This window comes from Phyllobates terribilis, unplaced genomic scaffold (genome assembly GCF_046119375.1).
Source record: "Phyllobates terribilis strain yellow unplaced genomic scaffold, ASM4611937v1 Scaffold_5__5_contigs__length_657084704, whole genome shotgun sequence".
Classification (NCBI taxonomy): domain Eukaryota; kingdom Metazoa; phylum Chordata; class Amphibia; order Anura; family Dendrobatidae; genus Phyllobates; species Phyllobates terribilis.
This window is the reverse complement of record NW_027362765.1, coordinates 223,213,897-223,285,985: the sequence shown is the minus strand read 5'-3', so window position 1 is coordinate 223,285,985 and position 72,089 is coordinate 223,213,897. Positions and strand designations below refer to the sequence as shown.

Genomic DNA, 72,089 nt, shown 5'->3' with positions numbered 1-72,089 from the left:
AGCCTGTGCTCTGTATCTAACTCTGTTAGTTTGCTTGGTCTACGGACCTCTATGTTCTATCTATTTTGTTTGTTCGTCTGTCTGCTATTATTTCTGTTAGGAGGTGTCCCATATTCCTCCCAGTCCTTAGTACTTGTAGGGATTCCCTCCTCACATCTATAGGTCTCCGTACAGACTAGATTAGGTCTTTAGCAGGTCTGATCGCAGGATCAGGTTCCCTGTTACATCGTAGGGATTCAGCTGAGTCTTATAGTAGGGACAGATCTCCTCTCTTTCCTTAGCTTTGGTAGCAGAACATAACAGTAAGTCCAGCCTGCAAATTCTCTAAGGAAAGATTTTTTTTTTTTTTTTTTTTTTTTTTTTTTGTTCCATCATGGTGTCGGTTCAGGATTTGGCTAAACACCTGCAGGGACTCTCTCTGGAAGTGGCCGAGCTCCGTCAGCACGTGAGTAACTGTCCTGGAGCATATTTCTTGGAGCCTAAGGTATGTTTGCCGGATTTATTTTTTGGTGAACATCGAGAATTTTTTTCATTTAAAAATGCTTGCTTATTGTATTTTCGTATGAGACCCAAGTCCTCTGGGGATGAATCCCAGCGCGTAGGGTTCATAATGTCACTTTTGCGCAAAGAGCCTCAGGAGTGGGCCTTTTCTTTGCAACCTAGTGATACATGCTTCAGATCAGTGGATAGTTTTTTTTCTGCTTTAGGACTATTATATGATGATCCTGACCGTGTGGCATCAGCTGAGACTGAGTTGAGACGTTTAAAACAAGGATCAGGTAATGTCGAAAAATATTGCACTCATTTTCGTCGTTGGTCCACTCAAACAGGGTGGAACGATTCTGCTCTGAAAAGTCTAGTTCTTGCTGGGCTCAGTGAAAGGGTTAAAGACCTGCTAATTGCTTATCCTACACCTGAGGATTTGCAACAGGCTATGCAATTAGCTATACGGGTGGATAGAAGACTGCGTGCTAAGGTTAATGAGAGCAAATCCTCTGCTATGTCAGTTTCTGGTTATGATAATGTGTGTACTAACAGTGGTGAACCGATGGAGATTGGATCGGTGGCACCTCGCTCTCAAGAAAAAGACCGTCGTTTTTCAGAAGGCTTGTGTTTCTATTGCGGAAAATCTGGTCATTTGATTAAAGGCTGTGAGCTTCGTATGAAGAAAGAAAAAAAAATGGTCAGTCACGCCCGTATTGCCTGTTTAAATTCCAAGGGTATATTTTTAGCTGCTTCCACGATTGCTCAGGAAAAATTAATGGAATTTCGGGTGTTTGTTGATTGCGGGTCTACACTGAATGTAATTGATGGGGGATTCGTGGAAAAACTCAATTTAAAACCTGAACCTTTATCATCCCCCATTGCTGTGGTTTCTGTGGATGGCTCCCCTTTGAAGAATATTACTCTCAAGGTCAGTGAATTTCCTCTCACTATTAATGGTGTTCACCATGAGAAATTGGATTTGGTAGTGTTGAATAACTTGCCTTCTCCAGTAATATTGGGTTTGCCCTGGTTAAAATTTCACAATCCTGTACTGGATTGGTCTACCAGTGAAATTAAATCCTGGAGCCATAAATGTTATGACAAGTGTTGTAACGGGCGTATTGCAGCTTTGGATAGGGGAGAATTGCCTGTTCCTATTCAGGATTTTTGGAGAGTTTTTTCTGAGAAGGAATCGCAGGTTTTGCCTCCCCATAGAGACTATGATTGTTCTATTGAATTTGTCCCTGGAGCGACTCTTCCTAAAAGTCGTTTATTTAACCTTACCATTCCTGAGAGGAAGGCTTTGGAGGAATACATACAGACAAGTTTGGCCGCCGGTCACATTAGGCCCTCTAAGTCTCCTGTGGCGGTTGGATTTTTTTTTGTAAAAAAAAAGGACGGCGGTTTACGTCCTTGTCTGGATTTTCGTGAGATTAACAAAATTACGGTACGCAATCCTTACCCACTGCCATTGATTCCTGATCTGTTTAACCAGTTATTGGGGGCCAAGTGGTTCTCTAAAATTGACCTTAAGGGGGCATACAATCTGTTGCGCATGAAGGAGGGTGATGAATGGAAGACTGCTTTTAACACTCCTGTGGGTCATTTTGAGAATCTGGTTATGCCTTTTGGTCTTACTAATGCTCCTGCATTTTTTCAGAATCTGATTAATGACATCCTTAGACCTTTGAACGGTAAAAATGTGGTTGTGTATTTGGATGACATTTTGATTTATTCGCCAGATCTGGAGTCTCATTGGCGGAGCGTGCGTGAGGTATTACAGTTATTAATGGACAATTCGCTTTTTGCTAAGCTGGAGAAATGTGAGTTCGCTGTACAGAGAATTAGTTTTTTGGGCTACATTATCTCCAGCAAAGGTTTTGAGATGGATCCGGTTAAGGTTCAGGCTGTGCAGGAATGGCCTAGGCCTATTGGTTTGAAATCGATACAGAGGTTTTTGGGTTTCGCCAATTACTACAGAAAATTCATAAAATTTTTTTCTAGTATTGTCAAACCTCTGACTGATCTCACCAGGAAAGGTGCTGATGCGGTTCAGTGGTCTTCTGAGGCCATTGAAGCTTTTGTGTATCTCAAGGAGAGGTTCACCTCTGCTCCCATCCTTATGCAGCCTGATGTTACTAGGCCGTTTTTGGTTGAGGTTGATGCTTCCTCTGTGGGGGTTGGCGCAGTATTGTCTCAGGATAATGGGGATGGATTACATCCCTGTGCCTTTTTTTCAAAAAAATTTTCGGAGACTGAACTGAATTACGATATTGGTAATCGGGAATTATTGGCTATTAAACTCGCATTTGAACACTGGCGCCACTTCTTGGAAGGTGCGGAATTTCCCGTTCAGGTTCTTACGGATCATAAAAATCTGATATATCTTGATGCTGCCAAGCGCCTGAATGCCCGTCAGGCTAGGTGGGCACTGTTTTTCTCGCGGTTTAATTTCTCCGTTACTTACATCCCTGGTACTAAGAATGTTAAGGCGGATGCCTTGTCTCGCAGTTTTTCTCCCATAGTCGGTGCTGAGAAAGAGGAGAATATTTTACAAGAAGGTGTTGTGATAGCTGCTTTGGACTCCGTTTTGGAAAATGAGATTCTTAAAGCACAGGAGAATGCCCCTTCTAACACTCCTCATGGGAGGTTGTTTGTGCCTGGGACCTTTAGGAGAGATTTGTTTGTTGAGTGTCACGAATCTCGGTTGGCAGGTCATCCCGGAATCTCTGAGACCAAGAGACTGGTGGGTCGCAGTTTTTGGTGGCCTGGATGGCAGAAGGAAGTCATTAAGTGGGTGCGTCAATGTACTATATGTGCTAGATCTAAGTCCTCACATACTCCTGCTGCGGGGTTGCTTTGTCCTTTGGAGGTTCCCAGTGCTCCTTGGACACATTTGGCTATGGACTTTATAACTGACCTTCCCTCCTCTGAGGGTTTTACTGTCATCTGGGTGGTCGTGGACCGTTTTAGCAAGATGTGTCACTTGGTTCCCTTCGTCAAACTGCCCTGCGCTAAAACTCTCGCTAAGGCCTTTGTCAAGGAAATTGTCAGACTTCATGGCGTTCCTACTGACATTGTTTCTGATAGGGGTCCTCAGTTCGTGGCTCGTTTTTGGCGTGCCTTTTGTGACAGGTTGGTAATTCATTTGTCGTTTTCGTCCGGATATCATCCTGAATCTAATGGCCAGACAGAAAGGAAAAACCAGGATGTTGAGCAGTTCTTGCGTTGTTTTGTGGCAGACAATCAAGAGGGGTGGTCTGAGTTTCTGCCACTTGCCGAATTTGCTCTGAACAATCATACATCTTCTTCTGCTGGTTGTTCGCCCTTTTTTTGTTGTTCTGGGAGACATCCGTCGTTTGGGTCGTTCTCCAAGTTGGGATCTGCCGTGCCTGAGGAGGAGAATTTTTCCGGTGATTTGGAAAGAGTTTGGACGGATGTGCGTGGTAATCTTCAGGAGGCCAACAGAAAATCTAAAGACTACTTTGATAGGAAACGACAGGAGGTTTTGTTCGCTGTTGGTGACATGGTTTGGTTGTCCTCTAGGAATCTGCGGTTGAGGATTCCTTCTAAGAAATTGGGTCCCAAGTTTGTAGGGCCCTTTAAGGTGCTTCAGGTTGTCAACCAATCTGCTGTTAGGTTGGAGGTTCCTACCTCCTGGAGAATTAATCCGGTCTTTCATGTCTCTCTGTTAAAAAAAGCTGTTGTGTCGGATGGTGACGCCTCTGCCTCTGTTCCTCCGGTGGTGGAGGACGGGGAATATGAAATTTCTCGCATCCTTGACTCTAGACGGTATAGAGGTAGTTTGCAGTATCTTGTGGCCTGGAAAGGTTTCGGACCCGAGGATAACTCTTGGGTGAGGTCAGATGATGTTTCCGCGTCCAGACTTATCAGAGCGTTTCACAGGAGATTTCCTGATAAGCCTGGTCCTAGGGGATCCGGAGGATCCTCTTAGAAGGGGGGGTACTGTTAGAACCTTGCTGTTAGGTTTTTTTTCCTTTGCTGGTCACATGACCTTGTTGGCCTATTTAATCCTGCTCCGCCCTTCTGGCTTTGCTGGACTTCATTGTATATCTACTTTCTAGCTAGCCTGTGCTCTGTATCTAACTCTGTTAGTTTGCTTGGTCTACGGACCTCTATGTTCTATCTATTTTGTTTGTTCGTCTGTCTGCTATTATTTCTGTTAGGAGGTGTCCCATATTCCTCCCAGTCCTTAGTACTTGTAGGGATTCCCTCCTCACATCTATAGGTCTCCGTACAGACTAGATTAGGTCTTTAGCAGGTCTGATCGCAGGATCAGGTTCCCTGTTACATCGTAGGGATTCAGCTGAGTCTTATAGTAGGGACAGATCTCCTCTCTTTCCTTAGCTTTGGTAGCAGAACATAACAGGTGCACCATCTTGTTGGAAAAACTCAGGGAACGTGCCATCTTCAGTGCATAAAGACAGTAACACATCATCATGTAGCAATTTCAGATATCCAGTGGCATTGACGTTTCCATTGATGAAGAATGGCCCCACTATCTTTGTACCCCATATACCACACAATACCATCAAGATACGAGATGTGCAGCATCTGAAACAACGGATACTGGAAGCCTGTGCTAGCTTTTCTTCTGCGGTGTTGCTATCAGTGTGTCAAGAGTGGGAGAAGAGGGTTGCATTGACAATCCAACACAATGGGCAGCACTTTGAACACGTTTTATAAGTGGTCATAAACTTGTAAAAAACTCATGAAAGAATAAAGTTACGATAAAACCAAGCACGCTGTTGTTTTTCTTATGAAATTCTCAATGAGTTTGATATTTCACATGACCCTCTTCCCATTGAAAAAAATAACGTTGGATCCAAAATGGCCGACTTTCCCCCTCTCATATACTAATGTGCCGCAAACTGGAAGTTAATATCACCAACCATTCCCATTTAATTTAGGTGTATCCATGTAAATGACCCACCCTGTATATATTTCTCTGCCGTATCTATGCATCATGAATCATGGTATGTGTTAAAGGGGCCACTGAGACGCTTTTGCCCGGGGCCCACAATAACCTGGAGCCGGCCCTGGGAGGGGTGCTCGTAACTATTCCTAATTTTGAGATGATTGAGAGACTTCTCTCTAGATCTAAGCTGATTCCTAAATAGAGGCTATACGCCTTAGGGAGCAGCAGCCCCCAGCCCCTATATATAGCAGCCTCCTGCCCTATGCTTCCGTTCCTATATAGCAGACATCTAGCGCCTATTAGCAGCTCGCCGCCTTGTGGCCGGCTATGGGAATGTTACTACGCCTCAGTAATGACTTATTGCAAGTCCCTGTGTCTGAACACCAGGGGGCGAAGTCGTCCATGGTAAGCAGCGGCGAGGCCTGTGACGTCGTAACGTAGGAAGACGCGTGATGTGACGTGAACTGTGTGAGCCTTCCATCAGCTGCGTGTGGGAGCCTCGGCCTGGAGTACTGTAAGTGCGAGCGGTATGTACAGGGTTAATGCGGTGATGTTATGGGGGGCGCTAGAAGAAGGGTGCGGGGGCCACGTATACATGTCCGGGCGGAGCGGCGGCCGGGACTACAGGTAGAGGGGTGATACCATGGAAAGTTATGTCCGGGGAGACACAAGGTAAGAGCTGACATAGAGGCTCAGTGACAGGAGGTGACAGTGATGGAGGACGTGGAGGTGCTGCGGCTTGTGGAGGGAGGAGGGAAGGCTGCAATTATTGGGGGCAGAAAACCGATATACAGGGGCCATACTGTACACTATGGGGGCTGCTATACGGGGGCCATACTGTGCACTATGGGGGCGGCTATACGGGGGCCACGCTATACACTATGGGGGCTGCTATACGGGGACCACGCTGTACACTATGGGGGCAGCTATACGGGGGCCACGCTGTGCACTATGGGGGCTGCTATACGGGGGCCACGCTGTACACTATAGGGGCAGCTATACGGGGGCCACGCTGTGCACTATGGGGGCTGCTATACGGGGGCCACGCTGTACACTATGGGGGCAGCTATACGGGGGCCACGCTGTGCACTATGGGGGCTGCTATACGGGGGCCACGCTATACACTATGGGGGCTGCTATACGGGGGCCACGCTGTACACTATGGGGGCAGCTATACGGGGGCCACGCTGTGCACTATGGGGGCTGCTATACGGGGGCCACGCTGTACACTATGGGGGCAGCTATACGGGGGCCACGCTGTGCACTATGGGGGCTGCTATACGGGGGCCACGCTGTACACTATGGGGGCTGCTATACGGGGGCCACGCTGTACACTATGGGGGCTGCTATACGGGGGCCACGCTGTGCACTATGGGGGCTGCTATACGGGGGCCACGCTGTACACTATGGGGGCTGCTATACGGGGGCCACGCTGTACACTATGGGGGCTGCTATACGGGGGCCACGCTATACACTATGGGGGCTGCTATACGGGGACCACACTGTGCACTATGGGGGCAGCTATACGGGGGCCACGCTGTACACTATGGGGGCAGCTATACGGGGGCCACGCTGTACACTATGGGGGCAGCTATACGGGGGCCACGCTGTACACTATGGGGGCAGCTATACGGGGGCCACGCTGTACACTATGGGGGCTGCTATACGGGGGCCACGCTGTACACTATGGGGGCGGCTATACGGGGACCACGCTGTACACTATGGGGGCGGCTATACGGGGGCCACGCTGTACACTATGGGGGCGGCTATACGGGGGCCACGCTGTACACTCTGGGGGCGGCTATACGGGGGCCACGCTGTACGCTCTGGGGGCGGCTATACGGGGGCCACGCTGTACGCTCTGGGGGCGGCTATGCGGGGGCCACGCTGTACGCTCTGGGGGCGGCTATACGGGGGCCACGCTGTACGCTCTGGGGGCGGCTATGCGGGGGCCACGCTGTACGCTCTGGGGGCGGCTATGCGGGGGCCACGCTGTACGCTCTGGGGGCGGCTATGCGGGGGCCACGCTGTACGCTCTGGGGGCGGCTATGCGGGGGCCACGCTGTACGCTCTGGGGGCGGCTATGCGGGGGCCACGCTGTACGCTCTGGGGGCGGCTATGCGGGGGCCACGCTGTACGCTCTGGGGGCGGCTATGCGGGGGCCACGCTGTACGCTCTGGGGGCGGCTATGCGGGGGCCACGCTGTACGCTCTGGGGGCGGCTATGCGGGGGCCACGCTGTACGCTCTGGGGGCGGCTATGCGGGGGCCACGCTGTACGCTCTGGGGGCGGCTATGCGGGGGCCACGCTGTACGCTCTGGGGGCGGCTATGCGGGGGCCACGCTGTACGCTCTGGGGGCGGCTATGCGGGGGCCACGCTGTACGCTCTGGGGGCCGTACTGTAACCTATAGTCTGTAGATATATAGGGGCCGTACTGCACTTCGTGGGGGAGGATATATGAGGGTTGTATTGTGCCTTATAGGGTGTAAATATTTAGGGGGCTGTACTGTAGATTATGGGGGAATATACAGGTATCTGTACTGTACGTTATATGGGGGCTGTGCTGTAGGTTTAGGGGTGATATAAAGGAGTGCTCTACTGTAGGTTACGGGGGGCCCTGTACTGTGTGTTATAGGGGGAGCCTATACGGGGGGCTCTAGTGTACATTATAGGGTGTAGCTATACAGGGCGCTGTACTGTAGATTATGGGGGAATGTACAGGTATCTGTACTGTACATTATAGGGGGTTAGCTATATGGGGGCCATACATTATGAGGAGGCTGGGAGCTGTGATCGCTCATTTTAGGGTGGTGGGATTGGTGTATTTTTGGGTGAAGCTCTTTCTGACGATATAACTGTGATGTGATGGGACCAGAATTTGACAGATCATGAATGTAACCTGTAAGACACTCTTCCTATAGTCTATCCGCTGTCAGCCCAGGGTTACCGGTATCTGCAGGCTGTGACATGATTTTCTTCTGTCTCCTCAGGTTGTAGTTCGGCCTCCACCGCCATCATGTACTGTTTACAATGGCTGCTCCCCGTTCTCCTGATCCCAAAGCCTCTGAACCCAGCTCTTTGGTTCAATCACTCGATGTTCATGGGCTTCTACCTCCTGAGCTTCTTACTGGAGAGGAAGCCATGCACCATCTGCGCCTTGGTCTTCCTGGGAGCCCTCATCCTTATCTGCTACAGCTGTTGGGGCAATTGCTTCTTGTATCATTGCAGTGACAGCCAGCTCCCAGAATCGGCCCATGACCCGGCTGTAGTGGGCACCTAAGAAGACTACACGGTTCCTTTGCCCACGGATTGCTGCTTTTTTCCAGGGACATGACACAGCTTGCACCATTGTGTCTTGAGGACTATTCTGGGACTACAGGGACTCCATGTTAAATTAAGAAGGTTTTTGTGCAATGAATCCCCTTTTCCCTGTTATCATGCACTTGGAGGTGGGCAGAGACATTTGCATTACCATCCCCCGGTATTATCTTGCTGGGGAGACTTTTAATTACTTGTATTTTGGGGGCTCCACCAGCTCTTGGTCATGTTTACGTCTCTTCTGTCCATTTTGCTGACAGTCATTTTCTGATACTGCCCTTTGGTACAGTGTGTGCCCTGTTCACCCCATCTGATGAGACTGCAGTATAACCAGTGTACATACTGACTGGCGTCTTGGAGTTGGCCTTTTGTGGGCTCCTGCATCAGTGATGTTGCACATTTCGTAGTGAATTGATAGATTTGCACTTGTGTATATCGGTTCAGTCCACAATATGGCTGCCTCGGGTGTTAGCGGGCTACTTGTACACAAGACGTTGCTCGCTTGCCCCCAGACCCAGTGTATTCGGCATCCTGGGAACGCTCCGCTGTTTGGGGTTTCCCAGGACACTGTAATGGGGAGTACTGTAGTCCGGTGGATGTGTGTATGGACCATGAGATTTTATCCTCTTGTGTTGGGGCGAAACAAACCTGAATAAAGCTTTATTAATCATTATAGTGACACGTGTACATCAATGGCTTCTAGATGTGGGGGATTAATGCGGCGGGTCTTTGTGTAAATGGGGCCTGTCTGTCTTCAGTTTTCCTTGCTGTATGTGAAAATAACAGTCAGATGTACCCAGCCACTTACGCTCTCCGCTGCTGCCCTGTTTTTGATATGGCAGCATAGGTGATGTCACTCTGTCATCACGTGTCCGTTACAGCCAATCACTGTGATGCCAGTGTAGACTGCACCAGCCCAGTGATTGGCTGCAGTGATCACATGATGTCAACATGACCATTCAGACATGCATTTTCACAGTAACTACACCAGCCTCATCAGGCTTAAGAGATCTATTTCACAATGTGTGCAGTTTGTATTGTGAAATCTGGTAACATATGCTTTATAGAAATTGTATTCTCCTGAAATAATCCTTTTGCCCTGTGCATCTTTTCTTATTGCTCACGCAATAAAACTTCAAGGGTTTGTTTAGCTGCACATTGCGACATAAGATACCTGCCGGGACGTGTGTATGATCGGCAGGTATGTATGGTGCTCTTGTCCGATTCTGATGAAGAAGCAGGGGCTACGGAAGTTTCCTTTACATGTAGAAACGTTCCCAAGCATTAGCAGTGCTGTCCTGCCCTGGACCCCACACGTCATGGGGCCCAGTCCTGGCCTTGTTTGCTTATATGGTGTTCTAGGTGATGGTGCAATCCTCCTGGAGGAGGAACAGACCCATGTGCATTCATCACACCATCACTAGCTCTGGTAGAGGGCAAGTGTCACATCCAGCACATCTCAAAAACACTACCGAAGCTATAATAACCCCTTAATGACCAGTGCTTTTTAGTCTGAAATGGCCCTATACTTTTTATTGCAACAAAAAAATACTTTGTTGCAATTTTAATTCATTCTTTTCTACATATAGATCTAGAACTTGTGTTCTTGTTTTTATTAGGGGTCACGTGTACAAAATGTAAAACAGGTTTTAAATTGTAGTTCATTAAATTAACAAATTTTAACTAAAATCAGGTATAGTCTAGGCTTGCCAATTTGCTTTGTTGTAGTTAATCTATGTCATGTAGCCACTGAGACACAGGGTTTTTTTTTTGGGGGGGGGGGGGGGCTTTTTTAAATTTGTATTTTATTGCTTATTTTTATATTTTCAAGCTGTCTCCTATAGGGTCTTGGAAAACATAACTTTTTTGGGGGGAGTTTTCCACTGAAACTAAGATCTCCATAGGTGCCCTAGTTACCGGAGAAAACTGCTCCGTGTCATGACGTCTGTCACTTGCAGAGCTGCTGAGATCCAGCTACTCTGCCATGTCAGGGGCACAATCCTGAGGTCTATGTGGCCTAAAGAGATAAGTGACATTGGGCAGTAACCTGTCCTGTCCTGGGTGGTGCAAAAAATGCTGAAAAAAACACCGATATCAGGTTTTGGTGCCAAAACTTGAGGTTGAATTAGGTTTTTTTTTTTTTTTTTCTTTGGCACTAACTTTTATCAGCATGCACAGGAGAGAAACAAAGCAAAAACTCAAGAAAACCTGCTTTTTCTTTACTGCCAGGAGAGCAGGTTTGGCCTGCAGAAAAAAAAAACCACAGCAAAAACGCAACTTTTCTTCTTTAACAAAACTTGTTCTAAATGCTTCTATACACATAAGCTCTGGTTTTGTTATTTCACATGTATAAAACCATTTCTGGAGAAACTTTGTATTAATGAAAGCCTTTAAGGGGTTATGTTCACACTGTATGGATTTGCCAAACAAACTATGGATTTCTGTACATCTTAGACTTAATTGGTTTTGTCGTACTTGTTCTATGCGTTTTGCAAAGTCCACAAATAAAAACAGAATGTGTTTGATTTGTGCCTCAAAATCGCTCAATCACGTGAATGAGTGGAAAATAGTAGCCCATGAATGCCGGCCCAGGGCTGTTCTAGTTTTTCACGGTCTATGGGCTCATTCAGACTTTATTTTCGTATCTGTGAAAAACTGACTTATTTCCATCACTGTTTTGGATTAAATTTTATCTTGTAAGAAAAATTAAAACACCTGGTGGAGGTTTTCTCAAGGTCTTATCAAACAAGCATGAAAAGGATAGCAGACAGAACGTGTGCATGAAGAAAGGACATCTGAATGGGGCTGGTGGGTTGGAGAAGCGTGGAACCCTTCATGTTTTTTTTTTAATGCACATGAGAAGAACAGATGCAATACTGATGATAAAAACACACATAGTGGATGAAAATAAGATTCAGTCCTCTGATTAACACAGCATTTTCTTTGACAAAAAACCCTTGATGTTTGAGGCCTCAAAAGCACAGTCAACACAGGATGACTTCAAACAAACTACAGGCGCTCCATGCATCATGATGTGGCCAATCATTTAAAGGGAATTTGTCACCACAGAATGACAGGGCACATAGGTGGGGCTAATTTGACATCTAGCTAGACCTTGCCACCTGCTTGTTTCCCCTCAATCTTCACCCCCTCCCTCCTCTTCTTTGATTCACAGCTCTGGCTTCATAGGGCCCGAGAAGTGTGCAGATAGATGGGAAGGTGTATATAAATGATTGGCCCCGCCATGGAGCACCGAGCGCCTGTACTTTTTTTGAACAGTCATTCTGTGCTGACAGAGTCCCTTTAAGTGCTGCTTCCCACCTACTTGTTATCCATGTATCTCCATCCTAATGTCAGAGCTGTCAATCAAAGAAGAGGGGGGAGGGTTGAGAGATCAAAATCAAGCAGGTGGGAAGATGCACTTACATAGTTGGCCACACCAATGGTGCACTGAGTACCTGTACTTTACTTGAACAGTCACTGTGTCAACAGAGTCCCTTTAATTCAACAGTGTTAAAGGGGTTTTTGCACCTTTGGATACATTTTTTTTCCCGCAAGGTGTTTTTATTTTATTGCTTCCATCCTTAAAAAAAACCCAGTAAACAATCCTCCGCATGTAGACATGGCTCTGTCAGCACAAAATAACTTCAAACTAAGTACAGGCGCTCAGTGCTTCAGAGCGGGGTCAGTTATTTAACCACAGCTTCCCACCTGCTTGTTGTCCCTCTATCTCCACCCTTACCCATTATTTCATTGACAGCTCTGGCTTCATAGATCCAGAGAAGAGTGGAGATGGATGGAAACCAGCAGATGAGAAAGCGGCATGGCCACATCATGATGCATCGAGCGCCTGTACTTGGTTTGAACAGTCATTCTGTGCTGACAGAGTCCCTTTAATGATTCCAATAATGTGTTTTTGCAACAAGTCTCCATGATTTTTTTACAACCTGTGTTTGGATAAGTTGGGGCAATATTGTAATAGTCACACTGAAGATTGGCTGTTTTCATTTAGAAGGAGTTCTGTGTGCTTCATTTGCCCCAAATCAATCCATCCCACTCTTGTCACTCATTCACATGAATTGGACCATTGGCTACTTTGGTCAGTCATGGTCTCGGACAGCGCTCAGACTGAAAGTACGACTGTCTGAATGTGCCTTGGTTGGAGTGAGGACAATACACGTTCTATAGCAAGACAAATGCCAAAACATTTAACATTACATTTAAAAAGCTTCCCAAGGCTGAGGTGTCCAGAGTTTGGGACCCAGTCCTTTGTCTGCACTTAGTCACACATGTCAATTCTGACCTGTCAATTTTAATATTAGACAGTATAGGACCGTCCCAAATAGGGTCACCTTGCTGTGGTGGGTTGGCTTTTATGCTATTTTTGATCAAAAACAGTGTTACTAAGAACCCTATGTTAAATGCACTTTCGCTTTCCACTTATTTAGCTACAGCAGGGTTTATGTTCATTTTCTTTCTTGTAGGTCTTGTACGTTCTAGAGCAAGACAAATGCCAAAACTCATGCTACCCTTCCTCTGGACTCGGTTTTCTGTTCAGTGGCATCAGATAGGTTATTAGACATTGCCTCAACTCTGGTTATAGAAGCTGGACAGGTGCACAAGGTTCATCACTTTTCCATCAGTTATGACTGTTTCCTTTTTTAGGCAAAGTGCCAAAGCTTGTGTATGGTGCCTAAAAGCCATAAGATCTTTGATGGTTTCTACTTTGCATAAAAAAAAAAAGTCTTTAGCAATCTGAAAATATGAGGGAATGAGCCCAAACTCTGCTAGAGATTCATTATGTGAGGACAGTCAGTATCATTTACTGCTGTTATCACTACACTAAACTCTGTATATACTTTCAGTGTATAGATAAGAATTGCACTCTCTTATCAAAGTTCACCCCTGTGCCGGAATTACACACCAGGTTTACAGAAGCGAGTAGAAAGCATGGAGTTACCCATTGACTAGGCACACCCATGGCCTGACTCCAGACCCCACCTTGCCTGCAGTATATGAATGGTACTTGCAGTCCCTTTGGCAGTAACATGCCTAGTGTAGCAATGCAGTGAATAGGAATTTGTGGTTGACTATTGGTGTGGCTATGGTTATGGAGGGGATGCTTTGTTCCTCTAGGAGTGGTGGGAGACCACTGTTGGATCTACTGGGAGAGAAAAAAAACTTTTAGTGACATGATAGACTCACACTTTCCCAGCTACAGTGCATTTGCAGGGCCAAAACCCCCCACATCCATCAAACTCAAGGGCATGTGTAGCCCAGGGGTACACAACCTTTTTTGTTACATAGTCCTACTTAATCCAGGGACCACACTAAAAATTAAAGGGGTATTATCTTCTGTGCCATTTATGGCATATCAAAGTATATACAATAAATGTCTGATAGGTATGAGTTCTACTTACACGGTTCTTGCCTGCACTTTTATATGTTCAATGATTTTTGACGAGGATTTAGAAATAGAGTCTGGTGCTAAATCCACATAAAATACACGTTAAATACTCTTTGAATAAATTTCCAACTAATTTTAATGGGAAAAGCTCCTGTTTTTTTTTTTTCTCAATATTTTCCAAGAAAGCTAATAGGAAACTTATTCAGAGTATTTGAAGCATTTTTAATGTGGATTTGAAGTAAAATCCGTTTCTAAATCCTGGTAAAAAACAAACAAAAAAAACTGTGAATGGACAATGAATGGCTCTCTACACTATGTTATGGGTTTTATATTTACTGCCTAACATTTCTTAACTCCCATAAACTACATTGGAGCGAGCCACAGACATGGAGGGCCACCTGCCCAAACCGCATACTGCTCAAACAACCCCATTCTCCTGATGTATGAGGCATCCAGAGATGTCTACATGGCACCATTAGTACTTGCCAGTCCCTACTCCTCTTCGGTGTGTGGCTACTTACATATAGCTAATCAGTCAAGCATTTTTCTATCCACGTGGTCGCTGGCCACAAGTGGCCCCCAGGCCGCAGGTTGTGCACCCCAGGTTCAGACTGTTTTACTATACATGGTTTTTGGAGCAGATTCCAAAAAATATCACAAGTTTTCTTCTAATCTGCTTGCAACAAGTTTTACCATTCGAGAAAATGCACCTACTGTATAATGCAGGTCACATCTTTTTCGGCGCACTTTTTGGCACGTTAAACATCACTTCAGTTCTTCGGCTTTTTTTTCTGCCCATACATTACAGAAAATGCATGTTGTGGTTTTTTTTTTTGTGAGGTAGTTATAGTGAAAACACCAAAACTCATACCATATTGAAATAACCCATAATCTAATTAAAATGCTCCAAAAGCCACATCTTGGCTTTTCAGGCAGAAAAATCCAAAACTGAACATACCGTAACAGGGTTAGGTGAAACAGGCCCAACTGCATTAGATGGATAGTGGCTGACAGTTGTGCTGACGTGACTGCACACGTCTCATTTAAGTGAATGAGCCCTTAAAGGGGAATTCCATGGGATTTCAATGATTATTTTTGGTTTAAAAAATAAAAAAAAGTGCCAGAATTTTCCAATATAATTTCTGTATAAATGACCTAACACTATCTTATTTGAAATGGCTTATAATCTACAAAAAAAAAAATATGGATTTCGCTCAAGCCAAATGACTGTAGAACTACTATATATATATAGCTAATGAAATACAGCTATGGAGTGCTGAAAAACGTTATGTGGCAGCAAAAATCACAATTATACAGTGCCTACAAGTAGTATTCAACCCCCTGCAGATTTAGCTGGTTGACACAGAATTCTGTTTGGTCCCCCTAAAGTATTAAGAAGTAGTTCAGGCACCAAGAATAATGAGCTTCACATGTGTGGATTAAAGATCTCTTTTGCCAGCCTTTTCTGACTATTTAAGACCCTCCCCAAACTTGTGAACAGCACTCAGACATGGTCAACATGGGAAAGACAAAGGAGCATTCCAAGGCCATCAGAGACAAGATCGTGGAGTGTCACAAGGCTGGCAAGGGGTACAAAACCCTTTCCAAGGAGTTGGGCCTACTTGTCTCCACTGTTGGGAGCATCATCCGTAAGTGGAAGGCTTATGGAACTACTGTTAGCCTTCCACGGCCAGGACAGCCTTTGAAAGTGTCCTCCCGTGCCGAGGCCAGGCTTGTCCGAAGAGTCAAGGCTAACCCAAGGACAACAAGGAAGGAGCTCCGGGAAGATCTCATGGCAGTGGTGACATTGGTTTCAGTCAATACCATAAGTAACGTACTCCACCGCAATGGTCTCCGTTCCAGACGAGCCCGTAAGGTACCTTTACTTTCAAAGCGTCATGTCAAGGCTCGTCTACAGTTTGCTCATGATCACTTGGAGGACTCTGAGACAGACTGGTTCAAGGTTCTATGGTCTGATGAGACCAAGATCGAGATCTTTGGTGCCAACCACACACGTGACGTTTGGAGACTGGATGGCACTGCATACGACCCCAAGAATACCATCCCTACAGTCAAGCATGGTGGTGGCAGCATCATGCTGTGGGGCTGTTTCTCTGCCAAGGGGCCTGGCCATCTGGTCCGCATCCATGGGAAGATGGATAGCACGGCCTACCTGGAGATTTTGGCCAAGAACCTCCGCTCCTCCATCAAGGATCTTAAGATGGGTCGTAATTTCATCTTCCAACAAGACAACGACCCAAAGCACACAGCCAAGAAAACCAAGGCCTGGTTCAAGAGGGAAAAAGTCAAGGTGTTGGAGTGGCCTAGTCAGTCTCCTGACCTTAACCCAATTGAAAACTTGTGGAAGGAGCTCAAGAATAAAGTCCACATGAGACACCCAAAGAACCTAGATAACTTGGAGAAGATCTGCATGGAGGAGTGGGCCAAGATAACTCCACAGACCTGTGCCGGCCTGATCAGGTCTTATAAAAGACGATTATTAGCTGTAATTGCAAACAAGGGTTATTCCACAAAATATTAAACATAGGGGTTGTATAATAATTGACCCACACTTTTATGTTTAAAATTTAATAAAATTCAACTGAGCAACATAACTTTTTGGTTTGTAAGATTTATGCTTCTGTTCATAAAACCTACTCTCGTTTGCAGTTTGAAGGCTCTAACTTATTTGCATCTTATCAAACCAGCTAAATCTGCAGGGGGTTGAATACTACTTGTAGGCACTGTACATGCAATTTCATCTACTTCTTGAAAATGGAGGTTAAAGAGGATCTGTCACGAGATTTCACAATACAAACTGCACTCTTTAATAGATCTGTTATACCTGATGATACTGGTGTATTGGCTTTGACGTTGAGGCCAGACTGACTGACTTAATCCATTTTCAAACTGTCTCCATCCACCTAACCTCAATGGCCCTCTTCCCTGCTAAGATCTCACACTGCCAAGAACAAACTGCAGCTGTCAGGCTGATCTGACCATTGGGCAAATGGCAGGTGGGCTGCATTGACATGCAGCACTTTTAATGGTAGCCACTCTCGAATGCTGCAATCAGAGGCAGCTTTGCCTCTGTAGCGTCACAGAAGTGCAGGGGCACGAAAGCTGGCCAAATCTGGCAATCCAGTCAGAATCAGGCAGCGCTTGCAAGCACTGTGCTCCTTGCCTAGGCAACTCTTATAGACATCTGCATTGTCCGATAATGTAGGCAATGAGCAGTACACAAAGTTAAAAATCCCTCTGTTCTTGAGAAAAGAGAAGATTTTTAATAGGTAAATTGCAAAGTCTCTTGTTTATATAAGCACTTTGCAATGTTATGCAATTTTACCCAATTAGGATTATGAGAAAAGCCTTTTAAAAAGGGAACCTGTCACGAGTTTACCACCCAATCTGAGAGCAGCACAATGTAGGGAAGTCATCATCACTTACTTTACAGGGTGCTACAGGTCAAGCAGGTCTCTGAATGCTGAGCTCTGTATAACCCCGCCCACAACACTGATTGGCAGCTTTCTGTGTACACTGTGCATAGACAGAAAGCTGCCAATTAATGGTGGGGGCATAGGTTGATTACCTGGCAGCAGATTTAAATTGTCCTCTATGAGAAATTGAATTGGAGAAAAATATCAGACTTATTAGCAAAGCAATCCAAAAACAGTGATGTTTTGGTTGAAAGGACCTTCTTCAGACAGATTACATATGCATGTAACAGTGCTAGGGGAATAGGGATTCAATGCCCATAGGATTCGCACAATATGCAATCTGTCTGTCTTTCGACTGAATGTCACTTCTTCTGGATTGCTTTGCTAATAAATCTGATATTTTTATGCAACTCGATGAGTTCCGGATTCTTTCTTCACCGAGTATATATAGTGGTATCCTATCCTGGCACCGTATTTTTTTTTTATACAGAGTGACGTACATACTATCTATAAATTGTCCTCTAGTTATCTCCATATTATAAAACACAGATTTTATGAAAACTACAGTAAGCAGCGCAGTAAGTGACACATCGCTGGAATCAGGCTCTGTCTATACTTTGTACTGCTCTCATATTAGGTAGAAAAGACCTGGTGATGGATTTCCTTTAATCATTAGTATGCTGGCATTCTGTCACTCCTGTTATACGCTGGTAATGTTTGGCATTTGTCTCATATTGCTGTATTGATGTGAATATTGGTCTTGGCACAGTCTGGCAATGGTCACTACGGTGGTATTTACCCTTATGTAGTGGTATTAGTGATAATATTGGTATACAGGACTTTGTGCCAGAATAGGATGGTGATAAAATGTGCAAATAGAAATGTGAATTTAGCTAAAAAGTATCGTCGGTTCTGTGTACAGAAGACAAATGGAATCACTGCAAATCAGATCTGCTGCATAAGTTATACAGGCGAAAGGGAGACCCCACTGAATATTGTGGGGCCTGTCGGGTTATTTTTAGAACTGAAGAAAGAGCACGTTACGCACAACTTTTTCTGTTGTAAAATCTGACAAAATCGAACCCAGAATTAACCCCTTCCCAACCTTGGACATACTCAGAACGCCGTGGTTGGGAAATGCTTCCTGACCTTGGACATACTGCGTACGTCCAGGCGATTTTGAGCGCAGTGACTGTGCGTGGGCGATTACCGCTGGGTGTTTGCTGATTCTTACAGTGCCACGAGCTGTGCCCCAAAAGCTCCCAGCACTTTAATAACCTAAATGCTGTGATCATAGCACTAGCAGGCATGTAGAGGGAGTGAGCACTCTATGCTCTCCGATCGGCGCCCCAGGGTCTGATCGTTGCCATGACCCCATGTCATAAATGTGGTATCGCTGTAATCGTACTCACCCGAAGAATAAAGCTACCTTATCAATTTTACCACATGCAGAAAGGCAAAAAAAAACAAAAAACTCTCAAACAAATTTGTGAATTGCTGATTTTTGTTCATTCTGCTTCCCACGTCAGGGGCTCTCCAAACACTGCATGACACCCACAGACCATTCCATCAAAGTCAGCATTCCAAAAGCTCACTCCTTTCCTTTCTGAGCCCTGCCATGCCCCCAAACAGTAGTTTTCCCCCACATATGGAGTATCTGCATACTCCGGAGCAATTGCACAACAAATTTTGGGGTCCATTTTCCCCGGTTACCTTGTGAAAATAAAAAAAATTGGGTCTAAAATAACATTTTTGTAGGAAAAATGTGATTTTTTTTATTTTTATTTATTTTTTAGTTGAGATGAATCTGTGCTGCACTTTATGTACACGCTCAGTAGTGAGGCAGTGCTGTGGAGTTGGAAGTCAGGGAAATTGAGAAGTCGGAGTCTGGTTTGGCTTACTGACTCCACAGCCCTGGTGGGAAGTGTTATTTATTAACTATTTTGTGTGACATAACTCTCCGATTTATTCGCATTAGAATTAAATGTTTGAAAATTGCAAAGTTTTCAAAATTTTTGCCAAATTTCCATTTTTTTCACAAATAAACGTAAAATTTCTCCGATATGATTTGCAACTATCATGAAGTACAATATGTCAGAAGAAAACAATCTCAGAATCAGGAGGATCCGTTGAAGCGTTCCAGAGTTATTACCTCATAAATGGACACTGGTCAGAATTGTAAAAATTGGCCTGGTCATGCAGATGAAAACAGGCTTGGCGGGTGAAGGGGTTAATAGGATTCCTCTGCTTCCATTTGCAGCGATGCAACAGATCTGTTTTTACACACAAACTCCATTTCTCTGTTCATCTAAACCATTAGTCTCAAACATACGGGCTGCTAATGGCCCCCAAACCATTTTTTTTATGGCCTGCAGCAAAGGGCAAATTGGGTTGGATTGCAAAGGGACAGCTATCGGCCAGGCCAGCACTGTGTGTTTAAATGTGCCAGGTGCTGTTGTGGCCATGTCACAGAGCAGCAGACGCGGGTGCGCAGCAGACGCGGGTGCGCAGCAGACGCGGGTGCGCAGCAGACGCGGGTGCGCAGCAGACGCGGGTGCGCAGCAGACGCGGGTGCGCAGCAGACGCGGGTGCGCAGCAGACGCGGGTGCGCAGCAGAATGACGTCCCGCAGTACGCCTCACGCTGGCTGTACCTGCTGAAAAAGAGCTCAAAGTAATGGCGCCGGACGGTTGACAAGCTGCACAACAGAAGGCAAGGGCTATGGGGGCATTATATTGTATGTAGAGGGACTGTGGGGTCACTGTACTGTATATAGGGAGCTGTGGGGCCATTATATTGTGTATAGAGAAGCTGCACAGGACATCATACTGCATATAGGGTGCAATATGGCCATATTACTAATATATAGTATGATAGCTGTATATATAGAATCATCATACTGTATATAGGCTAGGTGGGGGGGGTGGCTGTCATCATTTTGTATGGGAGGCCGTGGAGTTGCAGTACACCATTTATTGCATGACAACACTATGCAGCAACTACAGAGCAAGCTTTGGCCGTTCGAGAAACAAAAGTCTATTTTTCGATTGGTCCAGCTTGTGCAGGAAATCTACAGCAGTGTCAAGTGTACTCTTAGACGACCAAAAAAAGTGTATTTTCACCTTCTGCCAGTAGATGGTGACAAAGACCAGTTTTGCAATGCCTTACTGCAGAAGTGGTTAAATGCAAGTAAAGTTCAGAAACCAGCACTACGCATACAGCGCCTACCTCTTTCAGGAGTCGGAGTCAGTTGCACGGCTTCCTCAGGTCACAGGTGCAGCACCACCAAAGCAATAGTCCTCATGAATGAAGCAACATAGAGATGAACAGGTGGCACACTGTGTGAGGTAAAATTCTTCTGCTTTATTCACACAATCTTTAAAACAAGGATGCGGGGGAGCTGGTCATGGATCAGTCGTTAGGATGACGGCCATTTCGCGTGACAAGCACGCTTCCAGAGGTCCAGGTATGATCCGTGGAAGTGTGCTTGTCACGAGAAACGGCCGTCGTTTCTTATTGCAGAAGAGCCTATACACTGTATAGTATACAGCAGAAGTCCTGCAATACAGTCTAGCTCCTGCCCTTCATACAGTGCCTTGTGAAAGTATTTGGCCCCCTTGAACTTTTCTACCTTTTGCCACATTTCTGGCTTCAAATATAAAGATATAAAATTCTAATTTTTTGGGGAACAATCAACAACAAGTGGGACACAATCGTGAAGTGGAACGAAATTTATTGGATATTTTAAACTTTAAAAAATTAAAAACTGAAAAGTGGGGCGTGCAATATTATTCGGCCCCTTTACTTTCAGTGCAGAAGTTCAGTGAGGATCTCTGAATGATCCAATGTTGTCCTAAATGACTGGTAATGATAAATAGAATCCACCTGTGCGTAATCAAGTCTCCGTATAAATGCACCTGCTCTGTGATAGTCTCAGGGTGCTGTTTCAAGTGCAGAGAGCATCATAAAGACCAAGGAACTCACCAGGCAGATCCGAGATACTGTTGTGGCGAAGTTTAAAGATGGATTTGGATACAAAAATATTTCCCAAGTTTTAAACATCTCAAGGAGCACTGTGCAAGTGATCATACTGAAATGGAAGGAGTATCAGACCACTGCAAATCTACCAAGACCCGGCCGTCCCTCTAAACTTTCATCTCGAACAAGGAGTAGACTGATCAGAGATGCAGCCAAAAGCCCATGATCACTCTGGATGAACTGCAGAGATCTACAGCTGAGGTGGGAGAGTCTGTCCATAGGACAACAATCAGTCGTACACTGCACACATCTGGCCTTTATGGAAGAGTGGCAAGAAGAAAGCCATTTCTCAAAGATATCCATAAAAAATCTCGTTTGAAGTTTGCCACAAGCCACCTGGGAGACACCAAACATGTGGAATAAGGTGGTCTGGTCAGATGAAACCAAAATCAAACTTTTTGGCCACAATGCAAAACGATATGTTTGCCGTAAAAGCAACACAGCTCATCACCCTCAAAACACCATCCCCACTGTCAAACATGGTGGTGACAGCACTTGTTGTTGATTCTTCTCCCAAAAAAATAGAATTTTATATCTTTGAAGCCAGAAATGTGGCAAAAGGTAGAAAAGTTCAAGGGGGCCAAATACTTTCATAAGGCACTGTATATGTAGAACTTTATAGTATTGAATAAGAAAAAAGTTGAAAGCCGGCACCAAAAACCTGTGTTTTCGCATATATTTGTTAGGACAGAGCAATCAAGCCTAAAAGATATCGGGTGCTCACCTGGTCAACTCCATGAAATAGCGAATAAAGAAAAAAATAGTATCACTCACCGGTACGGTAAAATCCAACATTTTTATTTAAGAAATCATTAAACAGGCCGCAGAGGGGAATAGAGCACATGAAAAGGACGACGGCCGTTTAGCACCGGTCTGCGCTTCCCCAGGACCCGTTGATGTGCTCCATTCCCCTCTGCGGCCAGTTTTAATATGATTTCTTGAATAAAAATATGTTGGATTTTACAGGACCGGTGAGTGCCACAATTTCTTCTTTATAGTATTATCTGATTTCAAAGAGTTTGCATGGCTAGAAATAAAAACCAGGAGCCACATGTCCTCCTTTCATCTTTATTTACCGTACCATTATTAAGCATATTATTGCTATGGACATAAAAGCAGTAGTGCCAGTGTTTAAGTGTTAATAAAGTAAACGGACCAGGTTCTGTCTCCGGCAAAGCCATGCCAGTGTGGTACAGCTGCCAATTGTATTGACCTAAGTCGGAGCCGACAACTGAAACATAAGAGTTGCAGTGAGAATGTTCCAGGTAGACGTCCCCTTTAATTATAGAAGTTAAAGTGATTCCATGGCATTCGTTAACTAGGTTTAAACATATTCTGCATGTAAGGGCAACCCTGGTCCTCATAGAATAACCCTTCCCTTTCTCATCAAACGACACTAAAATAAGGAAATCACTCCAATACTACAGACAGATCTACATACAGTGTATAAGGGCTAGTATTCACAATACAAAGCGCTCTCCTCGCACTCAAGTGGTATATAACCATTAAAAAACATGTATATACACACATTTATCAATAATGTAGGCAGAGATATTAGATTGGCACCTTATAGGAGGGACTCCTAAATCATCCTCAGACCTAAACCAGCTACTCAAGGCAGGATTATGGAAAAGCCGTCACATCCGCCTATCTCCCTCCATGATTGGCAATAAAAATCCCATACCTTTCCCATCCCTGAGAAATTGAGAGGACCAACCCATAAAATCCTGGCATTGTCCACAGTGTAGCCAGTGATATAACATCGGGTCAGCCATGAAGCTCCCACATAACCATACCGAAATGCATCCGTACCAGAATCAGAAGTCCTGTTCAGATTATTTTATAGTGGGATGATTATAAAGGTTATGCTTGAATTCATCAAACTAGTCAATCACGACCAAAAAATAAAATTAAATAAAAAGGATCCAGGGTTCTGCTTCCAATGAAGAGAAGAAACATCCACGTATGCCTAGTGCTGGGCCTGAGGGGCAGTGCATGATGCGGGGTTCATAGACCACCTAGGAACTTCTGTGTCAGACCCCGCAGGAGGTATAGAAAAGATAAGAGCGTGAAGGTACACTCCAAGCAGTAATTATACAGGATGAGTAATAGCTGATCTACAAATGTAACAGTTACATAAAAGGCCCACTGGGTTATTCCACACCAGTTCTTTTCAGAGTTTCTCACTAAAAAACACCTACAAGGAAAAAAGAAACTTACAAGTGAGGAATAAAATTGGCTGCCTTGATAGAAATACTGCTTAGACATTGCAAGAGAATAAAGTAGTTCGGGCAAGTTACGAGACCCTATTCAGAGTTCATTTGGATACAGTAATTATGGAGGTTGTGTAGTCACTTTATTATCAAAAATGTAGCACAACAGTCTCCCCCCCGTCTTCAGGATGTAAGTGGAGGGTGGAAGACAGAAGTGGGACTTTGGTCCTCAAGATGAGTTTTCAGTATTTTGGAAGACCCCATAACCCTCCCACAACTGAGTATACAAAACATGGACTCTGTAGTAATCGAGATCAAAAATCTTGCACTTTGCTCTTTGATGAGTAGATGGCAGGGGAGTGGTGAGCCCTCCTGAGCAAATTATTTACAGTGTCTAAATCTTCTGAGACGAGACGAGAGGTGGAAGAATTACCTCCATATACGTTGGGTGGATTACCCAAGATCTGCTCAAGTACCTTTGTCTTATATGGAAGAAATAGATAAACATGTATCAGTAGGCAACATGTCAGAAGCAGCCGAGTTCTCAATACATGACCGACAAGCAATGGAGAACGCAAGACCCTCTGTAACAGATACAGGATGGACGTAGAACATTAACCGAGCAGAGAGCGCTCCATCTTCTGTACCGTCTGTTTAGTGTCATCAGATCCCTGAAAAGAAAATGAACATCAGGTCGGGGTAGTATTGCATCTGCATTTTGAAGAGGTTTGTCTGCCATAACTTGATAGGGCTCGTCCCGAAGTCACGATCATGTCCCATCTCTCCTAAAGGTTATCCCCTGGTTGGTACTGGGGTTCAGTGGCAGTGAAATAGTCTTCCAAGAAGGCCTGCAAGTATTCAAATGTTGGACGCTCCTCTGGGTCTTTCCTCCAGCACTGCAACATCAGATCATGGAGGGACTCTGGGCAGTCTGGAGGACATGGCATTCGATAGCCACGCTCTACTTGATCTAGCACCTCTCGGTTCACCATTCCTGATAACATCGGAATCACAGGATTAGATAAGGGAGACTAATAGGGAATGAAACAACATACACTGATCATACTCACCGGGGTATGGGACCCTTCCTTTTGTGGTGAGCTCAGTCAGGAGGATTCCAAAGGACCATACGTCAGATTTAATGGTGAATCGTCCATATAATGCAGCTTCTGGGGCAGTCCACTTAATGGGAAACTTGGCACCTATCAGACAGAAATCATACATAAGTATTTGTGCTGAAACAGGACATATTCATCTTTCTTGTATTTCTGATAGGGGTCTAGAATAAAGACAGGAAAGCAATCACCACCATCTCTCCCCATCATTACACTGCAAGCATACTTGCTATATACTATATAAATATATATATTCAGAAAGACTCATATGACTTCTCCTGCACCATGTATGATGTAACTGTACACCAACGTCAGATCATTATACAGCAGCCACCATAGCTGGCTTCTTTCCGCTATTCCCAGGCATACATCACAAATGGAAGAAGCACATTACTGACTCAAGTCACTTGAGTCATTGAAAAGGTACATGATTAATTCTGTTTCAAGGGAGCGGCGGGGTTTTTTTTTTTTTTTTTTTTCAGATTGAGCTTGATAAATTAATCCTTAGAAAAAAAAAATGTAAGACCCCAATTATTCAAGACTGGTGTTTTGCATGCCAGTCCTGATGAAAAGTGCACTGCAGTGGTATGCACAAAATACATTATAGGTGGGCGCATCTTAATCAAATTAGCGCATTTTACAGCTGTCCTGCGCTTCATGAAGAAATGTACTCCAGTCAGAGAAGTACGTTCTGTCATAATTTACACCCCTCTCCAGACTGAACTCCACTCACTTTTCAAACAGTTACCGGGGTCAACATAAAAACCGCCAAAATTCACTAAATTTATGGTGAAATTTGTTTGACGAATGGGCATTTAACCTCTTCCCGATTGGGCAATTTTCCATATTTGTGCTTTCATTTTTTTTTTTTTTTCAACCCCTTCTTCCAGGAGCCATAAATTTTCAGTTAATATAACCATGTGAGGGCTTGATTTTTGCAGGCCGAATGGTAGTATCAAGTAATTTACTGGAAAGTGGGACAAGTACCGCAAAATAGCGTAAAAAAAAAAAAAGTGCAATTTTGCAATTCTTTTTTGGGAGTTTGATTTACAGCTTTCATTTTTACTATATAATGACCTGGCAATATGATTCTCCAGGCGAGTACGATTATGGCGATACCAAATATGAATAGTTTTATTTAAGTGGTGAAAAAAAATTTCACTGGTGTTATTTTCCAAGACCTCATAACGTTGCCAATTTTCGGGTGATGGAGCTGTGTGAGATTGATTTTTGCCATCATCTGCTGGCAAAGAGGTTTGCATATGACATAACTGTACATCATATGTCATTAAAAGGTTAAGTGTCTATTTTTAAAAGAAAAATTTTGATTATTAATAACAAACACTAACTCATTTACAGTAGTGATACATTGATTTGCATAATTGATAGTGATCAATCATTCTCACTACTAAAGGTAAAGGGGCTGTCCACTACTGGACAACCCCTCATCAGTGGCCTTAAAGTGCTGCATAAAGTTAGTAACCAAAAAAATAAAAAATTGTAGTTAGCCTCTGGACCAGCGCCACTGCTCCGCTCTCAGCACGGAGTCTCCAGCTGGTCCTCTGACAGACTTTATCGTGACCGCTGCAGCAGTCACATTTTTTGTCCAAGTGGAAGAAGCAGACAAAACCGTTAAGGCTGAACCAATCTGTAGCTATGGATTGACTGTCTCAGGCACATTACCTGGTTTGTCAGGCTAGCGATGGGCGACACTGGGCTGAGCGCAGTTCAGCAGCGCTGGTCCGAAGGGAAAGTATAGATTTAAAAAGCAAAAAAACTTTCATGGCACACCCTCATTTTCTGTATTCAGGCAGGCGGGCGCTAATAAAAGCCGTAAAAGGTCTGAGTGTCAAGCCCATAATCACCCATAGTACGCCTGTTTGAAAGTGGCCTGAGGCCCAGATCACACACCAAGTGACAGGTAGGTGACTCTAAAGTGGTTTACATGTTTGGTGAATATTTACAATACTTTTTGTAGTTGTATAGTGTTTATTTCTAGTATACTAAAAATGTATCAGACATATAAAATCTTGATCCTTTTCAATAATAACCTTCATATCTAGTTTATAATAGTGGTACTATGACTTGTATGCCAAATAGACGTATGGAAGGTTAAGAAAAAAAAAAAAAAAGAAGAAAAAGAGTAATTTGTATACGGCAAATTAAGATAACCCAGAGAGCTGTGGCAATGAACCACTGATCGGTCCGCAGCGTGCTGCATCCATTCTGTTTGCCGTCTTACACTTACTTAGAATGTTGACTAAACAGAAAAACAGTGGGCACGGTAAACAAGCAGTCCTATGTAATTACATGGAGTGTGTATATAATTACGAGTAGACTGCAATAAATGGCGATTCTGGGTATGTGGAGATACCTTGCCGGGCTGTGTACTCATTATCTTCAATTAGTCGTGCCAGTCCAAAGTCAGCCACTTTACACACGAGGTTCTCTCCTACTAGGATGTTGGCAGCTCGGAGGTCACGATGCACGTAGTTCATCCGCTCTACATAGGCCATGCCAGATGCAATCTGTTACAAAGGAAGGAAAAGAAATGTATGAGCTGGATGCAAACAGAAGACATTGCTTGGCTCATATGACGCCACCAGACGTACCTGTGCAGACATGTCTACAAGCTGCGGAAGCCTGAGGTAGCTGCCCATATCACTCTTCAGGAAGTCCAAGAGGCTGCCTGAGAGCACAGACATGGAAGTAGTAAGACACTGCCATACACAATGGAGCAATATCTATGTAGTCTGTCAATACCAACCTTTGCTCATGTACTCTGTAACAATGTAGATGGGCTCTTCGGACACTACCGCATACAGCTGTACAAGCTTCTCATGCCGTAGTTTTTTCATAACTTGGGCCTCCTGGAGGAACGCTTCAGGGGACATAGTACCAGGCTTGAGAGTCTTTATGGCCACCCTTGTGGTTCCATTCCAAGTACCTAACAGCAAGACAAATCTACTCTGTCAAATGATGGCACTAAATCAACATCAACACACATCACTATTGGAGTAGAGAGAAACACGAGTGTTTCGGCACATTCAAAGCTTAATGGGGCTATTCCCATACATGACGACATATAGCTAAGATATGCCACTACATACTGAATAGTAGGGGTCTCCAAGAATGGACCCTAACCAATCAGTAGAATCAAGCGAACAAAGCCTCTTCAGCTTTCTTTCTGCACATTAAAGAACCCAATCAACCACTGTGCCATGACCAACAGCATGAGTGTTCCTGATCAGCGTCCGGTCTGGATCGTGCTATGCAGGGAACTATGCTCATGATCGTGAGGCAGTACACATAACATTGTGGGTTACAGTTAAACTAGACAAAATGTACAATTGGGGGAGGAAGGTTGAACTTTATGGACCTAGGTCTTTATTCAACCTGCGTTACTAGGTTACTTATGACATACTATATATGCATGCATAAAACCAGTACTCACCCATCCATACTTCTCCAAAGCAACCCTGCCCCAGTTTTAACTCCAGACGTAAAGAATCCCTTGGAATTTCCCATGCATCCTTGGCGAGTCCCTGAGTCTGGGGCTTGGATGTGGGGCACACATTAGTCAGTCGGTGACACAAGCCATCTGCATGTTCTAAAGATAAGGAAAAATAGGTGAGCATTTATAAAAATGTTTTTTATGCTACAGTAACACGCAGAAACCTTCTACCTTCCATCTACCGGATATCACAATAGTCCTTTAAACAGCTCAGCAACTCATCCCAAATGGACCAGTTAGAAAAGACTTTAATGATCTACTAAGGCCTAAATGCAACCTAGAAGCAGGTCAGAGCCCCCCAAACTGGTGATACAGCCATCTAGGTCCTTTAAAGTCTATTTCAAGGCTAGGTTCACACATTTTTGTCTTTGTTTTTGTTTTTTGCTGTGATTTCAGAACATTAAGGTAAAAAAAAATAAAAAATGAATGTACACTCATCTTAAATGTATCCATCTAAAGGCACTCAAAAAGAAAACAAAATATCACATGAGCCACATGCTAATAAACAGATGAGTGCCTGCTGAACGTTCCTGGGACCCTTACGTGTGAGATTATTCTGCTGTAAGGTCGTTATTAAAGGGAAGGAGCTACGATTTATATTTTTGTATTAATAATTTTATAATCAATTTTTAATTCAATTTCATTGTTAACTTTTTTTTTTTCCTGCAGCCACTTGGGGCTGCCATTTGCATTTGCTTGTGTGCAACACTTAGTGCTGTCCGACCACATCTCCTACACTGTGGCTGCTTCCTGCTGAGACCTAGGCACGCCCTCGGGCTGTCCAGGTCACAGCTGTGGGAGGAGATCAGCAGCATTTTTGTGTTGCCCGCAGTGTATGCCGCTAGCTACACTTTCCCCCTGCCACCGTTTAGTGCTCAACACAAGTTGAGGTGACAGGAGCTGCCAGGCTGTGAGTGAGGTCCTTGATAAGGCGAGTATCAGCTGGGGGGAGCAGTGATTGCAGCCTGACATCAGTAGTATAATACAAGGCTGCAGATCATAGCTCACCGCTATGTTCAGAGCACAGCAGAGAAATCATCACACTGCTGTGCTCTGAACACATTGACTCAGCAGAGCCATGTATCTAATGCCCATCATGGTGACTATGTGGGCCCATTATACTATATGGTGCACTATGTGGGGACCATTTTACCACATGGTGCACTATGTACACCCCTGATGATACTCCCCGGAGCCGTGTATCTAATTCCCATCATGGTGATATTCCAACCCCCCCTTCCTAGAGCCATGTACCTAATGCCCATTAAATTATACTACTGCTCCCATAGAAGTAGACAGAGGAGGGTAACACATTTCTAAGGGAGTAGTAGTGTTATGTGTGACCCGGCTCTGTCCACTTCTATGGCAGCCAGGGCTGTGAAGTCGGTAAGCCAAACCTCTGACTCCACAGCACTGCCTCACTACTGAGCATGTGCATAAAGTGCAGCACAGATTCATCTCAACTAAAAGTCTAGATCCTTAGATCAGGAACAGACATTTCATAACTTTCCCAAATTCTTATGGAAACATTTACAGCACATTCCGCATTGTACTACTGTACCCAGTTTATTATATATTTTAGGTGTCTGTCCATTTTATATTGAATCCAACTCCACCAAAATGGTCACTGATTTACACTACTGCTCCCACCAGGGCTGTGGAGTCATGTGTGACCCTGCTCTGTCCACTTCTAATAGGAGTACTAATGCAGTGGACGGAGCGGGGTCACACATTACACCACTACTATCATAGAAGTGGACTGAGCGGGGTCACACATTGCACCACTGCTCCCATAGAAGTGGACTGAGCAGGGTCACACATTGCACCACTGCTCCCATAGAAGTGGACTGAGCGGGGTCACACATTACACCACTACTATCATAGAAGTGGACTGAGCGGGGTCACACATTGCACCACTGCTCCCATAGAAGTGGACTGAGCGGGGGTCACACATTACACCACTACTATCATAGAAGTGGACTGAGCGGGGTCACACATTACACCACTACTATCATAGAAGTGGACTGAGCGGGGTCACACATTGCACCACTGCTCCCATAGAAGTGGACAGAGCGTGGTTCACACATTACACCATGCTTGCATAGAATTGGATGGAGCGAGGTCACACAACATACATTAGCTACTGCATATCTAATCCCATCCAGTGTGATACATTCCGGTGAGCCCTATATCTAATCCCATCATGTGATACTCTACGCGTATCTAACTGCAGCATGTGATACACTCCATGTATCTAATCCCAGCTTATGATACAGCGAGCAGCACCAACTAACAGAATCTGTGCTACCGGCCGTTCTCGGTGACACTGTACTTGTCATTAACATTAATACTTTTCATTTTTTCAATTATTGAAAAAAGAATTTATTTTTTTTTTAATGTCCTCTTCTTTTTAAACCTTTTCTGTTAACTAACAATGCAGGCACTGGCTTCGTAATAAAGGGCACATTGCTCCCGCACACACCTAGCCACTTCAATCAAAGGCACAAGGGAGGGGTTAGAGTAACTGTACTGTAGAAGACTCAGGACACTTCAGGGTTTCACGAAAACAGTTGACAATTGCCTGTATTTTGCATGCAGTGCTTGAAATGTTACAACTTCATTTTCACTTTTTCGGTGTACAATGACAGACAAGCTAAACTGCACAAGATCTGTGTAGAGTTGTCAGCAGTTTGGAGGGCTTAGCTACACCATAATATACCACAAGCAATCCATGGTAGAGCTTCAGAGTAGTTTACACATTGGAATTGCCAGCGGTTGTCAAAGATCAAAAATACAAAAAGGAAGTGGTAAGCATCGGATGACCTCTCTTCTGCTCAGGATGGTGTGGAGAAATAAACACCAACAGATTCCAAAAACACAAAAAGGGGAAAAACACAAATGCCACCCGTGTGTGAAGCAATTACCACCATATAGCATTTATTTTTATTGTGTCTGGAGCTATGGGGATGGAGGAACAAACATTCTTTAAGCCCACTTCAAAGGCAACAGAAGACCAAAGGGCGCTGTGGAGGAACTTCCCTTTAGATGTTAACTGGCAATGAGCTCACATAAAACACAATGGGGGAAACAACTAAACTATTGAACAAACCGTCAAATCTTCATCCAGAGCGTTACCTTCTCCTTAGCATAAGACTAGACACAAACTACTCCTTCATTTATAAACCATGTTAGATATCTCCAGTACAAGACTCAAAATAAACTTCACTAAAGTTCTTGCTGCAAATATTCCTTAAAAGTTGGCCAGAGACTATTTTAATCGTTTGACACAACACTTACAAATTGCACATTTAGTACATCTCCCCCAATATGTTTTTCTAGGCTATGTATTAGGCATTCTGTTATTCCACCCTCTGGTGCCACCTATGCGCCCCATGTTGGTCTTACTGCTGTAATAAGCCACCAGTTGCTGAAGGTTGCTGAACTGTGTTCGAGACGTAATATAGAAACCACCGCTGTCCAACTTCCGGATCTTGTAATGTTTCACGTTTAGACCACGGTTGGGATCATAGTCGGAGACAGAGAGACAATAGGCACCTGCAGATACAAGAAAACACACAGGAAAATGAAGTATTAATCAGACAAGTCAATACATAAGGTAAGTGCACAGAGATTGTGACATAACATTCAACACATCACAAGTATCACACTATGCCACCATGTTACAGTACATACTTATAGCCTTCACCCCTCTTCTCTTCACGCCCCAGTAGAATAACTATCCCACTTGTTTTAGGACTTTCAATCAGACACTCTGCTGCAGCTCTGTCTTGCTCCGAGGAGACAAACAGAATGCATTTGGACGAGGTCCCAGTTCTAGTATAAATGAGCATTGGGACCTGGATAGCGGGAAGGACATTAGGAGGTGCCAGGAAGAAAACCCCAAGTTACAGGTTTCAAAAAGGAGTTTGCAATACAGTTTTGAGTCACTTGTTACACGATACTAAATTCCCAGATAACAGGTAAGAGTTCCTTCTGCTGCAAAATGTAATGTACAGTATATTCTTGTATTACTGGCCAGACAACATTGTAAAGAGTGTGAGCGAGAAGATGTCCTGTGTGGACCCATCCTAAAAGCCGTTACATCGGATGATTATCGGCTGGCTGTTTAGAAGACCTTTAAACAAGTATTGATCAACTTGATGGATCATACTGGATAAAGACCAGATAAATCAGCACAAAATAAAAAGCCCCATGTCTATAGAAAAAACAAACACCTGAATACTCAGGGGAGCAAGAGGAGTAAAATAAGAGCGACAATCTGCACATTTTTTACCTGGTGACAAGTCCTCTTTTAGGCCATGTTCCCGCAATGAGTATTTGGGTAGATTTCATGTTGTTGATTTTCTGCAGCATTTCTCCTCCTATTAGGTTACTTGCATTTTTTCCTTTGCTTTTTTTAGTGTTTTTTTTTTTTTTTTAACTGCATTTCTATTGCTGCGATTTTTATATTATTTTGTTGGTATGTCATGATTTAATTAAAGCCGCCTTGTGTTCAATACTCTCTGGTATTTGGCTTTGACAAAACTACTGAAACAGTCATGAGCGGATTACATGTGCTTTTAGTGCGTTTCTGCAGCGGAAACGCATATGCATTTTTTTACCTGCAGTTTTTCCACATGTAATGCATGGGGATATGCTGCACATAAAACTCAGCGTACCCGCAAGAGAAATTGACATGTTGCAGATTTCAAAGACAGGTCAGTTTATGCAACATTACATGTATATATACCCGATCTCAAAAGAGTAAAGGTGCGCATGCCCGGCCTCCGCTCCATTTGTCGTCAACGGGACTAGCGGAAATAGTCAAGTGCTCTACTACTCCCATAGACAATTAATGGAGGAGAGGCAGTACAAGCTCAACACGGCTTCATTCAAGACAGGGCTCTGCAAAACACAGTTCTTGAGATCGCAGGACATTTGTAATGTATTAGCCTGGGATCATGGTTTTTTTTGGGGGGGGGGGGGGGGTTCTGTGAAGCTATGGTACCATTGAAGATCTATAATGACATAAGTACATAAAAAATAAAAACAAAATACAAAACTTTATAAAATGCAGTATTTTTCCCTGTTTTGAGTAATTTTTTTTACATTCATACATTGTTGTCCGCATTAATATTAAAGGAGCACATGAAAACAAAACACAAGTTGTGGGATTTTTTGGCACGGTGTACTGTTTGAGCACATAAGAAGCCAGTTGTAATCGGGTTTTGTAAAACCATATGGCTACAATAAAAGAAAATGTAATGCCTCTTCTCTTCGGATTGATGCATTTCCATCGATTCAATCACACATATATATTGCAACATGATAGTTTGGACACCTCCAGTGTATTTCTGAACAATATTAATGGCAACTGAGAAAAATTACAAGAGCCGGACGTCGCCATGAGTCTCATTTACTACAGCAATTTTCACTCCTTAATTGCCTTAAAAAAAAGTTAAATATTTAAAATGTGTTCACTTCTTGCTCATACGGCCCTTTTGTGGGGTTATTACTCTGGTTATTCATGAGTTTTTTTTGTTACTGTGATGTTCCCACACAGTGAGAACACGAACGTCAGAAAGATATAGTGCGATGAAAAGGAGAATAAAAATGTATTGTGACAAATGCAGTAAAACGGTGCGTGGTGAAGAACGGTCCGCAAATAGATACACAGGAAAGACCGAGATGTCGGGTGCGCACTGTCAGATCTACTCCCCTTCTAAGAGGAGACATCAAAGTAAAATAGGGTAACAGCGTGAGACAGAGTCGAGACTCCTGAAGAAGCAGATGAAGCAAACTGTTGTACAGGCATGTGAGGGAATAGCCGGTGGCTTCATGTCAGCCTCAGCCTCCCATTACTGCACCATGAAAAGAAATATATTAGGGCTGAAACTGCACAGCATCTCCCCCTAGCTCCATGCACAAGAGGGAAAAGGGAAAGTGGAGCCCTGAGGCCGCGAGCAAACACATCGCTTCTAGTTGCTACGGGTAACAAGGATATTCATCTCACTGACCCACTTACTGTGGCTCCCCCCTCCTATACAAAATGTGCCCCCTCCTCGCTCTGCCAGAAGGGTGGTGAGGAAAGAGAAGCCGAGGATGAGAGGAGTAAAGGAGCGAAGGAGGAACGAGAGATTACACATCTCCACTTCTTTTCTAGGATTCTCCGTGCCTTTACCTCAGCTGCCCCCTTTCTTCCTCACATACAACCTGCTCTGTTCCAATTTAGCAATAAAAAATAACACTCTGCTCCCTCCCAGGTCTCGAATAATACAAGATCTAGCACTGGGGTTCAGTCCCTGTCCTCTTCACAGCTCGAGACGAAAAGAGCCTATGGGTGCATTAGCACTGGGAGATTATCCTGCATAATGGCTCTTAAGAATGCGCCTTTCACCATAATCTTTCCTTGCACAATGCTCTTTCATGGTGTGAAAGGATAGTCTGCGCAGCACAAAAGATCATCGTCTCGACAGCACATCGTCCTGTGTAAAGAAGATTCCGCACGGTCAAGAACAATGGCAGTCTATGTGCACTGAGAGATCTATGACAGAGCGCTTACTGCGTATCGTTTACTTTGGTCTGCCTGTGTGAACCGGCTAGTAAAAGACTGCCGATGGCCACCAATTGGTGAACCTTAACCCATGTAACGCACACACTGGCAGCCCCTTGTCATTTGTCCAGATCAGCACGTGTCACGCCTTATACACATCTCCTATTAGAAATTGCAGCACACACTGACTTGCAGTTATGAAGCTATTGAAAGCTCTCCCTAAAATGTAGCCCTTAGTTACGTTCCTACTACATGGACAGTGGTGCACTTTACCTTTGGTGGTCTCACTCTCTCGCACCAGGAACGTTCCTCGTGGATTCTCTTGGTTCAGCAGCAGTCGTTCAGACTCTCTACGGGTAATCTTGCCCAAGTACCACCTGCAGAGGAGTATAGTCAATGTCACCACATTTCATGGGCCTTAACCACAGAGGTTAGCATATACCAAATTCCAGGAGAATTATAGTGGAGAGAAAATAATTATAAAGTTGGAGTATACAAGGGTGGGATGCAATAGAATAAAGTGAAGCTCCTTCATGTGGTAGGGTATGTCACATAAAACCTCTCACCTATCCAAGGTACAGGTGATCAATATATGATCCAAGTACCCCACCAACCACTCGAACGAAGCAGTAGTTAAAAATGCACCAGTCATGCCATTCAATATCTAGTCTACAGGTCTCCATCATTCTTGTCAGTCCTATTATGTTCTCTCTGGAGGGAGAACTGCTTGAAGCGGACGCCCATTTTGGGTTCAAGCAGTGAGACACTATTCATCATACATTTAGCGTCTATCGATTGTTGGAAGGATAGTTCCTTTCAGGAAAAAATCTTGACACTGTTACACTGTGTGCTACCCCCTCAGGCCCTGCACTATCATAACAGTATCTGTTTTGCTTGGAGTGCTCCTTTAAATGGTTGAAAAGACTATTCTCTACTGTAAAATTATTAAAAATTACCATCTACATTGATAACTCACAAAGGGGCAAATAACGCAACATGGCATCTACTTGTCCTACTGACCCATAGTAAGAAAACCAGGTGAGGAACAATCAGAGAAAAGGTATAATAGAAACAAGTCACCAATTCTGCATTTATCACCTGCTCCTGGTGTTGTCTCCCACTCTTGAGAAAAAATACTGACCAAATACTGATAGTGGGGCCGTGGCTTAGTCTGAAGAAAGTTCACCAAGAAGACAACTAAGGACAATGTTATACTTCCTATGACATGCCTCTACTGAAACTGAAGGTCTTCAATAACAGCATACTAAGGAAAGGCAATTTATGCAGATATTACCATATTTCAATGACCCGAAAACAAGACTCAGCTTGAAAGGGAAGAAAAATAAGAGCATTGAGGATATATGTAAGGGAGGGTGATAGACAGCCATGTATCAAGTACTCACTCTTCTGCCTGGATGGAGTCAGAAGGAGCCACATAGTTGCTGGGAATATAGCCGGTCTGTCCTGAGCTGAGTGAACGAGCCAACCACCAGTCACCTTCCCTGCAGGACAGAACACTTTATTTCGATAAACCAATTGCAATGATGCCGACATGACATACAATGGACAGACTGGATCATGCAGTAGCCATCTAGCCACATACCTGATGTCTGGTCTCCTGTGGTGCAGCATGTGAGAGAAAGAAACAGGGGATCATACATGGTGACAGAGAGAAGCAGTGCAAGATTGTCAAAGGCAGCGCGCCCAAGCAGGAGCCAAAAACAGGACAACTGATTACAAAGGAAAAGCCAACACTGACAGATCAGACTGGAATTTGGGCAAAAAACATTATTATAGAAAATGGCTTAACAAAGAAAGTGTAACACTCCTCACGCAGATGTTAAAGGCAGTGTCAACCTTGCAACAATTTTTATTTGCTCCAATTTATATAAAAAAAAAAAAAAAAAAAAAAAGGAAGCAACTACCAGATAGTTATCAAGAATTTTCTACCATTTTTTCATGTACAGTTCCTAAGCAGACCTGTGTTCTTCCAGGAAGACCCCATACTAAGTAATCCTGAGTAAACAGATTCTGTGCCACTTTCCAATTCTCATGAACATACCCTTTGGAGGTTACAAAAAGTAACAGCATGTGACCAAAGGATCAGAATACACAGGGTTTGTTTGCAGTCTGTAACCATGGGAACACATAGATCTACATAGAAGCTGTATACACAAAATTATAGGGATTTTGAAGAAGACCATTTGCAAAGCCTCCCATTTTTTGTTTTAGATTAATTCGAGAGATTACAAAAAAAATAAAAAATAGCTGGACACAGACATATCTCATATATATATATATATATATATATATATATATATATATATATATATATATATATATATATATATATATATATATATATATATATATATATATATATATATATATATACACATACATACATACATACATACATACATACATACACACACATCGTATATACATATATGTATATCTCTTTGAAAAGAGTATTTAAATGGATAGTAAAAATATATATTTTTATATGATTTAACTCCTTCACACCCCAGGAATGCATCGAGGGGGGTGGAGTGGGGAGAAAAAGGGGAGCGCCAGAACAATTTCTCGATGCAATTGTGCTATTTAAAGCTCTGCTCTTTGCTGATAGCAGCAGGTCCCAGATGTATAACATAGCCGCTACCTGCCCAGTATGGAGCTTTTGAGCCCCACTTCATACACTCACTCCCAAAATGCGATGTGCATGTACGCCACATGATGAGTAGTGGTTAAACGATATGTTGTTTTCTGATGACATGTTCTCTATAAGGCAGATCTGTCATGGCTCCTATACTACATACAATGGAAGCACAGAACAAAAGAGAGGGCCACTAAGCTTACATTTATAGTTGTATGTAATTTTAGGATTTAACTTTAGTATAAAACGGCTTAGAAATGCTATCAAACATCACAAAGTTAGCTTTAAGTCCAATTAATTGGAGAGAAGTTGAACAGCAACCAAAGTTTTTTTTTTAACACTAAAATACACAATCAAATTATATAACAATAACATGTGACCTGCTACATAGCCAGTGATTGGCTGCAGTGGTCATATGTCCGTGTCAGGATCTCATCGCTGTGGCAGGAAGTACAGAGACAGGTGGGGAAGAACCATCTTTCTACCATAAACATGCAGGCTTAACCTGGTCAGGCATGTATGTTTATTTCTAACAGAGAACGCAGAATAAGCCATAGGAACAAGTGACCGGGCATGTTCATATCCAACATGCCCAATACTTCTTCCCCCTTAAGTCAACAGCTACATGTAGGTTTGTCAATGACTGAGTGTTCCCTCCATGAATACAGTAGAATTATAATTATGTTCCTTGATCATACAAGTCAAAACAGCACAATATTTTTTTCGTGCCATTTGGCGTAGAAGAGTACTCCTTTCTCAACACTACGCCTCGCTTACATGTGCTTGGAGGAATATACTGGAGATGGTCTTAAATAACAATCCCCTTCCATAGGGCTATTCTAGGAAACACTATTTTAGCAACAGTATCACTAACATAATGCAGCAGGGGGCATCAAATTTCCGTCAGTGCCTAGAATCTGGAACTTATTCACACAGCTTTCAATCAAAGACGTGCGATTCCATTCATAATAAATATACACTGTGTATATATAATAACAGTAGACTTTCCATCTGAGGACGGCGCACCAGGAGAAAACTCCCATGCTGAGAAAGAGGGGGAACTCCCAAAAGGTAGACATTGTATGTAGCAACACGTCAATAGGAAATAAAAAAACAAAGGTTTGGAACTGTGAGATTCTTCGAGGGAATCTGTCAGCAGGTTTTTACTACGAAATGTCAGAGCTGCATGATGTAAGGGCAGAGGCCCCGATTCCAGCAAAGCATCACTTACTGGACTGCTTGGTGTAGTTTTAATAGAATCCCTGTTTTCTCTGCTGTATATGTAGCAGTGGTCAGAACACTGAGCTCTGTATAACCCCTCCTACCCAGACGGGCAGCTTTGGGTGCTTTTCCACTGCGTTTAGACACCTGTTCAATGGCTGCGTCAGTGCTTGCGTCCGAACCCAGCGCAAAATGGGATTCAACGCTATGTGCTGACGGGGCCCATAGACTATAATGGAGCCAACACAGTATACTGCGTCTGAGTGTCCATCTCCGCCACACGTTCACTTTGTTGATACCATTATAGTCTATGGCCTTGTCGACGCATAAGCCCAAATGCAGTTTTGCAGGCGGGTGGGGAAGGTCCGGAAGTAAGCTTCGACACAGCCACTGAATGGGTGCCTAAACGCAGCGTGAAAGCACCCTTACTGTATACTCTACATTGTCAGCAAGCTGCCAATCAGAATCAGTGGTGGTGGAGGGGGTTACACATGACATCTGGTCCTGCAGTGATAATCTCCTGCTGATAAATCACTGATAGTAGCTTGCTCCAATTTCAATACAATGAGCAAGTGACATCCCTGGAATCAGGCTCCCTGCCCCTACATCATGCTGCTCCCAGATTAAAAAGCAAAAACATACTGACAGATTCCCTTTAATAAAAGCAATATCTCAAAAGAAAGCGCGTCCATTAAATAGGTTTGAAAAATTGCTAATTAAAAACCTTATGTTTCGAAACGCAAAGGCCGTCCTCCTAGGATCTACCCCAGTTATTTTTAAACCATGTGAAACAAAAGTATTTTTTTAATATATTTTTTTTTCTATTGTTGTGCTGCTGGATACAATTTCTAAATTTTGGAACCTACACGCATTATAGGCTTGTGCTACAAACAATAAGTAATTATTAGGGCTGGACTATCTGAAGAATACACTACTGACGATACTATACAGAATGAAGTTACTGATGATCTTTAAGACCTGGATGAAAAGCAAACAAACCGCATAAGAAATATACAAAGTAGCCACAGAAATGTTAATGCCGCCACTCAGCGAAGGAGTCTAGATGTCTTATAAATAATGAGGTCATACATGATCCACTCACGTGTTGTTGACGATTTGTAATCTGTCCCCCTTTTTGAAAGATAAGTCCGTTTCTGTCCGAGACTCATAATCATAAAGGGCTACAAAGGTGGTGACGCCCCCTACAGAGAGAAGAGGAGAATGGACAGTAATTTCTTTAATGTACCTGGCTTATAAAAAAACAAACCAAAACACAAAATCAGTAACGACAGAACTTTAGTGTAAGACATAACCCAATTACAACAGATGGAGCAGATTTCTAGTGGTTGGGCTAAATCATTTCAGTCCTATGAACATATTGCCTTTCTAAAGTTGGATCATTAACTATTGTTATATCTAAACCCAACTTAACTCAAGTAAAATCATGGACATTCAGTCTTGTAGAAAGTCTGCAGAAAATACAAGAGATACCTGCTAACCTGTCCCATTTTCAACTAACAAAAGTTAAAGAGGTGGGACATAGCCAAGGGGTCTGTCTTAATGATCCTGGTGTCTCACAATAGAGAGGGCAGAGGGGGGGGAGGCTCCTGCTGCAGCTAGTTGTCTTGGTGGGAAGAAGCATGAGGTTATAAAAAAGAAAACATAGAGTACACTCACCTTCATGACTAAGATCTAGAAAAAAAAAATCACTGATGTACCCAGGAAACTGCAGCCCCCAAAATTGGTATTTAAATTAATATTTGCATACACACTATGTCTGACAAAGAAGAAAGTCCCTATCACCACAAAATATGTTACAAGAGCTTTTATTGTAATATTATAGGTCTAGTAAATTTACTTTTGAAGTATTCAGTATTTAGAGTATCACTACTGGATAAACACTAGTGGATAAACACCTTCAATATGGGATGCCAAAGCTATTAGACCCCGAGGGAGCGATCCAGGAAGGGGGCAAGTCAGTCACTGTGCATCTACTATTCTCTACCGTGCGGTAAGCCACCATTGAACCCACCCAGATATTATGGTTCCTTATTTTACTATGGACGGTGCGGGGCCCGTTACACTGTATGGATGACTGTGCGGGGCCCGTTACACTGTATGGATGACTGTGCGGGGCCCGTTACACTGTATGGATGACTGTGCGGGGCCCGTTACACTGTATGGATGACTGTGCGGGGCCCGTTACACTGTATGGATGACTGTGCGGGGCCCGTTACACTGTATGGATGACTGTGCGGGGCCCGTTACACTGTATGGATGACTGTGCGGGGCCCGTTACACTGTATGGATGACTGTGCGGGGCCCGTTACACTGTATACTGGTTGGCCCACATCTTTGTCCAAGTTTTTCATTTCGGCCCTCTGTATGTAGGGAGTTTGACATCCCTGATATGGAGGAAGTCAGAGCAGCCGTAGCCCAAACTTGTGTTGAAGTTAGAAGGTGGGGACAATGAAGCTGGCGCTGAGGGTGCAGGGCTCACATGACAATCTCATGTGAGCCCTGGGAATGCGAGTGACGACACATGGCTGGAACAGCGCTTAGGCTATGTGCCCACGATGCAGAAATGCTCCGGATTTTTTCCTGAGCGTTTCTGCATCTCCCTGGCAGAAAAAAATGCATGCGGATTGTACATGCGTTTTTCCTGCCAGGGACAAGCGGAAGTGAAGAGTTCTACACATGCATTTCCGCATGCGGGTGTCAAGCGCTTTCCAAGCGATTTTAGCGTCACTTGGAAAGTGCTTGACAACTTGGTCACACTATATAAATCCATGCAACAGGTATGGATTTATATAGTGTGACCGTAAAGAATAAATAAAAAAGAAAAATATCATACTTACCTTCTGATGGCCCCCGCAGTCTTGAGTCGCTCCGGTCTGGCTGGCCCGCAGCTCGCGGTGCACTGAAGGACCTGCCGTGACTTGACTGAATGACGTCAGAGCAAGTCCTTCAGTCCACCGCGATCCGCCGGCAAGGGAAGACATGGAGACCGGGGGCCATCAGAAGGCAAGTATAATATTTATTTTTTATTTTATTCTTTTTTTTTACAGGTTCTATGGTACCCGGGTCCGGAGGAGAGTCTCCTCTCCTCCAGACCCGGGTACCATACGCACATTGAAACGCTTGGATTCTGCATGTACAGATCTAGTGATGCGGAATCCAAGCATTCGAATGAAAGTCAATGGCGGCGAAAACGCAGCACTTCCGCAAAATAATTATAGATAAGTATAGATTTATTTTTTTTATATTTTACCATTCTTTAAGGTCACAGTATACACTGTGTTCCAAATTATTATGCAAATAATATTTTCTCAGATTTTCCCAAATTACCTATATGAATTGCAGTCATTGTAATTTTCCAGTCAAATAACTATTAGAGTACAATTGAAAGGTTTTTGTACAAACTGCCTATGATAACAGTATATTTTTAAAAAAATTAAAAACTCAAACTGCACTCAAAATGCATGTTCCAAATTATTATGCACAGCAGAGTTTTCAACCTTTTCATTTTAATAAAGAACAAAAAAATGGTCATTTTTGAAATTATAAGCATTAGCAGGTTATTACAAACTGAAATCAAACAGTTTTCAACTCAAAACTTTATTCTAGGTGATGTTACATTTGCACATAGGACCGCTTGTTCGAAAGGAGCTTCTGAACTCTCTCGTCCATTGAATTTGTCAGGTTTTGGATGGTTTCTGCTTTAATTGTTTTGCATGAGGACAGACTACCCTCCCAGAGCTGTTGCTTAGATGTGAACTGCCTCCCGCCATCATAGACACTCCTTTTGATGATGCTCCAGAGGTTCTCAATGGGGTTGAGGTCAGGGGAGCATGGGTGCCACACCATACATTTGTCCCCTTTTATGCCCATAGCAGCCAGAGATGCAGATGTGTTATGTGCAGCATGAGACGGTGCATTATCATGCATGAAAATGATCTTGCTGCGGAATGCACGGTTCTTCTTCTTGAACCATGGAAGGAAGTGCTGTTTGAGAAACTCAACATACATTATGGAGTTCATCTTTACCCCTTCAGGGATCCTAAAAGGGCCGACAATCTCTCTCCCCATGATTCCAGCCCAAAACATTACTCCACCTCCTCCTTGCTAGCGCCGTAGCCATGTTTGCATGGGGTGTCCATCAACCAGCCATCCTCCACTCCATCCATCTGGACCATCGAGATCATTTCATGCATGATAATGCCCCGTCTCATGCTGCACATAACACATCTGCATCTCTGGCTGCTATGGGCATAAAAGGGGACAAACTTATGGTGTGGCACCCATGCTCCCCTGTATAAATCGATGCAGTTTGCATGGATTTATATAGTGTGACCAAGTTGACAAGCACTTTCCAAGTGATGCTAAAATTTCTTGGAAAGCGCTTGATAACCCGCATGCGGAAATGCATGTGAAGAACACTTTACTTCCGCTTGTCCCTGGCAGGAAAAACGCATGTACAATCCGCATGTACAATCCGCATGCGTTTTTTCTGCCAGGGAGATGCAGAAACGCTCAGGAAAAAATCCAGAGCATTTCTGCATCGTGGGCACATAGCCGTAGTGCTGCGTTTTTTTCCCGCAATGATAATCCGCAGCAGATTATCATTGGGGAACATGGCAGGTCTTCTACCATGCGTTTTTTAAGAGTTTCTGCAGCGTTTTTGCCGCTGCGGAAAAGCTTAAAAAACGCATCGTGGGCACACAGCCTAACAAGGGAGGTGAGTACAAGTGTTTTTATTTTAACGGGGCAAACACTCAGATTGATAAGGGGTTGGCCGACTAGTGTCATGTTGGGAACTTTATGAATTGAAAAGAAGTGAAACATTTCTTTTCAACCAACTGGGTGTAAATGAGACAATGTGGGCGTGGGCATGTTTTGATTGGGCGTATACCATATAACTCATACTGGCCAATCAGATGAAAGGAAATTGTACATTTTTATTTTCAGGGGTGGACATATCTTTGGAATGAAGAAGCACAGAAGAAAAAGAACCTGTTCCCGTATCAGTGGAGCAGCACCAACTGGAGGAGCGCCTCAATTTACATAAAAAAAAACAGTGAAACGTTCCCTTTAAGTGGGTCTTTAAATAAACTTTTAGTGATCTGAAACATTTAACAAAATTGCTTTTATTCACAGTGGGAACTGATCCTAGCAGTAATGCAGGCAGTTTTGAAGGGGATTATCCTAGAAACATAATGAATTGCAAATAACACACCAGTGAATCATTAATAGGTGCTTTGTACCCATTTGCAAAGAAATCCCCATAATCGGCTACTTGTTTTCCCCTTCCCTCAGCTGATGACCAGACTGACAGGCTTTATAGGATATGTAGCAGCAAGGACCCACTACCTTCTCCCCACAGACTCTGTATCCATCTGGTATTTCATATGTTTCAAGCACTATAGAGTAAACAGTACAATACATGTTTGGGTTGTACGTTATGAGATAGGTTTTCCCAAAAGACTTTGACTGCACAAACGGGAAGTATCACACAAGGTATGATGAGGTCCTTCCAGTGCAGATAAAGCAAAGTATGCATGTACAGATCCAGGAAAGCTGAGTCCAGACCAAGCAGTTAAAGGGAAGTCTATATGGGCATGTAGGTCATGTGAAGCTAATTAAAATTATATCAGATATCTTATTCCAGAAAAATCCATGTTTTTCTTATATGTGAATGATATGTGTATGAGCTGTTCAGGACTATGGGCTGGACACTGGTCTGCATGAGAATCTGTCTCCAGAGATTATTATAAATGAAAGGGGGCATTACCAGTGTGAAATGTAACTAACACACAACAGGAGAACTGAACTGTGTTCTTACACATTAGCAGCTGCAGCTCTCACAGCTCTGCTGTTTTGCAACAATATTGCAGCTCTGACTGCCTGTGAGATGGAAGCTGTAGAGGTGTCAGGTATAATCACACACAGGTCTGCAGTGAGATCAGGAAAGCATATCACACTGGTAATGCCCCCTTCATTTATAATAATCTCTGGAGACAGATTCTCCTGCAGATCAGTGTCCAGCCCATAGTCCTGAGCAGCTCATTTACATATAAGAAAAACATGGATTTCTCTGGAATAAGACATCAGATTGCAGAAATCATTTTATTCAGCTTCCTATGACCTACATGCCCATACCGACAGCTTACGAGGGTTGATCCTACCGACAGATTTCTTTTAAGGAATTTTATTATAGGGATTGTCCACTACAGTTTCTTATCAGCTCCACTGTCCATCAGAAAATGGAACCTGCATACTTAACTCCTGGACCAGAGCTGTTAAAGGATTATCCAGTAGGGGACAATCCTATTATTACAAGTAGAGATGAGCAGATAAAAAAAATTCAAAATTCATCTGTTCACACAGATTTTACTGGGAAATTCGATCAGCAGAGAAGTTATTCCCCGAGAATGTAATGTCCCTTATGCTCTGGGGTCTTTCCAAATCCCAGTGCAAAATGTAAAAAAAAACAAAAATTACACTCACCTTCTCTGGCAGCTCCTCAGCCGCATCTTGTCTACGATTAAATTTTCACTCTGGGCCAGTGCTTCCGGTCGCGACTAGGCCCTGATGCATGTCCAGTGAACTCCTCGTGGCCGGAAGCCCTGGCCTATAGTAAATGCAACACGACAAAGGCATGGATGATCGGGAAGGGAGCTGGGGCATATAGAAGTGGCGTGTGAGAAGAGTGTGGTTTTTTGGTTTGTTTTTGTTCCTCTTAACCTTTTGCCGGCCTCTACTGTTTAGCAAGATTGTAGACGCAATAGGCCTCCATTTTGCTGAATTTGCGAGGAGTGAACTACAAGATATATATTACAATAATGGAGCAAAAATTCTATGTATATGAACTCTGATTTACCTCCTGCTACACACTTTTTTGTGGGGTTGTGGTGCATTTGTCATTTCCTACTTCATTGCTTTTTAATGTATTATATAGATATAATAAGCTATGGTTTTTCTCTATGTGGTTCTTTTACAAGATCCTACAAAGAATTGTACAAGACTATCATGAATGAGTGTTTTAGGCTGCCAATCACCCAATAAATAAGCAAAACACTCATTCGTTGGGCGAAATGATCTTTGGCTGCACAAAAGATCATAATTCTCGGCAGCACATCATCCTAGATTAGAGTTGCCAAGAACAATCGTAGCCTATTACAGATCGCTCAGTGTGCATATGAAGCTGGGTCAGCCTGTGTAATCAGGCTATTAAACAACCACTGATCAGCTCAGTGCCCATGGTCGCCCCTTACTGTCGAGTTTCCATATGGATCAAATTTACTGTAAGGAGACTCTAACATATAGGAGAAACCAAAACAGAGAACCCCTTTATCCATATATAGGAGGAAACTATAGCATATTACTCAATAGACAGAAATATCCAGACACTTGACATCACATACTAGGGCATCTCCAGATATTGTAGTCCATGCATTGTCATCATTTCATGATTAATCCCATGTACACACCTGATAATGGTCCAGTCCTTTGTGGTGAAGTGATGGTGTCTGAGAAGTTGACCCCTCCAAATGGTGTAAGATCACAGTTGCCCCCAAAAGGTTGGTTAGAAGGACGATGCGAGTCAAGGCTCTTGCTGGGAGTCTGAGAAGCAGAGAGGGAAGGGAAAGGTATATGCGATCCTTCGGCAATATCCAGACTGCGGCTCCGTGGCCCACCTTCTCGTGGTTTACTTTTTGTACCGCCCATCTGTTGTATGGACAAAGAGTAGTAAGTATCATGACGAGGTACTGCAAAATACCCAAGAAAGATCTGCCAGCCCAGGTGACAGAAGGTTAATTTTCTTGATTGAAATACAATGTTAAAGTAGTTGGGTGTCTCTGGTACCCCTAAATGAGGTCATGACCCATCTGGTGGACATGCTCTGATCCTCTCCCTTCCACCCCTCATAAAGTAGAAATGTGGATGTGGGGGAGAGTTAATTGAAAGTCTTGGAATGTGCTGTGACGGCAAAACCAGAGGAAGAAAGAGAAAGAAAGAAAGGGGGAGGTTGGCATGGGAAGGAGAAGGGCGAGAGGAGGAATGAAGGAACAACAGGTGGTAAAATGGACGTGATTAGCAAGCAGAATGGCGATGAACAGTGAGTTATTGATTGATAGCGAACGCAACAAGTAACGGCAATAGTGAAAGGAGAAGACGTCTGGGAGAGATCAAGGGTGACAACACAGAGGACATAAAGAAATCCACTATACAGAATTAAAGAATTGATTTATTCATTCACATCAGTTCCTGTCCCTGTGGAGACACATTGAAGCAAATCTAATGTGACAACTGTACCAGCTCGTCGTGCCTGACCAACCATGCCATCATCCATCTGCATCAGTGATGACCAATACCACTACAAGCCCCAGCAGTGCTGTGAACGTCTATCTTCCCATTACTGATTTGTTAGATCACAGTCAAGCACAAATTATTAAGCGGTTACTAAGAAAACCACAGAAATAGGGAAGTTGAGGATTAAAAAAATATATATAAATTTTATATATAATATATGCTGACATAATAAATAGCAATGCGAGATCTCACATTCATAAAGGTTACGGTATATGGTTCTAAGGAATGACACAAACATGAATAACATTCCAGACAGGTTCGGTCTCGCTGCTGCCTCCGTGACTCCAGGAATCGCTGTGGGGTGCTGTACACTCATATACATACAGGCTATACATAATTCAGGCATCGTGTAATGGCTGTTACTGCCAAACTGGAGAAAAGCAGTTTCCAATCCCAACCTCCATCCATACCGGTATGGGCGACTTTCAATATACTACTAGGATACCAACCACCTTGCTAAATTTGGCAGCAGTCGGAAAGCCTGGCACGTGTGATAACTGCAGCGAGGAAGCAGACATCACAGCTCCAGAATTAGCACACCGCAGCTTTAATGATGAAACATGGGGAAATAGCACCTCTGCTACGTGAGCCGGCAGGAAAGCCTCAGAGTATTTGGCAATAGAGTCACTTTTACATTAGAGCCTGGCTTGGATTCCCTCCATGCAAAAAAAACATTTACCGGTCTCTACTCTTTTGCACACGTCATACTGTAGGTCTACCATATTTCACCATATCACATCTCGTGGAGCTATCAATGGCTGAAAATAAATGCTGGAAGCAAGCAGCTGCTCTGCCCAGTGACCTGTGTCAACACTTCTAGGTGCATGTCAGGCCTCATGCAGACATCAGCAGATTTTGTAGAAGTAAAAAACTGACCAGTTTTCATCATTTCTTGATCAATGTTTGGTCAAAATGTCGGTATTTACCATCAGGCCTGTTAGTTTTTCTTTAAGAAGCCCTCCTACTCTGCACTCATTACCTGTATTAATTGCACCTGTCCACACAATCAATCACACTCCAACCTCTCCACCATGGCAAAGACCAAAGAGCTGCTTAAGGACACCAGGGACAAAATTGTACATCAGCACAGGGCTTGGATGGGCTACAGGACAATAGGCAAGCAGCTTGGTTAGAAGGTACAACTGTTGGCAAAAAAATACTTCAAGGACATACAAAGTCAGCAGTATAGTTTATTTAAAGGGAATCTTTCATCCCCTGGGACTTTTCAAACGGCTAATATGGGCATACAGGTGATAGAAATGTGAATCTATACTTACCTGTATGGCCCATATTAGCGGTCTGGTTGCGGTGTAATAGCTTTTTTTATGAAATTTCTGCTAAGCTTTGCATCCCCTGGATGCCAAGAAATGCCCACCTACTAGCCCTATTATCATACTTACCCCACCTCCTCTGCACGTCACAGGGCCCTGTGACGTGCAGTTCCCAGCTGGATCCCGCGCCTGCGCTGTTTCCTCTGTACGGACGGCGCTGTTCTCCCTTGCAGTCAGTGTAGTGTTTTGAAGCAGGGAACTTGTGCGCAGGTGCCGTTGAGTCACTCTGCCTTCCCAAACACGGTGAGCGGGACTATATTTCTCTAACAACTGTTGGCACAATTATTGGAAAATGTAAGAAACACAAAATGACTGTCAATCTTCCCCAGTTTGGGGCCCCATGAAAGATCACAACTTGTGGGGGGGGGGGGAAGGATGATTCTGAGAAAGGTCAGGAATCAGCCCAGAACTACACAGGAGGACCTGGTCAATGACCTGAAGAGAGCTGTGACCACAGTCTAAAACATTACCATTAGTAACGCACTATGCAGTCATGGATTAAAATACTGCAGGGCACGCAAGGCCCCCCTACTCATGCCAGTACATATCAAGGCCCATTTGAAGTTTGCCAAAGACCATCTGGATGATCCAGGGAAGGCATGAGAGAAGGTCATGTGGTCAGATGAGATCAAAATAGAACTTTTTGGTATTAATTCCACTCGCCGTGTTTGGAGGAAGAAGAAGGACGAGTACAACCCCCATCCCAACTGTGAAGCATGGTGGGGGAACATCATATTTTGGGGGTTCTTTTCTGCAAAGGGGACAGGACGACTGCACCGTATTGAAGGGAGGATGGATGGGGTCATGTATTGTGAGATTTTGGCCAACAACCTCCTTCTCTCAGTAAGAGCATTGAAGATGGGTCATGGCTGGATCTTCCAGCAAGACAATGACCCGAAAAACACAGCCAGGGCAACTAAGGAGTGGCTCTGTAAGAAGCATTTCAAGGTCCTGGAGTGGCTTAGCCAGTCTCCAGACCTGAACCCAGTGGAAAATCTTTGGAGGGAGCCAAAACTCAATGGTGCCCAACGACAGCCTCGAAACTTGAAAGATCTGGAGAAGATCTGTATGTAGGAGTGGGCCAAAATCCCTACTGCAGTGTGTGTAAACTTGGTGAAGAACTATAGGAAACGTCTGACCTCTAATTGCAAACAAAAGGTTTCTGTACCAAATATTAAGCTCTGTTTTTCTATTGTATCAAATACTTATTTCATGCAATAAAATGCAAATTAATTATGTAAAAATCATTAAAAAAAAAAAATTCCAGAAAAATCACATTGTAAGATTGTCTCTCACAGTTGAAGTGTATCTACAATAAAAATTACAGACCTCTCCTTTCTTTGTAGGTGGGAGAACTTGCAAGATCGGCAGTGTATCAAATACTTATTTTCCCCACTGTATCATTGTCCCCAGTGGGGCTCAACATATATTTCCCCATCAAAATGTCTTTTGGAGAGTCAGAGGAAACCCTTGCAAACACATGGACAACATACAAACCCTAAGCAGCACGATTTGTCTATAGAAAGCCTCACTTTACATCAGGACTACACAGGACTTTACCTCTAGTGTAAATGATTTCCACAGCAATATAATAAATCATTCTAAAAAGGCAGCAGAGTGATTCATCGGCACCCAGTGACACTACTCTCTGTCACACCGAGGTGTGGGCATGTCAATACACAATCCCTTTCCATCACATGCATAATGCGGAAATTAACCCCACCATGAGCTCCTTGTGTATCATGAGAGAACTCTTAAAAACTACTGCATTTGCCAGACTGGGAATGATGGAGCTGAACTATGAAGAGCAGTGGTGCATCGGACATTTTGTCACTAGCAGGGGGTGAGGATACACTTGCACATAGAGCGCCTCCTAGAATAGAAATCAACACGTGTTGTTCTACATCTGCATAACTGTTTCCCTCCGTCAGTCCCACAATTAATACTAGGAGACAGAACCAGAGGGGAGTAATCGCTACCTATGGGGCAGTTTTTCAAATACATCACTACTTTCGATTACAGACACCTCCTTGGCCAAGAAGGGGGTAAACGGGGTCCCACCCGTGCAGACAAGCGACTGGACAGTCTCATTTGCCCATTATGTGCTACCTACAACTTGATAGGGGCTTGTTTAAGGCCCTTTGACACGGGTCATAATAAACTATATGGGGACAGAACAATTGTTAAAAAGCACTCTGTGCCCATACACAAAACACACTGACTGCAGCACATCCAGTCTACATGGTGCGATGTGCTGCATAAATGATCTAATCAACCCACAGAACGTTATTTTGCTTGTACGTCAGCTTATCGGAGGCATGTTTAGATGGACCAGTGATGAAGAATGAGCGTTCATATATACGCTTGTTCCCAAATTATTGCCCGTGCGAAGAGGCCTGGAGGCTGAAACTCTGCTCATCTGCATCAGCCAATAGCCACAGTTATGAAACAATTACATGGCCACTGGCCGCCACACATGGGCAGAGTTACATCCTTAGGGTGTGTGCACATGACATCTTAAGGATGATTACACCAGAAATCCACTAAAAAAAAAGTTTGCAAAATTACATATGTACTGCAATGTCAAAATGACTTGCTACGCACATGTTCGGTCTTTATTACCTTCTTTTAACCGGTTTAGGCTCGAAAGCTCTGAAGCAGCTAGAAGTGACTGATCCATTCTTAAGGCAGATTATGGACGCCGTTCACTAGCTCATACACAGCTGTAGAAAAAAAGGTTCAGGAAAACCACACCAACGTTCTGAAGAGTCTTCTGCTTCAAAAGCTCAACAGGTACACAGGCATCTAAAAGGCGTAATGTGCACATACCCGAATGAATTTGTGAGTTTAGTGCGTACAGCTTCTTGAATTCTGCTTTTTGATAATGATACAAGGAAGCAGAAATCACCTGACTTTTAATATAGTTGAATAAATTCCCCAAATGATCCTCAGCAGCACATAGTCATTAGTTTCCAGACAGCTTCCTTCTGGTCATCACTTTCCATAAGCTGAGAAAACTACCGTATATGCAGTATAAGGCATGGAGATAGATACCTGATCAAATGAAGTGCTAATTCTTAAAAAGACTTGATCAGTGATCAGCTTGTTCTCCATATGATATCCATCTCTAGATCTATATGGACAGACCGACAAATGTCTGATAAAAGTCTACGGAGGAGTGTGGAAAAATTGCAGCATGCATCATCAGACTCCACTTTGGGGCCATAAGCCTGATGGTCAGAACTATGCCAAATGGCTCACAGCATGCGTACACAGTACAGCGCATGGATTGCTGTCTCATCCGCAAATCTGGACGATCGGCAAATGAATTCACAAACTTGAGTAAATACAGTCTTACCATTTCTGAAATCACTACTAAAAAAGTAAAGTAAAGGCCACCTTGTGAAAATCTGATTTATGGCAGCCACAAAGGACTTAAAATTCCCAATATTTTACAACATGAAATTTGCTGTATGGGCGAGAGAAAAAAAATGGTATTATTTCTGCATCAGTAAACCGCACAAAAATAGTCTGCAGGAAAGAGGAAGAGAATACAGACTTTGATTCATATACAAACCTGCCATAAATATGCCAAAACGACACACTGCCCAATAAAGGCTAGGTTCACACGTCCACAACTCTCCTGACCTAAGGTATCAGCCCTTACATATGCATATGGGGATCAGGTCATGAAACCTGTGGCTGGGCCAATAATACCGACCCTTACAGGGACGTGTAAATCTAGCCTAAGCGCGTATACATCACGTGTCCACCCAACATTACGTAACAGCTCTGTGAGACTTCCAATCTGGACCAAAGTGACATGAATGCAACCAGGCAGGACCTGGATGTCACTCAGTTTAAAAAGCTGTAAAACGTTTTCTCGCTCAGATATTCAAACACTTATTTTATCTTTTTTTCAGGATACATAGGAGCTCATTTGTATGTCGTTTTCATAGCAGCAGTGCTCTATTGCGCAGGCGCTGGGGAGTGAAATGTGACTTCCTGGCACCTATCAAATAGAGCACTGTGCTCAGCCAAACGGGCCCAGGAGGAAACAAAGCGTGCTCCCTGTGAGCCGCGCTTTGCGCATGCGCTGGCAGGGGGGGGGGGGGGGGGGAGATATGGTAAACGTGGACATAGGCGGGGATTTGGTGGAATAATAAGCCGATAGGCGGGGATAGCCAAGCCTGTGAAAAACCAAGGAGATAAAAATACATTTCTCTGCAATCAGACGTCTACCATGGACCATACAGGTATGTATAGATTTACTTTTCTATACCCTGTATGCCCATAGTGGAGGTCTGATATCTACAAAGTGGTGACAGATTCCCTTTAAAAAGGTACTCAAACCCACATTTAAGAAGTTTATTAATCTTTCAGGTGCTTCACAGTAATTAATGCAAGGTGGAATAAAAAGGCAGGCACACGGCAGGGCTCGGAAGGGACAGATTGACAACTGAATTCTGGCTGGAACAGATTGCGGATGCCATGTCACATTTGAAGAGCCCCCAACATACCAAAACAGCAGAAACCCCCACAATTGACCCCATTTTCGAAACAACACCTTTAGAGGAATTTATCCGATGCTCTACACTGAGCACTTACATCAGGGTTTCCATTTAAATTTCTAAGTGATCCATTCACTATAATGAGGCAGTTACTCTAGACTAAGTCTGGCCTCTATTCAGCATTGACCTTTTCAGAGGTGCACAAAACTGTGGCCGACCGTGCTTTTATGCATGCCTAAAAAGACGGACACTGCTGGATCATAGGCCAGATGGTGTCCACAGCACCTCCATCTGCAGAGAGGTTCCTTCTGAATCATGTATTTCAGCAGAGATTTACATGGAAACCGAGGTGAGCTGAACCTTACTGCGATCTTTGGGAGGCAGCATGAACAAATTTGGGAGGGATACTAAATAGGTATATTTTATGTAAAAACAAAAAAATACACATTTATTAATATTTTTTTCCATTTTTTTGTTTACGTTTTTTCAATCTTTTAATTATTATTTTTTTTTAAACTTAAAAGTCCCATAGAGGGACTACCGTATATTCCGGCGTATAAGACGACTTTTGAAGACTGAAAAATCTTCTGTCTAGTCTGGGGTCGTCTTATAAGATAAGATATACTTTATTTATCCCGGAGGAAATTGCGGAAAATACGCCGGTAATGTTTTTGAACTTTCAGAAATTGACATGCGGGGATACTCTGGGGGTGTTAATAAGCTGCCGTGGCCGTATCCCTGCCATGTGGGAGTTAATATAAGGTGGAGGGAGTTAAAATACGGCGGCGGTAGGTCCAGACAGTCAGCGCTTCTGTGCTGAAACTGACACATCGCTGCGCTGTGTCTTCTCAGGCCTGGGACACAGCGCAGCGTATTCCCAGCAGCGGAGACAGACAGAACCTAGCGAACTTTTCTGACACATCGCAGTGTCTTCCCAGCTCCGGACACAGCGCAGAGCTTCTGTGCCGACAGCTTTCACTTGTCACAGAAGCGCTGCGCTGTGTCCGGAGCTGGGAAGTTCGCATCGCTTCTGTGACAAGTAGTGTTGAGCATTCCGATACTGTAATATCGTGTATCTGCCGATATTCGCGGTATCGGAATTCCGATACTTAATTCCGATACTTTTACAATATCGAATACCGGAATCGGAAGTTCCCATAATGCCTGCGCTCTGCAGTGTCTCTGAAGGATGACAAGCTGGATGGCAGAGCTCAGCTGAGATCCAGCCTGTTATCAGAATGCCATCCCAGCGTGGGAGAATTCTCCTGATTGTTTAAAAGCCGGCGGGCGGTAAAAAGCCGCCGGCTTTTAAACAATCACACAGCCCCATACTGCTTCCCCGCAGCCTCCCACCCCGATCCTCCGCTCCCCTCGCCACCTCCCATCCCGATCGTAAGTTAGGACCGGGCGGGGAGTGCAGCACAAAGGAGCGGGGAGCGAAGGACCCGGGCGGGGAAGCCGGCAGTGAAAAGACTTCACCGCCGGCTTTCCCGCCGGTTATTTCAAATGAACAGCTGAGGTATCAGGTGATGCCGATCAGCTGTTCATTTGAAGTCGCCGCGGTGCCCTCAGAATGTGAGTTCATGTGAGTTCATGCTTGACTGCATTGCATGAACTCACATGAACTTTCCCACGGTCTCACAGGTCAGCCTCACCTCCCAGACCCGTCATGATTGGTGTGTGCGGGTGTCTGCGAGTGTGTGCGGGTGTGCGGGTGTGCGCGGTGTGCGCGGTGTCTGTGCGATGTGTCTGTGCGATGTCTGCGAGTGTGTGCGGGTGTGTGCGGGTGTGTGCGGGTGTGCGCGGGTGTGCGCGATGTCTGTGCGATGTCTGTGCGATGTCTGTGCGATGTCTGTGCGATGTCTGTGCGATGTCTGTGCGATGTCTGTGCGATGTCTGTGCGATGTCTGTGCGATGTCTGTGCGATGTCTGTGCGATGTCTGTGCGATGTCTGTGCGATGTCTGTGCGATGTCTGTGCGATGTCTGTGCGATGTCTGTGCGATGTCTGTGCGATGTCTGTGCGATGTCTGTGCGATGTCTGTGCGATGTCTGTGCGATGTCTGTGCGATGTCTGTGCGATGTCTGTGCGATGTCTGCGGGTGTGCGCATGCAGGCAGACATAGGCCGATGTGACACTACTACTCCCATCGGCCTATGTCTGTCCCCCGTCCACTCCTGCCAGCAGGATCAGCTCGATGGGAGCAGTAGTTCCCATCAGCCTGATCCTGCTATATAAATTGCCCTACTGTGTCTCCAATAAATGTTAAATACATGTCATTGGTGGCCAGTGGTTGCCTACAATAAATTAGTTCATACATTACCTGTCCCCGCCAATCGCCACCTAAAATAAAGTAAAAAATAAAAAACTACACCTATACTCACCTAGACACCTAATTCCCCGAAGCCATCGATCTCCTGTAATAAAATTTAAAATAATAAACCACAACCTTATCCTTACCCCTCCGTAGTAGTCCACGAGTGTCCCACGAAGATCTCCAGTTTAGAGCAGCCACATAGAATGTGACCGCTCTGAACCGCTGCCGCCGCTAGAATGACGGGGCCGTAAAGCAGCCCCGTCATTGCATAAGCGGGTTCGCCGGAGTTCAGGCAGCGCTGCTCCGGTTAGCTGCTTTACGGCCCTGCTGTATCGTGAGAAATTCCCACGTTACAGCAGTGCCGTAAAGGAGGTCTCCGGAGCTGCGCTGACTGAATGCACTCCGGTGACCTCAGTCAGTGGCTCCCGCTGCCGGGAGCGGACGTGTTCCCGGCAGCGTGAGCTTACAGCAGCCATGCACAGCTGTCACCATCTCCAGATGTGACAGCTGTGCATGGGAGATCAGCGCAGGAACGTGGACAGGTAACTATTATTTTTTTTAGTAAACTAAGAATTAAATAAAATGGTGTGGTTTATTTCAAATAAATTATTTTTTTCTGGGTGTAGTGTGTGTTTTTTCTTTTTAACACTTTGTAGGTTAGTAATGGGGGTGTCCTATAGGCACCCATCATTACTAACCTGGGCTTCATGGCAGCTGGCGCTGACATGAACCCCAGCCCTATTACCCCCTGCCACCGCACCAGGGCAGCGTGGAAGAGCGAGGCTAAGTGCCAGAATGGGCGCATCCTATGGATGCGCCATTTCTGGGGCGGCTGACGGCTGGTGTTTCTAGCCTGGGAGGGGGCCAATATTCATGGCACCCTTCCTGGGCTATTAATATCAGCCCCCAGCTGTCTGCCTAGCCTTTGCTAGCTATTAAAATAGGGGGGACCCCATGTCATTTTTTTGGGGGGGGTCCCCCATTTTAATAGCTAGTAAAGGCTAGGTATTCAGCTGGGGGCTGATATTAGTAGTCTGGGAAGCTCCGTGGGTATTACCCCCTTCCCAGGCTTCAAACATCTGCCCCAGCTGTCTGCTTAACCTCCGCTAGAGACTAAAATTAAGGGGAACCCCATGCCAATTTTTTTTAAAATAAATCCTTTATTTTAATACTAAATGACAAGTACAGTAATCAACACTGTCACTGTACTTCATATATATGTGACTGACATGTTTCTATCTATCTAATCTATGTATGATTCTCTATTCCTTCTAGTCTAAATTGTCGGGTACAGATGCTGAATTGCCGGCCGGCTTTTTTAAAGAGACGGTGCATGAAAACACTATTATATTTTTAAATAAATCCTTTACACTAAATGACAAGTACAGTAAGCAACAATGTCACTGTACTTCATATATATGTGACTGACATATTTCTATCTATCTAATCTATGTGTGAAGCTCTATTCTTTCTGTTGTAAATTGTCGGGTACCGGTGTATGCCACTGATGAAAATGGATGATAGTAATGTTGTTGTTGTATGCCTTATGTTTATGAGTGACAGTTTTCCTGCTATATACCTGCATGTCATAAGAATTTAAATTAAAAAAGGACCATGTTAAATTCAAATCTGTTTTTTTTTTAATTTTTACCGGTGTTTGGTATGCGTTGGAAAAGGGGTAGTCTTATACGGTGAATATATCCTAAACTCTATATTTTAACAGGAAAGTAGGGGGGGGTCGTCTTATACACCAGGTCGTCTTATACGCCGGAATATATGGTAACTGTTATTACTGTGATCGTTGGTATAATGCATTATAACTGTCAATGCTACACTGACAGAAGCCTCTTAGACCATGTTCTGAGCATTGTCTAACAGGCTTGTTGCCATAGCTGGCTGACCCGCAGGTAGTCATGACGACCTCCGTTTGCCAAGGCAACGATCAAACCCTCGTGATGACGTCGCAGGGGTGCCGATCTGAAGAGAGAGGGAACCCTCTTCCTCCACCTGCCTTCTAAATGCTGCATCTAGGGGGTTAAACGGCCCGGGCAGTGACAGCAGAGGCTCGCCCTTGACTTAATCCGAGCTCCCAGCCGCGATTTGTGAGGGCACTGCTCCTGTGTCCACATGATCGCCGTGACGTAAATTTACCTCATTTTGCAGGAACCTATTCCTGACCATGATGTAAACTTACATTAAACGTCGTGAAGGGGTTAAACCATAACTGTCGTTTTAATTCTTATTTAATAATAATGTAGAACAAGTTATTTTAATAATCTTTTAAGTATACCTTACAAATGAAATCCGAAAGAAAAGCTTTCAAGAACCTTCTAGAGGTCGTCCCCATATTTCTGAAGTCTTAGTCTCAAAACTTTTGGCCATGACAATACACTGAGATAGATCCCAATTACTTTAGATCCAGGCTGAACCTACATTAGTATATTTTGTACAAGTCCGGAGCCTTGAGTGTAGCTTCACATGGGCGAAGAGTACTGTAAGTCACTTATATACGAATTCTGTAATATACTTCACTTACAGGGGTTATCCACTACTCAGCCACCTCCTTCTCAACTACCATATTACCCAATGCAAAATACAAGCAGCCTGTACTACCTGCCGATGCCATAACAGCAATACTGGTGTCTGCTCTCCTGGGGCTCACGTGACATTGTTATGTCATGCGAATCCAGCAGCCACTAATGGCCCGCTTCACACTATCTTCATTGGGACAAAACTGACATCCAGAGGAAGTGAGCAGCAGATCCAACCTCACCTAGCTGACTGGCTGCTGGGCTCATGTGACAATGTCACGCAAGCCCCTGCGCCAACAGTGAGTACAGGCTGTTTTCACTTGGGTGGGTGTGGGGGGGGGGGGGGGGATATGGTAACGGAGTACGTGTTGTCTGAAAAGTGGATAACCCCTTTGATAAAAAGGTTTCCCTTAGCAATATTATTATAGCGCCATTTATTCCATGGCGTTTGACATGTGAGTAAAACCAAATTATATGGGAATATATCTAACCACTTGTCAGACACAATCTGCTGTATGACTAGAGACTAAAGGCAGACTTGGACATCAGATAAGAATAGACCACACCATCGGTTGACTGGTTTCAACCTCAACTTCTGCAGGAAGGAAACTTTCAAAAAGAATTACACAGCTTTTCTAACATGAAGTGTCTTCAGGTCTAATACAACCCCTGGCAAAAATTATGGAATCAACGGGCTCGGAGGAGGTTCATTCAGTTGTTTAATGTTGTTGAAAAAAAAAAAGCAGATCACAGACATGGCACAAAACTAAAGTCATTTCAAATGGCAACTTTATGGCTTTAAGAAACACTAAAAGAAATCCAGAAAAAAAAATGTGGTGCTCTGTAAGGGTAATTTTTTTCAAACCAAGAAGAGGGGAAAAAAATATGGAATCACTCAATTCTGAGGAAAAAATTATGGAATCATGAAAAACAAACACAAAAGAACACTCCAATACATCACTAGTATTTTGTTGCACCACCTCTGGCTTTAATAACAGCTTGCAGTCTCTGAGGCATGGACTTAATGAGTGACAAACAGTACTCTTCATGAATCTGGCTCCAACTTTCTCTGATTGCTGTTGCCAGATCAGCTTTGCAGGTTGGAGGCTTGTTATGGACCATTTTCTTCAACTTCCACCAAAGATTTTCAATTGGATTGAGATCTGGACTATTTGCAGGCCGTGACATTGACCTTATGTGTCTTCTTTCAAGGAATGTTTTCACAGTTTTTGCTCTACGGCAGGATGCATTATCATCTTGAAAAATGTCATCATCCCCAAACATCCTTTCAATTGATGGGATAAGAAAACTGTCCAAAATATCAATGTAAGCGTGGGCATTTATTGAAGATGTAATGACAGCCATCTCCCCAGTGCCTTTACCAGACATGCAGCCCCATATCATCAATGACTGTGGAAACGTGCATGTTCTCTTCATGCTGTCATCTTTATAAATCTCATTGGAACGGCACCAAACAAAAGTTCCAGCATCATCACCTTGCCCAATGCAGATTCGCGATTCATCACTGAATATGACTTTCATCCAGTCATCCACAGTCCACGATTGCTTTTCCTTAGCCCATTGTAACCTTGTTTTTTTCTGTTTAGGTGTTAATGATGGCTTTTGTTTAGCTTTTCTGTATGTAAATCCCATTTCTTTTAGGCGGTTTCTTACAGTTCGGTCACAGACATTGACTCCAGTTTTCTCCCACTCGTTCCTCATTTGTTTTGTTGTGCATTTCCTGTTTTGAAGACATATTGCTTTAAGTTTCCGGTCTTGACGCTTTGATGTCTTCCTCGGTCTACCAGTATGTTTGCCTTTAACAACCTTCCCATGTTTGTATTTGGTCCAGATTTTAGACACAGCTGACTGAACAACCAACATCTTTTGCAACATTGCGTGATGATTTACCTTCTTTAAAGAGTTTGATAATCCTCTCCTTTGTTTCAATTGACATCTCTCGTGTTGGAGCCATGATTCATGTCAGTCCACTTGGAGCAACAGCTCTCCGAGGTGTGATCACTCCTTTTTAGATGCAGACTCACGAGCAGATCTAATTTGATGCAGGTTTTAGTTTTGTAAATTAAAATTTACAGGGTGATTCCATATTTTTTTCCTCAGAATTGAGTGATTCCATATTTTTTTCCCTCTGCTTGGTCTGAAAAAAATTACCCTTACTGAGTACCACATTTTTTTTCTTGATTTCTTTTAGTGTTTCTTAAAGCCATAAAGTTGCCATTTGAAATGACTTTAGTTTTGTGCCATGTCTGTGATCTGCTTTTTTTCAACAACATTAAACAACTGAATGAACATCCTCCGAGCCCAGCGATTCCATAATTTTTGCCATGGGTTGTAGATTTATCTAATAACATATAGTTTGTTTTATGAAATGTGGTGACAGATCTGCTTAAAGGGTTACAACTTGATTTATGATATATCTACATGATTTGCCAGTAATGTCTAATAGATATGGGTCCCACCAGAAGCACTCCTGAGCCTTCTTTAATCAAAGTTATGGAAAGGTGTGACTGCAGCCAAGCAACTGACCTTATTCAGAACTACCATAACAGTGAATGGAGAGAGCTGAGCGAGCGTGCCCACCTCTCCCTACGCTGCGCCTAATCAAAAGTTGGAATGGAGAACACCAGTACTGGTGATGGGTGCGAGACCCAGATGAGGGACCTTCATATGTATATAAAAATTAAAAAAAAGATACATGAAAAGCAATCCTGGCTGACTCATTTCAGAAGAGTCACTAGGTAGACATCTGAATCACAGCAGCCAGGAGTTTTTTGGATTGTGTAATCTGTGTTTTATAATGGACTTAACGAAACCTGCATTTTCTTTCACTGCCAACACTGGATTCTCTTCCGTTGATCTCTATAGAATCATACATGCAGTCTTTGAGCCAAACAGGTGTGACTACAGAAAATACCCCTCTGAGATATACAAACTAAAAATGTCAGGAGTGTGTAAGGGAGAAAACAATGCTAGAAGCTTTATTTTCCCCAAAACAATCCTGCAGTAAAATACATTAAGTATGGTCATACCTAGCACATGCTGCATTTGCTTGTTGGGGAAGCAAGAAGCATGGCTCGCAGTCCTTTAAAGAGGACCTGGCACCAGGTCACGCATGGACAGTTTTTGCCATTATTTTATTCCAGCTACTTCCCAGATGGTTCCATTTTTTGCCTTATGGTTGCAGAGATATGGGCCTTTTTTTTCTACAGTCTTTACAACGGGGTGTGGTAAACAGGATTCTATGGGGCCGTGAATTTAGGCCGCTCTATATTATTACCCAAGGCCTCCTTCACACATGCGTATAAAAAACAAGGACGTGAAAAAACGGTACCGGTGACAGTGTATTTCAAGTATGGATAAAGAAAGAACTCAATTACAAAGCTTTTCCTATATTTTGCAATGTTATACACGAACACTATCCGTGTGCTGTACGTGTTTTTCACGGACCCATAGACTTGTGTCATCCGTACTGCCAGAAAAAAAAATATGGACATGTGAGCAGCCCATAGGTTATAATGGGTGCAGGTGGTATGTATCCGTGAAAAAAAATGGATACCACATGTACTGGACACAAGGATGTGTGAAGGGGGCCTTATAGACAGAGTCCCTAGTCTACAGCACCATCTTGGGTAGTTTCAGACTACTGTTCTCCACTATGTTCTAAGGAACAAGGCTAAAGCCTAAAGTTATGGAAAATCCAGGTATCAGCCTCTACTACTTTCACTTAAAATAAAAAAAAAAGTCAAAGTAGAACGCAGGTACTGGAGGGTTGGCCGTAGCGTTGGGTGAATATTGGCATCACTAATCCTCAGATGGCCCCATTCACTTCATGCTTAGACCCAATATCACCTATGGAAAAAGGAAGATTGGATCTTCGCAAAAGAGATAAAGAGAACATTATTAGTTTTAAAAAAAAGTAGAGGAGTAGTTCTCGCGAGCACAATGTGATATCGTGATGCTGTGCCAGATCCAATGTACATATCGCAATGGCAAGCAACGGACCCTATAGTAGAGGATTATATTTCTGGAGTCCGCATGATAACTATGCAAAATGCAATGAAACCACATGGAACCTTCAAACTCCTATTCGAAAACAAACACTTGCAGACATTATCTTGACCCTTCTTCACAAACACGTCAAGCATGGTCTAACAGGGGTATGTACACACTTTAAAGGGAAATGGTGGTGTGAAAAAAAAACACTATTTGACCCAATACCTGCAGGTTAACTGCAAGGTAATAGCATCCTACAGCTGTGCAGTCGCCACCCTGGAAGCCCGGCAGCCGGAAGGAAATTAAACTTTATTCCTCCCGGTAGCGTTCAGATTTCAGTCATGGGGCCGGCGCCGTTATTGCTCTGTGCATAAAGACTGATAGCAAGCTCTAATGATGAGCGAGCTGTCAGTTAGCGCGGGGGGCGCGGATACAGCTGTCACTTTCTATATGCAGAGGGGAGACTCAACCTGCGCTGTTGCCGGCTGTGACTGAAATCCAAACACAACTGGGGAGGAATAAAAGTTCATTTCCTCCCGGCAGCCGGGCCCCAAGTACCGATGCCGGGAAGGTTCAGAACACTATTAACCTGCAGATTAACCCCATATCTGCAGGTTAATAGCATTCTTTTCACGTGACAGGTTCCCTTTAAGTATTTGCAGCAGAAATTTCCGCAGTTTACTCTCCCAGCAAAGTGAATGGGAACTCTGAAACCTTATGCACATGTTGCTTATTTTTTCCTTGCAGATTTGAAGCAATTTTTTTTAGCATTGTTCACCCATTCAAACAAATAGGGAAAAATCGTGCGTATTTCATGCAGTTTTTCCTGCCAAGAGATGCATTTTTGGTCCAGAAGTTTTTGCTGCAAATACTTACCCTTATAGTAAGAAAAATAAAAAAAACAATATTCTCACCCACCGATCCCTGTATTAGCCTACTCTCATTGCTGGGATAGCCAGGGATCATCTGGGTCACTAAGAAGCAATAGGGGATCGGTAGGTCTGTCACATACCTCAATCACTCAGGACCCAGTTATGAATAAAATAAGGCTAGTGCAACCCCTTTAAGAACCAGTACAGAGAAAATTTCTGTTGTGGATCTTGCCGCACTGTATCTTTGGAAAAAAATGTTATAGGTTTGTGCTTTTCCTGGCACAATGGGGTAAGAAGGTCACAAGGAGAGTATGGATATAGATAGATTTATAGGCTGTAAGACGTATGTGCAGGACTCCTACCAAAGGTACCTCGTAAACCATTGCTTGGTTGTCTGCATCACTCTGCCATTGTAACTGTTACCATAATATTGTGCTAGGTGATACGCTACGGACGCTGATGGCGATATAGAGAATAATACAAATATGGCATATTATAATAAATAACTAGACCCTTATACATGGGATGGTATTTACAGCAATACCATATAGTTTATATGCTTCAGTAGTCACTTGTCCGCTTGCACAGTACACAGACAACTTCTCAGATCTCGGGTAGTCTGATAGAAATCCCCCGTCGTGCCCTGCAGCTGGGAGAACAGGAGAGCTATGTGCAATACTTCCAGAGAGAAGACAAGCCGCAACCTGCCAGGAACACGTCAATGAGGGGGAGGTGGTACACTGAATATTTTGGCCTAGATAATATCCATAGACCTAAATATTAAGAAGTTTTGGCAGAAATATGAACTGCAGGTTAACACAATGGAAACGGAGGAAAACCTACAGGTTGATTGTCAGCTCTTCTACAGAGATGGAGAGTGAAAGAATAGAAATCAGAGATAAATGGCAATGAGATGAGGAATGGCTGCACTAACAGTCTGGATGTTTCATACTGTCACAGTGTGATGGATCCTACCTGTGCGGGGACAGACTACTTTATTGTCTGCCTTTAGGAGCAACAGGTCATGCTTTTCCATCTCACGCAGGGGGACATCAACGTTGAGTACAATTCTGCACTTCTATGGAAGCTTTAGGGGGTCTACACAACTTCTTGCACATCCACATGGATGCTCAGCTTGCCCGAGCGTTCATGTGTTTTACACTAGAAGGGTAACAAGGCGCTGGCAGACACCTCTGCCGGAAGGTTCTCCCAACAGATAATTGGTGATGCCCCCGTACACATGATGGTCAGCCGGCTGCATGGCTCGGCCTATAAAAGGGGCTTTTTGCATTTATTTGCCCTAGTAATCTAACGTGACATTAAGATCCCAATATGACGCAGCTGAAATCACAACCAGTGGCTGAAATCCAGCAGGTTTGGGTTTTGGTGACCACATTCACCGCCATTGTGCTTATATTTAGTGGCCAAAGTCCCTAGCCTTACAGGAGCACATGGCGGCCCACACAGCACCAGCTGCACCGCCATACAATGGCCATGAAGTTACCTGACAGCCTGTGCCCATGTGCAGATCCAGGTGAGCACATACATGTGGCCCCTAAGTGCACACAGTAACATGAGCCGGAGAATCCCACCCTGCCCCGTGCTGAGCCCCTCATCAATGACTACAATGCACTGCACACAAGGATGCACAGCCCCCACCGACTGACCCCCAATGCTCACCTTGTTGTGTCCCACAAGGGGGTACTGGTGGGTGTTGTATTCTCCGGGGACCCCCCTCAATTAGAGGGGGGTGAGGGGCGCTTCCACGGGCTCAGTCTCCGCCTGCGTTCTTATCACTTTCCCATTGAGCCCCTGATGCATCGGCCGAGAAGTTTGTGCTTCTCCTTGGATTGAGGTTCACGCCCGGCCGGTGATGACTCCCTCCTACCGACCGACTGCATTCAAGCCACCCCCGGGAGGCGGAGATGAGCCAGTCCGTCCCTCCATGTGTGTGTATGACTCCGTGTCTCCAGCGCCCCCTGGTGGTCATCTCCCGCTCTATAACATACAGGCGGCTGCACCGCGTGTCACTCAGACTATGCCCCCGCCCCCTGCCGGCCTCCCCTTGTATCCAGGCCTTTCTTCACGTTCTCCTGTTCCTCCCTGGTTGCAGCCCTCCTTCTCCTCCCTGGTTGCAGCCCTCCTCCTCCTCCTCCCTGGTGTGCAGCCCTTATTCTCCTCCTCCCTCCCATCCTGAGCCCTTTTCCTGCTCTTCTCATTCTTTCCTAATGAATAGGAGTGTTGATTCATGGAGAGTGACACATCGGTCCAGTATGGATACACACATGGCCATTACACATAGCATGCAGCACTGACGCATGACATAGAGAAAGGAAGCGCCGTCATGAGGTAGAATCATGTAAGTCAGTGTTTCCCCAATTCCAGCTCAGAGCCCCCAACATATCATGTTTTCAGGATTTCCTTAGTTTTGATGTCCCTCTCCACAAGGAGACACGTTACCCCTTAGACCTCAGTCCAGAGCCTCTCACCTAGCCAAATCAGTTCTCATACTTTGCACTGACGAGGGGCAATACCCCGAAACACCGTGTCTGCAAACTGAGATTCTGATCTGGCTTTTATCCCATATCATATTGCAAGGCTCGTTAAAGGGTCGATAGTGACTTGTAGGATTTCCAACAGGTGGCGCTATAGAGTTCTAGTCCTCTTCCTCTCTGAAGAGACAATTTGCATAGTTTGATGGAATTATCACCTGGACAATACTATGGAAATCCTGAAAATATGATGTGTTGGTGACTCTGAGGACTGGAGGTGGGGAACACTGATCTCCACACCACGGACCACGTCAGAAGCGCACATTTATTTTGCTTCTCTTGCTTATATCATCATATTCTGCAGGAATAAGGATAGGTCATCAATGAAAGAGTAGTGGACAACATCTTTAATTTGCAGCATTAATTGTCCACCAATCGATAAATACTGATCAGCGGTCGTTTAATAGCCTGTTTACACAGGCAGACTGCACATAGCGATGTGCATGTATCTATAATAGATCGCTCACTGCCCATTGTCTGCTTTGTTCTCAGCAGCTTGAGTACTATTTAGACAAGGCAATGCGCTGCCGAGAACGATGATCTTTTGCGCAGCACAAAAGATCATTCCACCCTACGAATAAGCATTTTGGCCTTTCATCAGGTGAAGGTCAGCCTGTTTGCACTGACAGATTATTGTGGAACTAATGTGACTAGGATGATCTCAATAATGTTTCAGATGCACTTTTAGACAGTGTTGATAAATTTGCTTGGTAGTCATCACTCACTGTCCCCAGTGGGGGCTCTCAATCTAAATTACTGATGGGAATCAGTATCTCTTTGGAGTGTGGCAGGTGCTGGCGGACACGACTGGTAGGCAGGCAGGTACTGGCTGATGCAGGCAGGTGCAGCTGGTATACAGGTGGGCACAGGCAGATACAAGCAGAGACAGCTGGTATACAGGTGGGCACAGGCAGGTACAGGCTGGTCCGGCTGGTATACCTGTGGGCACAGGCAGGAACTGGCAGGTCTGTCTGGTATACAGGTGAGCACAGGCAGGGACGGCTGGTATACAGGTGGGCACAGGCATGTGCAGGCAGGTTCCGCTGAAAGGCACAAGCAAGGAAAGGCAGGAACTAGACAAGAACAAGCAGGTATGGGCAGGTACTAACGAACTGGGGACCTGACAGCTAGCAAGCATACAGAAAGCAGACTAACAACGTTGTGCAGGCACCTCCCAACAGGTGGACGTGCTTTAAATAATAAGTGTCTCCCAGCCATTGGGACTGTTCCTTTAGGAGGGGAGGAACGCGTGCCCTAAGCACAGTGCCCAGGGATCTGCGAGCCATGCACAGCAGGAGGAGCGGGATGGAGGCCTCGGTGGTGAGTAAGTCAGCGTCTCTGCCAGGAGAGGGAAAGAACATGCAGAGACATCAACGCTACACACAGGCATTAAAATTTTACTTTTTCCCACAAAAATGTTGCTGTAGCCCCAAATTTTTCATTTTCAGAAGCATAACAGGAAAAAATGATCCATACAATTTGTTGTCCAATTTCTTCTGAGTACACAGATACCTCATATGTGGTGAAAAACCACTGTTTGGGCGCACAGCAGGGCTCAGAAAGGAAGGAGCGCCATTTGACTTTTGGAGCGCAAAATTGTCTGGAATACATAGCGGACAACATATCGTGTTTGCAGAACCCCTGATGTATCAAAAACAGTGGAAACCCCCGCACAAGTGACCCTATTTTGAAAACTACACCCCCTCAAAGAATTCATCTAGAGGTGTGGTGAGCATCTTGAAAACACAGGTGCTGCATGTAATTTTAAAACATTGGATCGTGAAAACTAAAAACGACATTTTATCCCCAAAAATGTTGTTTTAGCCCCAAATTTTTCATTTTCTCAAAGGTAACAGGAAAGAATGGACCACATAATTTGTTGTGCAATTTCTCCTGAGTACAGAGATATGTGCTCAGAAACTCATATGGGCTCAGAAACTGTTGTTTGAGAAAACGGCAGGGCTTGGAAGGAAAGGAGCGCTATTTGATTTTTGGATTGCAAAATTGTTTGGAATAGATTCGCCATGTCGCATTTGGAGAGCCACCAAGGTTCCAGAACAGCAGAGACCCCCACAAGTGACCCCATTTTCAAAACTACACCTCTCAAAGAAGGAGTGTAGTGAGCATTTTAAACCCATAGGTATTTCACTGAATTGTATAACATTGGGCTGTGAAAATGAAACGTAACATTTTTTCCACTAAAATTTTATTTTAGCCAAGTTTTTAATTTTCAAAAGGGATAACAGGAGAAAATGGACCACAAAATGTGTTACTCAATGACTCCTGAGTTCAGCAATACCCCATATGCGGTCAAAAACTACTTTTTAGACACAGTGCAAAGCTCAGAAGAGAAGGAGTGCAGAACTGACTGGAAATATTTGCGGGTGCTATGTCACATTGGCAGAGCCCTTAAGGTGTTAATAAGTGACCCTATTTTACAAACTACACCTCCTAATTAATTAAGTTAGGGGTGCAGTGAGCATATTTTCACCGCATGTGTTTCACAAAAATTGTATACCGTTGAGTGGTGAAGAAAAAAGCAATTAATTTTGACCACTATAATGTTGTTTTAGCCCCAGATTGTACATTTTTCACAAGGAGAAATAGGTACAAATGACCAAATAATTTGTTACACAATTTCTCGTGAAGGAGGCAATATCCTATATGTGGCCGTACAGTACTGTTTGGCCACACGGCGAGACTTGGGAGGGAAGGAGCGCTATTTCACTCTTGGAGAACAAATTTTCCTCTAATAGTTTGCGGACTCCATATACAGAGCCCCTAAGTGCCAGAAAAGCAGAAATCTCCCTAAATTGACTCAAAATTTCACAGGTATATGGATGATTTTGCCACCATGGGTATTTTCCAGGAGCGAACCGCAATGGACGTTACTCAGTGAAAATGCAAATATGCCATTGTAGTGCCCAGTACATTGTAGTGCCCGTACATTGTGCCCGGCTTGTGCTTCTGGAGACACGCGCAAAATTAAGTGGGCTCTCATCACTACAGTTATTGCCAACATGTGGACGCTAACTGTGGTTTAGGCACACTATGGGGGCTCAAGAGAAGTGGGTATTTGGATTTAGGAACGCAGATTTCGCTGGATTTCTTTTGGTGGGTGCCACAACACTTTTTCAGAGCCTTCGTGCTACCAGTAACATGGAAGCCACCTATATTTCTGTTAACAGATGACAAACCTGAGTGGGGACTTGTTTTTGTGGGTTGAGTAGAAGCTTTTATTGGTGGCATTTTGGGGTGTAGACGCTGCAGCCTGTCCACTGTGAACTGTGCCCGGAGTTGAATACTTCTGTTTGGCACTGGAAGCTGCTAGAGCTAAGGATGAAGGGGATACTGAGACTGGCGGGATCGAGCCTCTTCTGTGTATGAAGTTTTCTCTGGGAGAAAGGACTGTAATCTGTTCGGGTGAGCTGCACTGACATATGTGCCCTGCTAAATTTACAGTTAATTTGCAGTGATACCTTTGTGACCAGAATAGGCTGTTTTTGGTTTTGAATCCCTTGGAGTTTTATGAAAGCAATAAAACTACACGTTTGGACCAAACCGCATTGCCTGTGTGAATGCTATCTAATGCCTACCTGAGAGCGTGAATCCCTACAGTTTTAAGACTGTATAAGGCCTCATTCAGACATTCGTGTATAATATATGTGTTCTATCTGTGATTTTGAAGCATAGAAAACATACCCATTATAGTCGATGGGGCTATCCACATATCTGTGGATATTTTTGAACTGTGTGTCAGTGCAAAAATTGTGTAGACATCTCCGTTTTTACTGGCATCACAGATGAAAAGGACCAATACCAGTCTATAGATCCATAAAAAGCACTGGCAGCACGCAGATGGCATCAGTGTGCAGCCTGTGTGCTGTCAGTGATTAACATTACAAAGGATAGGAGAAGCTTTGTCATTTATTTATTTATATATTTATCCATACATGAAAATCACTGATTGTAAAAACTGACCACATGGACCAAACACTGACGATGACACTCGGATACAAGACACTGATGACACTCGTACCATTTCTTTTTTTGCATACGTGAACAAACACAGATGTGTATATGAGGCCTAAGAGGCATTTTATGTCTATTTGAAACTAACATTAGCTAATAACGAGGTGAGTGTAAAAGTAGAGTGCTATCCAAAACCTCATCATGCCCCAGAAGTAACCAATATTGTGGGCGAAACCCTGGGTCAGCCTAAATATTTGCATTACCACTAGGTAGTCATGTCCATTCTGCGCTGTATGTCTTAGGCCGGTTTCACATGTCCGGATATTTCTGGTACCGGAAAAAACGGTACCAGAGATATCCGTGACCCGAGTGTGTTTTACGTGTGGCATCCGTGTGTGGCACGTGTGCGACATCTGGATCACACGGACGGGCGCCTGGGAATCAGCACTACAGATAGCGTTTTTCCCAGGCACCAGTGCTGAACGCTGCCCTCGTCATGGTTCCCTGCCGGCACTGTGATCAGCACCAGCAGGGACCATGATGAGGGTAGTAGTAGTGTACTCTCAGTGTCCCCGACTGTAAGATTAAGAATAAAATAATAAAATACATGTACTCACCTTTCCCCCGCTGTCATCCATGCGACCGCTGCTTCAGAGGAGCCGGGGAGAATGAGCCGGAGCTGCGTTCTGTGAGTGACAGGATACCACTCCTGAGCTGCAGCTCCGGAGTGGCTCATTCTCCCCGGCTTCTCTGCAGCAGTGGTCACATGGATGACAGTGAGGGACACTTAGGAGAGATGAGTACATGTATTTTATTCTTAATTTTACAGATGGGGACACTGAGAGTACACTACTACTACCCTCATCATGGTTCCTGCTGGTGCTGATGCTGATGACAGCGTCGGCAGGAAACATGATGAGGGCAGCGTTCAGCACCATCGCTTGGGAACAGCGCGATTCCCAGGCGCTGGTACGTGACACATGGATGACACAAGGATGTTATCCGTGTGGTACGTTTTGTGGACCGTGTGTCCGCAAAAAAACTGACTTGTCTCCGGAGGGTCGAAGAGGCCCAACGACTGGCCGCCGCTGAATAGAGGGAAGAGGTGCTGCGGAAGATCAAGGCCCGCCGCCAGAGCTCGTCGTGCCTGACCATTGAGGCCTCAGCCCAGGCGGAGGAAGCCCAGGAGGCCCTGTGCAGCCCAAGAGCGGGTAAGGATGAAACCCCTATCCCGGGCGCGAGACGCACCGAAGCCCTCCTAGATCTCCTGCCATCACCCCCGTCCCCGTGCGCCATCGTTTGGGAGCAACTCCTGGCTCCGGAGGCTGACGCCCAAGCCACCGCTGTAATGCACACGCCCGGGCTGAGCGGCGTGTGCGTGTGATTGTAGTGATTCCACTGGACCGTGCCGGAGAGTGAATGCCTGGAGGGGCGTAACTAGGTATTCACCCGATCCGACCAGGGTCGCACGACGGCATACGACGCCAGTGCACCAAGGAGGAACCGAGCAGAGGGACCAGGTGCTACTCCAGGACAGACCCCGGACACGGCTGTTGACCCACACAGGGGAATACAGGAACAGACTGGTAGGCTGGCACACAGACTGGAGGGTATAGGCAGGCACGACTGGTATGCAGGCAGGCGGGTATGCAGGCATGGGGGTACAGGCAAGCACGGCTAGAGTGCAGACAGGAAGGCACTAGCAGGTAGGAACACAGGCGGGATAGGACCCAGTACACACTGGGACTCTGGAACAGAACCACAGATGTGGCAGACAAACAGCAGAGTGAGGCCGCCCAGAGAGGTGAGCGAGAACAGGACAGGACAAGGCCGCCTGGAGCGGTGAGCAAGAGTAGAGCAGGACAAGACCGCCAGGAGCGGTGAGCAAGAGTAGAGCAGGACAAGGCCGCCAGGAGCGGTGAGCAAAGGGTCAGAGCTGAGCGAGACTGCCGGAGCAGTGAGCAAGAGTAAAGCAGGACGAGACCGCCTGGAGCGGTGAGCAAGAGTGGAGCAAGACTGCCGGAGCAGTGAGCAAAAGGATAAGAGCGGAGCGAGACTGCCGGAGCAGTGAGCAAAAGGATAAGAGCGGAGCAAGGCTGCCGGAGCAGCGAGCAAAGGAGTCAGAGCAGGCTAGAACCGCCGGAGCGGTAAGCAAAGGAGTAAGAGCAGGCTAGAACCGCCGGAGCGGTGAGCAAAGGAGTCAGAGCAGGCAAGGCTGAGCAGGGGGGACAGGGCTCTGTTCACACGGAACAGACAGGAAGGGAAAGGCAGAGCCAGATACCCACAGGGTACTTGCAGTGAAGTAGCGAGTGGACCACAAACGGGAGTACAGAGACAACAAGCAGGAGTTAGGTACGAGTTCAGACTCTGCAGAAAAAGGAAGGGAACGGACAGAGGCAAAACAGGTAAAGGATAGGAGAGAGTTCAGACTGGAACTGAGTGTACGGAGGAGACCGACACTGCAGCGGAATACAGGAGCGGGTCTGGGAATACGGCCCCCAGAGAGGCAGGACAAACAGGCAAAGAGCGTGTTCAGACAGGACAGACAAGATACAGGAGCGGGTCTAGGTAATCGGCCCCTAGAAGGTGGGAGGAACAGGCTAGGAGCGTGTTCAGACAGGCCTGGAAATACAGCCTCCAGGATAGGCAGACAAGAGAACACAGATAGGACTCAGTTCAGACACGGGAACTGATACCGCAAGGCAGGAGACATAGACAGGA

General features: G+C 44.4%; 2 protein-coding genes across 3 annotated transcripts; one reads left to right on the top strand and one right to left on the bottom strand.

Annotated features, from left to right (window-relative positions):
• The first annotated feature begins 5,807 nt into the window (after positions 1 to 5,807).
• On the top strand, positions 5,808 to 9,418 carry BLCAP (BLCAP apoptosis inducing factor). 2 transcript variants are annotated; one of them, XM_073683846.1, is made up of 2 exons: positions 5,808 to 5,939; positions 8,416 to 9,418. In XM_073683846.1, exon 2 carries the CDS (start codon positions 8,442 to 8,444, stop codon positions 8,703 to 8,705), a length of 264 nt encoding a protein of 87 aa, XP_073539947.1. In that variant the 5' UTR covers positions 5,808 to 5,939; positions 8,416 to 8,441; the 3' UTR covers positions 8,706 to 9,418. The 2 variants fall into 2 exon arrangements, with proteins under 2 accessions (XP_073539947.1, XP_073539948.1); XM_073683847.1 differs by having other exon boundaries at positions 5,817 to 5,952.
• A 13,260-nt stretch (positions 9,419 to 22,678) lies between these two features.
• Positions 22,679 to 64,804, bottom strand: SRC (SRC proto-oncogene, non-receptor tyrosine kinase). The gene is made up of 12 exons (XM_073683845.1): positions 64,525 to 64,804; positions 46,387 to 46,624; positions 39,999 to 40,098; positions 36,423 to 36,521; positions 35,293 to 35,396; positions 31,872 to 32,021; positions 28,407 to 28,562; positions 27,720 to 27,899; positions 27,565 to 27,641; positions 27,327 to 27,480; positions 24,908 to 25,039; positions 22,679 to 24,831 (listed from the first exon to the last, which is right to left on the bottom strand). The coding sequence occupies exons 2-12, from the start codon at positions 46,622 to 46,624 to the stop codon at positions 24,623 to 24,625; spliced, it is 1,599 nt and encodes a 532-aa protein (XP_073539946.1). The 5' UTR covers positions 64,525 to 64,804; the 3' UTR covers positions 22,679 to 24,622.
• Between the last annotated feature and the right edge of the window lie 7,285 nt (positions 64,805 to 72,089).

Coding starts and splice junctions, on each gene's coding strand:
- BLCAP (XM_073683846.1), top strand. CDS start 8,442: ATGTACTGTTTACAATGGCTGCTCCCCGTTCTCCTGATCCCAAAGCCT.
- SRC (XM_073683845.1), bottom strand. CDS start 46,624: ATGGGCGGTACAAAAAGTAAACCACGAGAAGGTGGGCCACGGAGCCGC. Junction 40,099..46,386: donor AAGGACTGGACCATTATCAG/GTGTGTACATGG, acceptor TTCTCTCTGTAG/GGGGCGTCACCACCTTTGTA. Junction 32,022..35,292: donor AGAGAGTGAGACCACCAAAG/GTAAAGTGCACC, acceptor TTGTATCTGCAG/GTGCCTATTGTCTCTCTGTC.